We start from the raw sequence: 71,435 nt of genomic DNA on the forward strand, positions 1-71,435 counted from the left end.
CTCGCTCGACATGAAGCAGCGGCGGCGCGGGACTGCAGGGACGTGGAGTTTGGCGGCGGGGACGACCGGATCGGGGCGCGGGTGCAGGTGACGAAGCTCCAGGCGGAGAAGGGGGCCGGCAGACAGCGAATCCGGCGAACTAGGTGGCGGCGCGACGAACTGAAGGAGGCGGCGGCGCACATCCTCTGTTCAAAAGACAGAGAGCTTCAGAGACGGGGACGAGAGACAGACAGAAAAAGGGGAGACCGTGTGGGGTCTTCACGGAGCAGGAGGCCATGGCGCTCTGCCGGGGACGCATCGGCCTGCTCACCGTCGCCATCGGCCACCGCGACGCGCACGCCGCGCTCGCCGGCTCACTCCTATCCATCTCCTCCTCGCTCCACCTCCTTCCGGCGGCGGGGGCATGGTCCAGAGGGCTGATTGATTTTTTTAAAATCTACTAGGGGTCTGTGTGTGATTATTTTGGGCCCCACCTGTCGGAAACGCCCTCAACCGTGCCAAATTACATGTTCAGTGCAATCTGCAACACTTTTACTGAATACGCGGTGGCTTTTGCAAATGATTAGCAACCAGGTTGTTTTCTGCTAGATAAGCCCCAAATGTGGTGGTTTCTTGCAATTCACTCCCCTAGCAACTATAGTGTGGTCTGTGAAATACTGTTTGTAACCCCCTGATAATAACCGTTGATCTTACTTTTGAGGTGATGGCAGATCTCTTAGTGTGTACACATCCAGAAGGGTGGGGATGGATAGCCTTCTTGCCACTCAAGGAACTCCAGGATAAGTCCAGAGGGTATCTTATAGAATCGAAGTACGTCCTCAAGGCAGATTTCACTATCTTCGGGTCATCGAATGATGGCTAGATCTTTGCCTCGTGGCCTGATGTAGAGTCATCCCACTACTAGTTTATATATATGAGATGGTGTTGCTGATTTGTTTGATGTTCTTATGGTATTAAAGATGAACTAGTTCACAATAAGTTGAGAAAGGATTTCTAGGAATATTGCCTCTAATATATTTCTATTTGCAAGTACTTCAATGTGTGTACTGATGATGTTCCGTCGATCATGTTGTCATGGCCTCAAGCATTTTCAAATGCCAGCCAACAAGAGGTTAAGTGTTATTTGTTTATGGACACGCATAGGGAGGGAATGTTCCACAGGAATCTTCGTCATCGTGTATACATATGTATGCTCGCAAGGGCTCAAAGATGGGTTAGCGCAGCCACGTGACGGCGAGGTTGCGTTAGTGGACTTGCTACAAAAGCATTGATGTTCGTCTTCTATGCAGTGGCGGAGCCAGCGCCCGGCCATCCCGGGCACTTGCCCGGGCTCGCTGGCGACGGGACAGCGTACACACCTGATAAACAATGGGGCAAAATTTGTTATGCATCGTCGTTTGCCCAGACAGAAGTGTACGATAGGTGATAAATAAATGGACTCATTTTTTCCTTTTTGAGCAGAACACAACAATGAGTTCCTATCAAGCGTTGTCATGGGCTAATTAACAAGGCCTATCAAGTGCAGTCGGCGTAATGTTCATCAGTCATGGGCTGCGATTCCCTTCTTCCAAAACGAGCAGTCACAACGACACCACCACTTCGGCTGCTCGTTTCTACCCCTCGAAAAAAAAAGGGAAAAATAGGCTGGACTATGGAGACGAACCGGCGGCGAGCGAATCCGGAGGCTGCCCTAGGCGCACGGCCGGTGGCGGGTGGAGCGGATCCATGTCTAGGAATGGCTTATATCCTCCTCGTCCAGTGCCTTTCTCGTCTTTCTCCTGATTAGGTAAAAAATTTAATTAATTTGAAGATTGATAGATTAGGGCTAAATTTTGAGTTTAGATGGTGCGGCGACTGCCTCGTGATACTGATATATTCAGTACTATGCCCGTCTCTTTTCTTACACAAGCTCTCTATTTTGAATATGTTCACTAATCGCAACTCTTAATTTATGTGCATTAGAAATTCAATTGTTTTTGTTGTATAGTGCCTTCTAGGATGTTTGGATGCTAATTTTGATAGATATATTTTTACAAGTAACATGACAAGTTTAGTTCTATGCATGGCCTTGTTTTATGACTTATGTTGTCACATGGCAATATCTCGAAGCTCCTAGGACAGTTTGGCGAGAACCTTCTCCAGGACACTTGGCAATGGGCGACACATGGTGCGACCTGAGCAGCCCTTTTGCCGTAAGTTGTTTGTCGAGTGTGATTGAGGGGGCACTCAGAAAACCTACGAACGCTTGCTAAAGGCAGCACTCGACAAACATCAAGGACACGTTAACTGCAATGGAACCATCTTCACCTAGTATCATGCTAAAGGCAGCACTCGACAAACCTACGAACGCTTGCTAAAGGCAGCACTCGACAAACCAACGAATGCTTTGCCGAAGACTGCACTTGGCAAACATCAAGGACATGTGTCACCCTTCAGTTGTCCTGTCTTCGGCGAGTAAGGTACGGAAGATAGTCAGCAAACCAACGAACGCTTTGCCGAAGACTGCAATTGGCATGTGTCACCCTTCAATTGTATTGTCTTCGCCGAGTATGGTACGGAAGATACTCGGCAAAGACAACATGCCACGTGGCAAGCGCCATATGTGTCTAACTAGCCGTTAGCCTACTTTATTTTACCGAGTAGCTCATTTTAACCCTCGATAAAGTCTTTGTCAAGTATCCGATGGAAGGAAATCGACGAAGCTCTCTTTGCTGAAAGGGGGTATTTCAAGTAGGGTTTGTCGAGTGTTGCGCTCGGCAAACTAGTTGCTGAGCTGTGATACCGACCTTCGCCGAGTACTTTGGTACTTGACAAAGAACCCGATTCTGGCACTGTATAAAACTGAATATTGATGTATCATATACTAGCTCACATTAAAATTACATTTTGCATGACTGATATGTTCATATTTTCACTTCATTACTATTGGATATTTGTGTTTTCGAAGTTTGGGGCGATTTTATATATTGTTTATCGAAACACTTGATTTTGATTTCCAAATTAGACTCAGGCTCAAGCTTGCCCGGGCTTCAAAAAAGTTCTGGCTCCGCCACTGCTTCTATGTTTTCCTGTCTTTCAGAGCAATCCATTCAAATATGACTAATTTGCTTCCTTTCACTTTTGACCACTGTCATAATTATTTATATATCCATTTAGTATTGATTCCTCTACTTGATTATGTGCATAATTTATCATAATTTGGTGACTGGCAACCTCCTCATGTTCCGCTAGATTCAGTCATGTTGTTCCGTGGTACACCCACCCCCTTGCGATCATTTTTGGTACACAATAACTACATGTCAATTGCATGAGTTCCAAATTTGAGGTCAGTCGATTTTTGGTTGAACGGATAAACAGACGGGTGGGAGAAAGAACCTCGCTGGGCAGGCTACCCCATCAGCTATCATAGTGTGGGGGTGGGGGAGGCAGCAGGGCGGTTGGGGGGGGGGGGCAGCACCGTGGTGGTGAACGATGGCCCGGCCCTAAAGGGATGGCCGGGGCAGCGGCAACACGGCTGTGGGAGGAGGTTTCGGGGAGGGCGGGGGCGGCGAGGCTGCGCAGTAGCGCCGCCGGCAGCAGGCGGTGGTGGCCAACGGTTCGGCCGATGGTTCGTGGGGCGGTTGGAAGAAGATGCATCCAGAGTTGGAAGACGACTTTGCAATCGTTAGATCGGAGATCAAGGATGAAGAACAGCGATTGGCCCAAATTGGGAATTCAGTCGACTGGCACCCAGCCAGTCCCTTTTTGGTATGCAATGGCTCATCACAACAGAGTGGATGATGCATTGGATTTTCAATCGACAACTACAGGTAGCCTGCGATAGTGGTGGATTTTCTCTAGCCTCGGCGGCAGCAGTCCAACAACAGATTCACCAACTGAGTTTCGATTAGCGGTCCTACCATGTATATAAAGATGATAGAGTAACAACCAGATTCAAACTGCGGCTAATAATTGATCAAAGATGATAGAGTAACAACCAGATTCAAACTGCGGCTAATAATTGATCAAAGATGATAGAGTAACTTCTAAATCACTTCAACGGGTGCACATGACTTTCCGATTCAAACTGCGGCTAATAATTGATCAAAGATGATAGAGTAACAACCAGATTGATCCGAATTCAATAACTGTCAGAGAAATTTAACTATATATACAAGAGATTGGAAGGACCTTGCAAGCCCACTCCCCCAACACCTGAATACTCTGTGCACATCAGCAGTGTACCTTGGTGATTTTACAAGTGGACATCCTCTTTGCAATCAGGTTTGCAGGTCACAGCCATGTTCGTGGCCATTAACCGGCCTGATTTAAAGCCGCGCCCTACAGCTACCGCGTCATCGGTTTGAGACACTTCATGGAGTTTTGCTGCACAATTACCACGTGTGCTCATCAAAAGCTTAGTAATAGTCATTGCTAGGAACATTAGAATTTGATAAATTGCATGATAGTTGGCATGAGAAAAAGATAAGCATGTTACATTGTGACTTGTGAGTGAACTGCTTGGCCGCCTTTGTGGTTCAGGGCTGAATGTATGTTGGCATATCCAGGTTTTCCTCGTGTGAAGCGGCTAGCAGATCATTCTACATCCCTCAACTTAGAGGGCTGCTATGCAAGCGATAAACACGACAGACATGCTGCGGCCACCATCAGATGCAGTGAGCGAGCACTTGTACTCCGCTGGATTGCAGCGTCATCTGCATGTAAGATTATTGGAAAGCGTTAAACCCTTTGCTCGGGCCGCATTTGTATTTATATGGGCATTGCCGTGGCATACAAGAAGAAAACGATCGACAGATTGATCGGTAGAGTTTGGAACAGAAGAAGAGATAGAAAGGAGATACAGGTTTAAACAGGAGAAGTTCTCTCTCTATACAACTCTATCTCTATACAAATATTCCAACACTCCCCCTCAATCTAAACCTATGCTATTCCAAGGTTGAGATTGAACTTAAACTCATCAGGTCTCCTCATAGTGAGAGGTTTTGTAAAACCATCAGCCAGTTAATCACCAGTGGATATAAACTGTATGTCAAGCAGTTTGCGAGCTACTCTTTCTCTGACGAAGTGAAAATCAACCTCAATATGTTTAGTACGTGCATGAAAAACAGGATTAGCTGAAAGATAGGTTACACCAATATTATCACAACATAATCTTGCAGCTTGTGGAGTCTTAATTCCGAGCTCATAAAGCAATGTTTGAATCCACATGACTTCAGCTGTGGCATTTGCTAGAGCCTTATACTCTGCCTCAGTACTTGACCTTGAAACTGTAGCCTGTTTCCTTGCACTCCATGATATAAGATTTGTTCCCAGAAAAACAGCAAATCCACCTGTAGACCTTCTATCATCAGGACATCCTGCCCAATCTGCATCTGAATAAGCAGTCACAAGCATAGACGAAGACTTGACAATTCTCAGTCCAAGTCCTTCTGGGAACTTCAGATACCTTACAATTCTTTTAACTGCAGTCCAATGAGTGGTAGTAGGTGCATGCAAATATTGACACACTTTGTTCACAGAGTAAGAAATATCAGGACGTGTAAGAGTTAAATATTGTAATGCACCCACAACACTTCTATAGTTTGTTGCATCCTCAGGTCCAAGTGCTTCTCCACTATCGACTATGAGTTTTTCTGAGGTTGAGATTGGTGTACTTACAGGTTTGCAGTTTTCCAACCCTACTCTCCTGAGTATGTCATGAGCATATTTCTCTTGTGAAAGAAGTATACCATCTTTTATCTGTTTGACCTCTATGCCAAGGAAATAATGAAGATCCCCTAGATCCTTAAGAGCAAACTCCATCTTTAAATCCTTAAGAAAACAAGTGGTAGCATCTGAACTTGAACTAGCAACAATAATGTCATCAACATATACTAAAACATAGATAATGACATTTCCTTTTTGATAGAAAAATAATGAGGTATCTGCCTTAGATGGTGTAAACCCAAGTTGTTGTAACTGAGTGTTCAACCTTGAGTACCAGGCTCTTGGGGCCTGTTTCAAACCATATAAAGCCTTATCTAACTTGCAAACAAAATGAGGTGAATTTTTGTTCTCATAACCTGGTGGTTGCCGCATAAAAACCTCTTCTTCCAGAACACCATGAAGAAACGCGTTCTGAACATCTAGTTGCCTTAAACTCCAACCCTTGGAAACCGTAACAGATAGCACAAGTCGAATTGTAGCTGCTTTAACAACAGGACTAAAAGTATCATCATAACCAATACCAAATCTCTGCTTGAAACCTTTCGCAACTAACCTTGCCTTATATCTGTCTATGCTTCCATCAGATTTTCTCTTGATCTTGTATACCCACTTGCAATCTATGACATTTATGCCCTTTGTTGGTGGTACCAGACGCCAAGTTTTGTTTTTCATAAGTGCTTCATATTCAACATCCATAGCCTTTTTCCATTCTTTACTAGCAAGTGCATCATGCAAATGAGTTGGTTCACCCATACTAGTAAGAAAAGCACGTTTAATTTTATCATACCTTATAGTGCCATCAGTGTATTCTTTCTTCTTAACAATACCAGACCGAGACCTCGTGTGTCGAAGTGGAATACCTGGCGCATCAGAATCACCAGCAGAATTTGCAACCACAGAAGATCCGGCCGGATCCGTTGCGCCAGACCGATTTGGATCAGCCGCGACAGACCGCTCCAGATCCGAGGCGACAGGGATCTCCCTCGCGATCAACGCTCCAGTGGAGCCGCGCCGCGTGTCACCCTCGCTGGCTGTCTCCTCGGATGCGTGGGGCGAGACGTTGGTGCTGGGCCCCGCGCCTGTCTCCTGGTCCGCCACCAGCCCATCAGCCGCACGCGTGGCGCTCGGGGAGCGGCATTGGCCCGCGCCGGTTTGGCTAGGCTGGCCCACGTTGCCTGGGCTGTCGTCGGCTGGCGCATGCGACACGGAGGGAATCGCCTAGGATCGCGTGCCAAGCCTGACGCGGGGATTTTCCTCGGATCCTGTTCTGCTGCCGCTCAAATCTTCCTGGGATCCCGTGACAGTTTTGGCTGCATCTCTTTGCATAAAATCACGTCCTGAAGCTGCACTTTTACCATCAAAAACCATATTTTCTTTAGGATTAGTCACATGATCAGCACTATTTAACTCACCCCCGTGATCTGGACTAGATACATATTCCGGAAGAAGTGCAATTTCTGCACGAAGAAGAGATCCGGCATTTGGATGAAGTTTTTCAAAAGGGAATATTGTTTCATCAAATATAACATCACGAGAAATATAGATTCGTCCAGTAGAGATTTCAAGACACTTGTATCCTTTGTGAAGGTTACTATAACCGAGAAACACACATTGAGTCGAACGAAACTCAAGTTTGTGATGATTATATGGACGAAGATTAGGGTAGCAAGCACACCCGAAAATTCTCAAGGAGTTATAGTCTGGTTTTTGATGAAACAATTTTTCCAAAGGAGTGATATGACCAATTACTTCGTTGGGAAGACGATTTATAAGATAAGTGGCAGCAATAAAGGCTTCGTCCCAATATTTTAAGGGCATGGATGCATGAGCTAGAAGGAATAGACCTACTTCGACAATGTGGCGATGTTTACGCTCGGCGGAGCCATTCTGCTGATGAGCATGAGGGCAAGAGACATGATGACTAATACCAATGTCACGAAAGAAAGAGTTGAGTTTCTCATACTCTCCTCCCCGGTCACTTTGAACTGCAATAATCTTTCTGTTGAATTGACGCTCAACAAGTTTCTGAAATTCTTGGAAGATGGAAAGAACTTCAGATTTAAACTTAAGCAAATATATCCAAGTGAACTTGCTAAAGTCATCAATAAAGCTAACATAATATATTTTTTTCTTCCAAAAGAATCTCTTGCATGACCCCATACATCACTAAAAATAAGTTCCAATGGAGCACGAGACACACTATTTGACTTAGGATAAGGGAGTTGATGACTCTTTGCACACTGACAAGCATCACAAACAGACTCAATATTTTGACTAGATGATAATGGAAGATTGCCTTTATTCACTACTTGCTTGACTATGATCGAAGAAGGATGTCCTAATCTTTGATGCCATCTCGCCAAGGAGGGCTTGATGACGGAGTAAACTTGATGACGAGGCTTTCGACTAAGTGCTCCGGATGTGATGGGATACAAGCCTCCAATGCATCTATCGTGATGAATGAGCTCCCTCGTTGCCCGATCCTTGATGAAAAAATATGTTGGATGAGTTTCAAAGAAAACATTATTATCGGCAGATAAACGAGACATGGATGCTAGGTTTTTGTCGGCTTGTGGAACATGAAGGACATCTTTTAAAATAAGATCACGTTTAAGAGTAGGGGGATTAATAGATGCTTGACCAATGTGACAAATATCCATACCTCCACCGCTTGCAGTGTGAATTTGATCATTGCCGAGGTATCTCTCCCTCATGGAGAGTTTTTCAAGCTCGTTGGTGACATGATCAGTGGCCCCTGAATCGGCGTACCAGACTGTGCCATCTCCTCCTTGCTCTCTGATTGCGGCAGCGACATGACGGGCGTCAGGAACGTAGTCTTCATCATAACGATGCCAACAGTCCATGACCTCATGGCCCGGTTTCTTGCACAATTGACACCGAACACGGTTGCTTGAGGAAGGTCCAGAGGAGGTGTGATTGTTGTTGAAGCCACCCCCTCCAGAACGGGCAGGAGCGTTGGTGCTGGTGTAGCCGCCCCCGCCGGATCGAGCACCTGGTCCGCTGCCGCGGCCGCGCCCGCCACCACCGCTGCTGTTGCTGCGGTTCCTTCCCTGATCGCGCCCACGGCCAGTACCACGGCCACGCGAGGCGGCGTTAGCCGAAGACTGGTGCACGTTCATCCCATGGAGAAGATTGAGGCATGCATCAAAACTGAGAAGCTGCGTGTATAGCTCCTGGACGGTCACGGGTTCAACCCGCGTAGCAAGCGCCGACACGACCGGGTTGTAGTCGAGGTCGAGGCCGGCCAGAACTTGGGAGACGATCTCGCCTCTGGACATGGCAGCTCCGGTGCAGGCGATCTCATCCGTGAGCATCTTGATCTTGGCTAAGTACTCTGACATGGACATGTTACCCTTCCTGAGGTTTGTGAGTTCCATCCGAGTATTGATCGCCTGTGCTTCGGTTTGGGCAGCAAACATAGCTTCGATCGCCGCCCACACCTCCGCCGGTGTCTGAAGGGTAACCACCTGTGCAAGAATCTCGCGAGACAGAGAACCCATCAGAAAACTCTGAACCTGTTGTTGCTGTGCATACCAGAGAACTCGGGCGAAATTGGCGATCTGCTCCTCCTTCCCATCCTTGGTGATGGTGAGGGTTTCCGGTGGTGCCTTGCTCGCCGGATCAAGGTGGTGGCCCATCTGTGCGCCTTTGATTTGAGGCAGCACGATGGCCTTCCACATGAGGTAGTTGTTCCTCATAAGCTTCTCCTGGGGGGGGGGGGGTGATCCAAGGGACGTGGTAAAGGATGCGGTGGAGGAGGAGGAAGGGGCAAAGGTGGAGGTGGACGCAAGGGACGTGGCGAGAGCACTCATGGTGCTAGAGGTGGTGGAAGCAGTAGTCATGGCGATAGGTTGAAGAACGGCTTGTCTAGATGCGATCTCCTTTTGATCTTAGGAAGAAGTCGCTCTGATTACCATGTAAGATTATTGGGAAGCGTTAAACCCTTTGCTCGGGCCGCACTTGTATTTATATGGGCATTGCCGTGGTGTACAAGAAGAAAACGATCGACAGATTGATCGGTAGAGTTTGGAACAGAAGAAGAGATAGAGGAGATACAGGTTTAAACTGGAGAAGTTCTCTCTCTATACAACTCTATCCCTATACAAATATTCCAACACTGCATACCGGCCGGGAACTGTTGTGTGCCCCGCAGTTTCGATAAACTTAAACTAGCCTTGTGCAGGGTGCGAGGAAACTAAACATGATTGATGAAGAACTGCCTATCAGTGCACATTGCCTAAAGGGTGATTGTCCTTAGCTTCGAGTTCAATAATAAGACCACTAATCAATAGTACCTTGCAAAGGTTATCAACATTTATTATCTCAATATAACAGAGGTTGCAGCATACACTACCAATCATCACACAGGACACAGGCCCTAAAAGTAAGGTAAATTGGCAAATGGACGGCAGAAGGAGAAATGACTGAACCCACACCCAGATGCCAACGGCTGACTACAGACCAGACTTTCACAACAAAGCTTCACCCAACGAGTATATACAGTAACACACTTCCACAGCTACTGCTGCTGAACACCAGCTCAGAACAACCGAATGTCGACTACCTGGACCATCTTCTTCAGAGTTACGAGTTTAGGTAACCATTCAATACACGTCATGGGTCTCCATCAAGCGACGCCTGCATTGAAGAAATCAAACATTGTTATATTCTAGAACAACTCCTTTTTTTGCGGGAATTCTAGAACAATTCGTAAATGACATGACTTTTGCAAGTGGAGAGAGGCAGGCGAGTACTTACAGCAATTAGTCTTCAGCTTCTACTCCCTACCCAGAGGTGTTCCAATCCCCGGTATGGAACACCTCAGATAGCCAGTCATGTTGCCACCAATCAACTAAATCTGGTTAATGAACAAACAAGAAAGCTTCAGTAAGTAGCAAAAGAGGGAAAGCCATAAAGCAGACCAATCAAGAATGAAAACAGGCATGTAGGTTTCAACCATGTTCTCAAAGATCCAACCACTACACTAACTCTCACTCCTGCAGACTTATGGCAACACAAATCATACATGTGTCACTGCGTTAATTACCATGTTACCATATTTTCACTACACTTATTAGTAAGATTATGATATTTGTGTTATTGAACACGAAATATACCAGATTGTTCAAGATGATCTGCAATAGTAGTACTGAAGAAGCAATGTTTGTTGGTTGAAGTGAACCACTGTGAACAAAACTCTACTGCGGGCTAGTAGAACTCAGATACCCCAACTGCTGACCCAGTTCATCGATATCTTCAGGTCTCCTTCCCTCCAACTCTGACAGCCCAGACCCGTCTTCGTCTCCAAAATCATCAGAAAATAGCTCTGCCCAGAAATCGCTGTTGATGTCCAGCTGCCCATTAGCTTCATCCTTCTTCTCCTCGTCTGTTTTGCCCTGCCCAAGCTCCTGAATGTTCTGCGCTAAATTCTCCATCCCGTTCATTCCAGGTTCACTGAGGACACCAGAATCAAACAGGAACTGTGAATCAAGTTGCTCGCTCTGACTTGTTGTTGCCCCCGAACCATAAAATGGAGCATTGTCTATAGGCCGCCTTCTTTTCTTCGAGATGGCATCTTCAAGCTCCTTCCTCTTATCTTGCTTCTGGACTAATTGCTGGAAGAAGTGTGGGTTACGCATTGCTCTTGCCAAGAACCCCATCATCTGGGCCTGTCTCTGTTCAGCAGCTCGTAGCCTGCCTTCCATGGCTTGCACATTATCCTTAGTAGCTTGCTGCTCCTGCCTTAGCTTCACTACCTCTGTGATCAAGAGGTTCTTGTCGCGCTTGAGCCTGTCAATCTCTTCCTCAAATCCAAACTCACCAACCTCCAGGCAAGATGTGAGGGCCTGCTGCTGTGATGAGGGCGCATTGGATGGCGGCTTCCTTCTCTTGATCGTCTTGAGAAGATGCCTCTGACCCCTAAGGAAACCTTCATTTGCAAACTCCCATCTGTCAGGATCAACCTTTCTGAATCCCTGCAGATTGCAAGAGGTAAGTAACGACCACGGTTAGGCCATGGACAGAACTCACAACAGAGACAGTCACAAGGCAACATGGCTATGCTGTAACTTCTAGATTATAGCTTGATCATCAGTACACTATATCATCAGTAGAGTCTTCTAGAACAAAACAATCTTGTTCCTGTACTTCATCCAGTATCTTGTTCCATCTAGCTACAATAAGAAGTTCAAGGAATGATGTCAGGATGATACAATTTTTTTCTGGAGAGTTCATCTCCATGCCTCACCGTCAGATGAAGCTCATTGCAGGACACATTGCTTCAAGAATAAGCACATTCAGAAGATTTCCACACACACACACACACACAATCAGTACAGTACAATGTTAAAAGTTTTAGAACTAGGATGTACTTCCATTAAAGCTGAAAAGCCCTTGTACACTAGTGGCTGGCTTAATTTACACTTATTAATTAAATAATCTCAAGTAGAATACAACACACACAGAAGCTGGATGTTATCAAAATCCTAGTTTATTTTATTTAGATTTTCCTAAATCCTAGTCTATCTACAGTAGTTTGGAATTATCAGTTATGACTAGTTCAGTTATCAGAGCATTACCCTGGACAGCAACAGATCCAGTTCTCATATCGCAATCTGAAGAGCACAGTGGTTATCTGAAATGCTGCTGATTTACCTAGACCAGCTACACACGAATATGCTGCCGTCTTCTTAACACAAAGATGCATATGCTTAATTGCAGTCATGACAGGACAGAAAAGCAGCAAGATCGAATAATTAACTAGCAGAAAAATGCTTCTACTTCCCCATCCCCTTATTACCAGAACAAATTAGCACCATGACTAAGAAATTAGCAAGATGCATCAGCACCAAGACACGGGAGGGAGACTCTGACTCACATAGGTGTTGAGCTGGCGGACGAAGCTGGAGAAGTTGGAGTGCTTGAAGAGGCGCGGGAGCAGGGCCTCGGCGAAGACGTGCGGGTCCCAGACGACGAAGGTGTTGCCGGCGCGGCCCCAGGACACGACCTGGTCCGTGGCCGGGTCCTCCACCAGGTCGTACGTCTTGGTGAGGAACGGCGGCGGCCCGGCCTCGTGCAGCCCCTCCATCGGCCGCGGCAGCGCCCCGTCCTGCCGCTGCTGCGGCGGCGCGGCCGCCGGGTGCGTGCGCTCCTCGTGCAGCAGCACCTCCTCCTCCTTCACAATGCCCTCCGGCGGCATCGCGTCCATGGCCGACCCCCGCCCCACCTACCGAAGCAAGAAGAGCACGAATCGGATCAGGCCCGAGAAGAAAGAAAGCTCCGCCGGCGGCGCCGAGGAAGAAGAAGCTCGGATCGGGCACCAACCAGCCCTGCTCCCGCTGAAAGCTCGGATTTTTGGGACGGAATCGAAGGCGGCGGGCGAGATCTTTGTGCGGTAATAAGGTAAATGGTGGGTAAAGAAATGAGGGAGACGGTGGGTGAATTCCGTCGGGCGGTCGCGGGGGGGTGGAGTGGAGTGGCGGCCGCAGTGCTAAATACCCGTCCGTACAGTGCGCGGGCGTCGGGAGGCGTCGGGAAGGCTGTGGAAGGTTCTAGAGCACGCGTCGGGAGCGTGGCCTCGGAAGGTTCTGGACGGATGGATGGGATGGGTGATTTTTTGCCAAGTGGCCGGGCTGCGGCTCGGCCAACAGGCCCAACCGCCGTTCGACAGCGCACCGGGGCGTGGCCCAACTGCTGCCTTGTTTTTTGCCTTGGAAAGATTCCTCGGGGCGCGGGCTAGATTTTTCTGTTTTTTTTGTTAATGCACACTTGTGCGGTGGTCGTGTCGTCTGCCAGTCAGCGACGCACATGCTTGCACAGTTGTCGCACTTGTATCTTTGATGAGTCAAACCCGTATACTTTTTCTTAGAAAACTTCCAATTTATTCATCTTTAATCATGGTAGTACAACGAACATCAAAAATAATAAAAATTAGTACATTCAAATCTGTAGACCACATAGCGACGACTACAAACACTGAAGCGAGACGAAGACGCGCCGCCGTCATTGCCCTTCCCTCGCCGGAGCCGGGCAAGACTTGTTGTATTAGACAGTCGGCAAGTCATCATGATAAGGTCTCATAGGATCAGCGCAGCAGAACAGTAACCACCGCCGATGAAGAGTAGCGTAGATCGGAATGATCTAACCTAAAAACACATGAACGTAGACGAACTACGACCAAATCTGAGCAAATCCATCAGAAACAAATCCGTTGGAGACACACCTCCTCACGCCCATCGATGATGATAGACACACCATGGATGGGTGCTGGGAGGGGAGAACTTTATTTCATCTTCGGGGAGGCGCCGCCATCTCGTCTTCCCGAGCAGGACACAAGCCCTAGCAAAATGTGAAGGAACAACTGAAAGCAGAGCCCTCCTGCGGGCAAGGGCCGAGATCCACCACGCATACATACATTATCTTGTACAACCTCCGTCCGGGTCTATTGACCCTTAGTTTATTATAATCATCTATATGTTTTTGCAAAAAAAATCGTCTATATGATTAATATAAAATATAATGTATATGGTAAATATATTGTTGGATTTGTATTTGAAAAACCTTTTCAACGATGTAATTTTTGTGACATATACTTCACATATTGTTTGTTAAATTTATAGATCAAAATTTAAGACAAAATAAGAGTGGGCCTAATAAACACGGGTGGAAGAAGGGAGTATAGTACTCCCTCCACATATTAGCTTTGATCAAACTCAAACCTTATAAAGTTTGACTAAGTTTATTAAAAAATAAACTTTTATAATTAAAAATATATGTGATATGAAAATACAATGAATGATGATTCTAATGGTATTGTGGATGTCAATTTCTTTGTATAAACTTGGTTAAAGTTTAGAAAGATGGCCCGAGACAAAGCTAATATGTGAATTAAACAATAATGGAGAGAGTATTAGAAGCTTTTGGACTGGGTTTTTCCTGTGTGTTTCCTATGTTGGTTTTCAACAGTATTTTGGTTTTTTGTGTTCCTTTACTTGTTTTCTTCTACTAGTTTTTATGTTATTTATTTATTTATTTAATTTTAAAGTAAAGACTACTTTTTTCAATACATGACCTATATTTTTGGTATACATTTGAAATATTTTTTATACACGTTGAATATTTTTCAAATACATGATGAACATGTTTTTAAATACATGTTTCAAATATGTCTTGAACATACACATTGAACATTTTTTTGAATGATCCAAAACATTCCTTATACAATGTATTACCATTTCATGTGAAGCTACATGAGTTCCATACGAGATGTGAAGCATTTGAACATTGAAAAGATTATTAAAGGTAGTAGATCTCCCGTGGTTGGTTTCTGAAATTCGAAATGTGCAGCATCCCCTCGAAATTCCTTGGATGCCGCCCCCACTGGACTAGTTATCCCTCTTCTTAAACAGCTCTTTCTCTTCGAATGATGGTTTGGCAGGGCTTGAAATGATTCTCATGAACAATGCAAGAGAGGTTCACTTTGCTTCATGTCATCTTCTGTTTCTTTTACAACAACGCACTAGATGTCAGGACCCCGACTCAATGCCACATCGATCTAGCATGTAACACCTCATATCACTTTGCGGCCTCACGCACGGTATTCCCACGGGTGTCGCCTTACCTTTGCCCGGGACCGTTTGCGCCTTTTGGCACACGTATATGACAGTGTCGCTAGCATCCATATGATAAGGAGCCCGGGCTGACATGGCTAGTCGTAAACCCAAAGCGGCACAGACTTACAGGGACAGGCATCCATGACCCAGCATCGAACGTGTCGGTCATCAGCGAGTGAATCCAGGCTGTAGCACTAGGCTAGCAGGACTCCGGTGAACCGGGCTGTAGCGGGCTAACAGGACTCCGGTATTCACCGCATGACATTTCCCCGAAGGGACAGACACAGGAACGAAGAAGGACACATGCCGGCCAGCCTAAGTGTTCCGGAGCAGTAGCAAGCTACCATGGCTCGGTGGAAACACTAGGAGACATTTCCCCGTAAGAGAGGCTACTAAAGATAAACAACTAGATGGTCAGATCCCACACATACCAAGCATTTCAATAACATACACACAATATGCTCGATATGTGCAAATACAACATGGCATCACAACATGACTCTATGACTCAAGTAATCTATTCAATAGGCTCCGAGGAGCGAGATATTACAAACATGGGTCTCATGACCCAACATTCAGAGCATACAAATCAAGCACAAGCGGAAGCTATCATGTCTGAGTACAGACATCTATAAATGAAAAAGGCTGAGAAGCCTGACTATCTACCAAATCCTGCCGAGGCACAAGATCGTAGCTGAGGTAACAAGCTAAACGTCGAAGACCACGCGGAAATACTAGTGAGACTGAAGTCTCTCTGCAAAAACATAAAATAGGCAAACGTGAGTACAAATGTACCCAGCAAGACTTACATCAGAACTATCTACATATGCATCATTATCAACAAAGGGATGGTGGGGTTTAACTGCAGCAAGCCAGCTTTGACTCGGTGGCTATCCTGAACTACGACTGCGAGTAACTTTTTTTGAGGTGGCGCACACGAGTCCACATATTCACCATATCAACACACCACTATGGATCCGCTCCCGTCTCCCTACGAGAACGCCATCCATAGCACTCACGCTTATCTTGCGTATTTTAAAGTATCCACTTTCACTTGTCTATGAACTGATATAAGCAACCCAGAAGTCCTTTTCCGCGGACACGGCTATTCGAATAGATTAGGTTAACCCTGCAGGGGTGTACTTCTTCATACATGTTTCCACCACTTAGCGTCTGCACACGACATGTGCTCGGCAGACTTCAAGCGAAAGCCGACGTGGGTGTAGACCACGACCTACCTAAACACTCAAGTCTCTAGTCCAGGTTTATCGCCTATTCGGGTTCCATCCATGAGGAGATCCGGCCGGAGTTTCGCTCACAGCCCCAAACGATGTGAACAGGGTTCCCGAGATACCAAACGGGCATCCGGTACACCGTGCCACGTACCTACCGCATCACAGCCCACCCCTACGGTCAGCGCTGTCCACGGCCTCCAGTAAGCTACAAACACCAGAAACTACTTGCAACTCCTGGACAGAGGACTAGGGTGAATAAGAAGTCGAGCGGGGTCATATTTCAGGGCCCAATGCATGGTAGTAGCTGAATCATGGATCACAAACACAGAACTCAGTTCCTGAGGACGGCTGCAATGAGACAACCCACCATGTACTCCTACATGGCCTCTCACCGCTACCTTTACCAAATCGTGTTCACACACTTAGCTCACACACAGTAGGACAGGTTCACACGCCTCTGATTCATCCCCGATGAATCAGACCTGACTCAACTCTAAGCAATAGCAGGCATGACAAACAAACATGAATGAGTAGGCACATCAGGGCTCAAACAACTCCTACTCATGCTAGTGGGTTTCATCTATTTACTGTGGCAATGACAGGTCATGCAAAGGACAAAGGGGTTCAGCTACCGCAGCAAGTAACAGATGAATCGGTGTTGTCCTAATGCAGTAAAAGAGAGCAGGAGCGAGAGAGTAGGATTGTATCGGAATGAACAAGGGGGTTTTGCTTGCCTGGCACTTTTGAAGATAACATTGAGTCTTCATCAGTGTCAACGATCACATCATCGGTATCAGTTCTATCGAGAGGGGACAAATACCGGCAACACAGAAGGGAACACAATCAATGCAATGCACAATATGATGCATGATCATGACATGGCAAAATGAATGTGTTTTGAGCCAATGCAACTAGCAACAGATTAAATGAAGTTGGTTTGAATATAAAATTCAAATTCAAACTCCATATGTGATTATTCAAATGCCATTTATATGATTTGTGCTAAACAGCATCTATAAGTTGTTCTAACATGCATGAAAATGGTACAGATGGATTCCTTGAATTTTTCTGATAATTTTTCATATATAAATTATTTAATTTGGAGTTACGGTTAATTTTCTATGATTTTTAGAAGTTTTAGGCATTTTTTGGAATTTCCTGAATATAATTAAATCCAGAAAATACTTTATGACATCAGCAGAGCGTCATGCTTGCATCAGCAAGTCAACAGGGCTGCCCCGGGTCAAACCTGACCAGGGGGTCCCATTAGTCAGCGTCACAGGTTAACAGGGGGGTTTATTTTAGTTTAATTAAGGATTAGGGCACTAGGGCCCACATGTCAGTGGCTCTGAGGTTAGATTAGGTGGTGATTAGCTTAGGCTAATCACCTGATAGCGGGGGCCCACCTGTCAGTGTCAGCAGAGGGGGTGGTTAAGATAAAATAATTAAACTAATTAACAGGGGGGGCTGGCCCCACCTGTCATCGACCCAGAGGGGGGGGGTGGTCCCGCCGTGGTCAACGTGGTCAGACCCACCGGCGGCTTGACGCCGGCGAGGCCAGACGCGGTGGTGCGCGTCGGAAACCAGCTACAGGGGCTCTTTTGGCGCGCAGGGAGCAACTACGGGGAGAGGGTGGAGTGGCGCATCCAACGGTGGTGGTGGCGGAGGCTGGGGTGGCCGGAGCTGCCGGCGGCGACCTCTTTTGCGGCTGCCGGAGCTCGGGTGTTCGCGGGACCGGCGCTGCGGTGTGCAAACAAGACGGTGGTCGCGCTAGTTTTACTCTACGGGACGCAACGAGTGCAACGGACGCAGGCGTGGGACCAAAAGGTCACCGGAGCTTCACCGGCGACGAGCCCGTGCGGCGGAGCGTCTCGGCTCCGGTAGAGGGGGCGGCTAGAGCTCGAAATCGAACTTGGGGTTAGGGGGAAACGGAGCAGGGACTCACGGGGATCGTGCAGGGAGGGTCAGCGAGCTCGGGGGCGCGCCGGAGTGGCCGAATTCGACGGAGAAGATCCTCGGCGGCCGGCGAGGGGGAAAACGTCGGGGGCGGCGTTCCGGGGCTCTTCTGGTCGCATGAGACGACGAGGAGGACGAGGGAGGACTTGCGGAGCTCTGGGAGGCGTCGGGGAGGCGAGAGGGGGATGGTGGCCGCGGCGAACGGCGTCGGTGGCGACGGTTGTGTTCGGGTTCGGGCGAGAGAGAAAGAGCAGAGGGGCGGGGCCTCGAGGAAGAGTGAGAGGGGTCCGAGGGGGCTGCGTGGCGTCGCGGGAGGGAACCAGGGGAGGAGGAGGCAGCCAGGCAGGGAGGAGGTGGCCGGGGCGCGTGGCCGCGCGCGCCGGGCGCGTGCCCGCGTCCTTCTGGCGAGGGAAGAAGACGACAGGGGGGGGTAGCGGTGGTGGGCTGGGCCAGCGGGAGGAGCTGGGCCGGGCAGGTAAGCAGGTAAGTGGCCCAGGTGGCCGTCTCCCTTTTTATTTTTGCTCTGTTTTATTTTTTAATCATTGTTTTCTATTTGTTTCAATCTGTTTTGATTTAGTTCAAACACTAAATCATTTTTGTTTCTTCCACTAATTTTTGCAGGGACTGAAAGTAATATTCTAGAGCCCCTCACAAAATATCAGAATTATTGAAGCATTAAAAATATATATAACATATATTTGCTCCAACTCAAATACAATATATATTAGTTCAAAGATCCAAAATGACATGGAAAAATGTGCATCATCTCTGGTTACTGTTTCCAGCATTTTTCCAAAGATGATGAACATTTTTGAAAGCCACTTGGATTGACTGAAAATATTTTAGGTGAACCTGGTGAATTCTTAAAATGCTAGGGTTTGGACAATCCCCATTTCAACTTTCTGTAAAAGTAAACATGATGCATCACCAAAGGCTAGTACTAGTGCAATGCCAGAAGCTAGGGATGTGACAACTCACCCCCACTAAACAAGAATCTCGTCTCGAGATTCAAGCGTAGGGTAAGGTGAAGGGTAACGCGGACTAGTATAATCTTCACGATCCAGGGTGCACTTCATAGAAACGTTGATTCGATCACCATCTTTGTCTTGTCGTCTTGCTCTGAGAAATCCTGCCAACATGACATGGAGGGAAGAAGGAGACTCTAGAAGGGTCGATCTTCTCGAAGATCGAACAACTCACGGAATGAGACATAACAATATCTCTCGAGCTGAGAGATGAAGCACACCTCTAGAGGGATGGAGTGGAACAGATGACGAGGGTTCACTAGGTAGACAACAATTTCACGCTTAAGAGGGTGGCAAACGATTGTCAACGTAGCGAGGAGTTGAGTTGCCATGATACCACGACGAAACATCCTGGAGGAGGGTGATTCGTAGATTATTATCTTAAGTGGCAAAAAGAATTACTTTTGATATAGAGATCATTGAGACTCTCTATATCAGCCTAAGGCAAATCACAGCAATCGTTTGGAGGGGGTCGGTAGAATGGCATACTCGGACTTGGATGATGTGGATTACCTTGTTGAAGACAACGTAATGGATGATTTTTGCTTATCACCGGAAATGGAAGGGACCCATGGTAGAATGACACATTGGCGGTGCAAGCTGGGAACAAAATGCAAATGCTGGGAATGATTCTGGTAACTGGGGAAGAACCCAACAATAGAGAGTGAATTCACTGTGGAAGTGGTTATAGCATAACCGACGAGACTAGGAGCAATCCCGGTTAGTGCCGGCGATAATACCCAGCGCTTGTGCGTGCTCTCAAGAACTTGAGCATTTCCACATTCATCAAGGTTTTACCAATATCCGTGTCAAGGATCCTGGCAACACAACTTGCTACCACGATGAATGACGATGGATGATGCAGATGCAAAGGAAGATAACACTTCTCAGATTTCATCTTAGCGAGGCCAAGGAAATAAAATCTGGATGATCGACCGAGAGACATTTAGCACTCCGCTTCTAATGTTCTCCTTGATGTGCTAGTGTAACCCATTCATAGATATGGTTTGATATCTAGAACATCAAGTAAAAAGGTCGGACTTCGGAACACAGAAATCCATAGGGGCAACTAGGGAGTAATCCTACGAAATCCCTATGGGGGGGTGGCCAACTTCCTCAATCAAGATATTATAATAACAGGTCTTCCGGCTGGGTGTGTTGGCCACGACATCCACTTTACCGATTATCGAGGGACCAATATTATAATTCTTGGGAAATGTTCCAACCATCACATCTGCCTGAGATTCAGATCTGGTTGGTGTCAGGATATCCCAGACTCATCAAGTCTAGGAAGAAAAATAAAAGTTTGCAACACAAATCGACGAGATGACGTTGCGAGATTCTCGGGAGACGAACTACGATAGCAAGCTCCAAAACATGAGCTGGTTCTGCTACAAACATGTGAACATGTTGTCCAAGACAAGCATGACCACAAAGTAGTCTTATAATAAAACACTACCGAATTCAGGAGGGGAACCATCATCGAGGATATCGAAGTCCTTGCATAAGGTATACTCTTAAGAAGGAACTTCTTCTCCTTGAACAATTCAATCAGTGGCTTGGTGTGCTAGGGACACATATAGATTGAAGGTTGCAAGTCTTCAAACCACAGCATTCTTCGCACGTGTGCATGACTGATTTGGAATGATTCCAAAGAAAGCAACATTGACTTTCTCGAATCCACGGCGGCAACTTGCATCAGATGCACATGAATTAAAGGAAGTCACTACCTTCATCCAAACATATGCTTCATGAGCTAGCATGAACAAATGCTTTCAAAAGTTTCCAACACTAGCTTAATGTTCAGCAAAATTATGGAGAAGACAAGGATGTTGTCAATGGGCACAACAACAATTCATCTGGGTTTCCTTTTAAAAGGAATTCCATAGTTAAGTGAACAAGTGATAGCATTGGTCAGACCTAAAAGATATAATGGTGTATGCTCGAGGGATCAACCACGAATAAGACAACATTACGAGCATCGTTGGTACTGATTTGATTTGACGATAGCCCACACTCAAATCAAAGGATTGATAAGACAATAGGTCCAGCAACTGATCACAAGGACCAATCGATGAAGATATCATCTTTCTTCAATACACACTACACAAGAATATCCTTTTGGAACGAACTAAGTCAGGCAAGCTTTTATCTTCCAACCCTCCAAGTTATTGTTTAGCTTAACCAACTAGCTCAGGGATATCTAACACCGATTCTTGGAGAGAAGGTGGTTCACAAGAAACCAACTTGATCACGAGCTCAACATAGCGGTCAGGTGACAACCTGGTAATACTTCTGAGAAGATATTCAGAAAATCACGAGCCACCGGTATGTTACTAAGCTCGAGAACAATCTTGCTTTTCAGGGCAAGACGATAAGATCAATAGAGAAAGAATTTGAAATAATCCTAACCCATCGATCGAGGAGGGCACTGAGAACAAGGACTAGGTAGCATGATCAACCTTAGAATGATGATTCAAGAACCAACACGTTAAGAATGAGGTTATTGTCCATTTAACTACCAAGAGGAGTATTGATTTCACACATCACGATTCACTTGTCGACATTCCGGTTATAACCACACGGAACCGAGGAATGAGTAATGATGGTGAGAAGTATCACTACGTCAAAATTCATGAGAGTTGGTGCAGTTCTCATGACAATCCTGACATAAAGGGGGTACTACTCCAAGGTAGAACAAAACAAAAGCTGGATTGGCATTTGATCTGCGGAATACAACTACTTTGACCCAATCCTAGATATGGATGAGGTACTGGAGTTTGTTTCTCCTAGTCATTCTGCGATAGAATGGCTTGACGGACCACAAGAGTAGGCATCGATAAACGAATGCATGCATACTCTTGACTATCAATTGATAGACGAGGGTCAGAATGCAACTAAGGAGAACAACTCAAAGGAACATATAATTTTCTGAGTTGTGGATGCATAGATTAGTATGTCGAACCAAGTTCAACATGTTTCTTCCGGATAACCCATGCAGAAAGGTAGAACTGGCAGAGTCACAATGTAGAATCGAGAACCCATCGAGAGCACTCTGATTGTGATCTTTCGATCAGCGAGGAACATCTGCCATAAGCGGTTCATAGTATTTGGAAGAAAGGAATACCACGAACATCGAGGACTAATGCAAAGGTTACTGATAACCTAAAGGAACGAGCAAAACTATCAACATGAAGCAAGTAGCGTGAATCTCGGGTTCAAAACCCAGGGATAGAATACCTACTACTAGATGGCATCACGGGATGCTTTCGATAATGACGGCCAGAGTCATCACACTGGAGCATAAATCATGGCTAGGCTACTAGATGATCCCCTGAGACACCTAAGGTCATTATAGTAACTCCAACATAATGTCAAGGCAATAGAATACCTCAACTCAACAATTAGTGTGATTGAGCTGGCATAAAGGAACATCGAAGCCAGAGGGAAAGGATTTTGCAAATGCATCAGACTATTTAGAAACCTGGGATGACTCGGACAGCATAACGGCTGTAAATGCTCAGAAAAGATTTGAGACATTCACAAAAATGGTGGCATAACCACTCAAAGGCACAATATCAAGGTTTCAAGATCAACGATTAACATACGGAAGTAATATGAGCTGAAACGAGGCTTAATTCCAACAATTCTATAAGTCTACGGATTAGTAACACGTGATCCTGATAGAAAGAAGAGATAGCCTAGTTCTTAATCCCCGCAGGAAAGATAAGATGACTCAGATCAGAAGGGCATGAGGTATAAGGAGTAAAAAGAGCCTTACGTTCCATCCCACAATCAATTCCCTTATATAACTAAAGAATTTCTAAACTCAACTTCGACCAGTTTGGCTTGGTAATCCTACAGGCAGTCAAGCTCTGATACCAACGCTGTCAGGACCCCGACTCAATGCCACATCGATCTAGCATGTAACACCTCATATCACTTTGCGGCCTCACGCACGGTATTCCCACGGGTGTCGCCTTACCTTTGCCCGGGACCGTTTGCGCCTTTTGGCACACGTATATGACAGTGTCGCTAGCATCCATATGATAAGGAGCCCGGGCTGACATGGCTAGTCGTAAACCCAAAGCGGCACAGACTTACAGGGACAGGCATCCATGACCCAGCATCGAACGTGTCGGTCATCAGCGAGTGAATCCAGGCTGTAGCACTGGGCTAGCAGGACTCCGGTGAACCGGGCTGTAGCGGGCTAACAGGACTCCGGTATTCATCGCGTGACATTTCCCCGAAGGGACAGACACAGGAACGAAGAAGGACACATGCCGGCCAGCCTAAGTGTTCCGGAGCAGTAGCAAGCTACCATGGCTCGGTGGAAACACTAGGAGACATTTCCCCGTAAGAGAGGCTACTAAAGATAAACAACTAGATGGTCAGATCCCACACATACCAAGCATTTCAATAACATACACACAATATGCTCGATATGTGCAAATACAACATGGCATCACAACATGACTCTATGACTCAAGTAATTTATTCAATAGGCTCCGAGGAGCGAGATATTACAAACATGGGTCTCATGACCCAACATTCAGAGCATACAAATCAAGCACAAGCGGAAGCTATCATGTCTGAGTACAGACATCTATAAATGAAAAAGGCTGAGAAGCCTGACTATCTACCAAATCCTGCCGAGGCACAAGATCGTAGCTGAGGTAACAAGCTAAACGTCGAAGACCACGCGGAAATACTAGTGAGACTGAAGTCTCTCTGCAAAAACATAAAATAGGCAAACGTGAGTACAAATGTACCCAGCAAGACTTACATCAGAACTATCTACATATGCATCATTATCAACAAAGGGATGGTGGGGTTTAACTGCAGCAAGCCAGCTTTGACTCGGTGGCTATCCTAAACTACGACTGCAAGTAACTCTTTTGAGGTGGCGCACACGAGTCCACATATTCACCATATCAATACACCACTATGGATCCGCTCCCGTCTCCCTACGAGAACGCCATCCATAGCACTCACGCTTATCTTGCGTATTTTAGAGTATCCACTTTCACTTGTCTATGAACTGATATAAGCAACCCAGAAGTCCTTTTCCGCGGACACGGCTATTCGAATAGATTAGGTTAACCCTGCAGGGGTGTACTTCTTCATACATGTTTCCACCACTTAGCGTCTGCACACGACATGTGCTCGGCAGACTTCAAGCGAAAGCCGACGTGGGTGTAGACCACGACCTACCTAAACACTCAAGTCTCTAGTCCAGGTTTATCGCCTATTCGGGTTCCATCCATGAGGAGATCCGGCCGGAGTTTCGCTCACAGCCCCAAACGATGTGAACAGGGTTCCCGAGATACCAAACGGGCATCCGGTACACCGTGCCACGTACCTACCGCATCACAGCCCACCCCTACGGTCAGCGCTGTCCACGGCCTCCAGTAAGCTACAAACACCAGAAACTACTTGCAACTCCTGGACAGAGGACTAGGGTGAATAAGAAGTCGAGCGGGGTCATATTTCAGGGCCCAATGCATGGTAGTAGCTGAATCATGGATCACAAACACAGAACTCAGTTCCTGAGGACGGCTGCAATGAGACAACCCACCATGTACTCCTACATGGCCTCTCACCGCTACCTTTACCAAATCGTGTTCACACACTTAGCTCACACACAGTAGGACATGTTCACACGCCTCTGATTCATCCCCGATGAATCAGACCTGACTCAACTCTAAGCAGTAGCAGGCATGACAAACAAGCATGAATGAGTAGGCACATCAGGGCTCAAACAACTCCTACTCATGCTAGTGGGTTTCATCTATTTACTGTGGCAATGACAGGTCATGCAAAGGATAAAGGGGTTCAGCTACCGCAGCAAGTAACAGATGAATCGGTGTTGTCCTAATGCAGTAAAAGAGAGCAGGAGCGAGAGAGTAGGATTGTATCGGAATGAACAAGGGGGTTTTGCTTGCCTGGCACTTCTGAAGATAACATTGAGTCTTCATCAGTGTCAACGATCACATCATCGGTATCACGTCTATCGAGAGGGGACAAATACCGGCAACACAGAAGGGAACACAATCAATGCAATGCACAATATGATGCATGATCATGACATGGCAAAATGAATGTGTTTTGGGCTAATGCAACTAGCAACAGATTAAATGAAGTTGGTTTGAATATAAAATTCAAATTCAAACTCCATATGTGATTATTCAAATGCCATTTATATGATTTGTGCTAAACAGCATCTATAAGTTGTTCTAACATGCATGAAAATGGTACAGATGGATTCCTTGAATTTTTCTGATAATTTTTCATATATAAATTATTTAATTTGGAGTTACGGTTAATTTTCTATGATTTATTGAAGTTTTAGGCATTTTCTGGAATTTCCTGAATATAATTAAATCCAGAAAATACTTTATGACATCAGCAGTGCGTCATGCTTGCATCAGCAAGTCAACAGGGCTGCCCCGGGTCAAACCTGACCAGGGGGTCCCATTAGTCAGCGTCACAGGTTAACAGGGGGGTTTATTTTAGTTTAATTAAGGATTAGGGCACTAGGGCCCACATGTCAGTGGCTCTGGGGTTAGATTAGGTGGTGATTAGCTTAGGCTAATCACCTGATAGCGGGGGCCCACCTGTCAGTGTCAGCAGAGGGGGTAGTTAAGATAAAATAATTAAACTAATTAACAGGGGGGGCTGGCCCCACCTGTCATCGACCCAGAGAGGGGGGGGGTCCCGCCGTGGTCAACGTGGTCAGACCCACCGGCGGCTTGACGCCGGCGAGGCCAGACGCGGTGGTGCGCGTCGGAAACCAGCTACAGGGGCTCTTTTGGCGCGCAGGGAGCAACTACGGGGAGAGGGTGGAGTGGCGCATCCAACGGTGGTGGTGGCGGAGGCTGGGGTGGCCGGAGCTGCCGGCGGCGACCTCTTTTGCGGCTGCCGGAGCTCGGGTGTTCGCGGGACCGGCGCTGCGGTGTGCAAACAAGACGGTGGTCGCGCTAGTTTTACTCTACGGGACGCAACGAGTGCAACGGACGCAGGCGTGGGACCAAAAGGTCACCGGAGCTTCACCGGCGACGAGCCCGTGCGGCGGAGCGTCTCGGCTCCGGTAGAGGGGGCGGCTAGAGCTCGAAATCGAACTTGGGGTTAGGGGGAAACGGAGCAGGGACTCACGGGGATCGTGCAGGGAGGGTCAGCGAGCTCGGGGGCGCGCCGGAGTGGCCGAATTCGACGGAGAAGATCCTCGGCGGCCGGCGAGGGGGAAAACGTCGGGGGCGGCGTTCCGGGGCTCTTCTGGTCGCGTGAGACGACGAGGAGGACGAGGGAGGACTTGCGGAGCTCTGGGAGGCGTCGGGGAGGCGAGAGGGGGATGGTGGCCGCGGCGAACGGCGTCGGTGGCGACGGCTGTGTTCGGGTTCGGGCGAGAGAGAAAGAGCAGAGGGGCGGGGCCTCGAGGAAGAGTGAGAGGGGTCCGAGGGGGCTGCGTGGCGTCGCGGGAGGGAACCAGGGGAGGAGGAGGCAGCCAGGCAGGGAGGAGGTGGCCGGGGCGCGTGGCCGCGCGCGCCGGGCGCGTGCCCGCGTCCTTCTGGCGAGGGAAGAAGACGACAGGGGGGGTAGCGGTGGCGGGCTGGGCCAGCGGGAGGAGCTGGGCCGGGCAGGTAAGCAGGTAAGTGGCCCAGGTGGCCGTCTCCCTTTTTATTTTTGCTCTGTTTTATTTTTTAATCATTGTTTTCTATTTGTTTCAATCTGTTTTGATTTAGTTCAAACACTAAATCATTTTTGTTTCTTCCACTAATTTTTGCAGGGACTGAAAGTAATATTCTAGAGCCCCTCACAAAATATCAGAATTATTGAAGCATTAAAAATATATATAACATATATTTGCTCCAACTCAAATACAATATATATTAGTTCAAAGATCCAAAATGACATGGAAAAATGTGCATCATCTCTGGTTACTGTTTCCAGCATTTTTCCAAAGATGATGAACATTTTTGAAAGCCACTTGGATTGACTGAAAATATTTTAGGTGAACCTGGTGAATTCTTAAAATGCTAGGGTTTGGACAATCCCCATTTCAACTTTCTGTAAAAGTAAACATGATGCATCACCAAAGGCTAGTACTAGTGCAATGCCAGAAGCTAGGGATGTGACACTAGAAGCGGAGATTCATGCTTCTTATTGTTTTTCATTTGGGGGGGGGGGGGGGGGGGGGGCTGACCCTCCAATGGTCTAATCTCCTTGTTCTCGGTCGGACAGATTCACTGGAAGCTTTATCCTCTTTGACTGATGCTACCCTATCTAAATCACCATATGTTTACCTCATCCGCAAAATCAAGTTACTCGTGATGGAGCAAGAGTTTGTTTCGGTTAATATGGTTTCACATTGTCTCGCCAATTATGTTTGTATGGCTATGGCTCACAGTACCGCTTGTTGGTTGCAGCACAATCCTCCTTTTATTCATGTTCTTGCCTTAGCAGACTGTAATCCATGTTGCTATGAAATAAAACTCCCTATTTACCCCGCAAAAATCATTTTTAGAAAATGTAACAAGTATAAACTTGCTCAAAGTTCAGAAAGTTTGACCCGAGAAAAAGCTAATATGCGAATTAAATAAAAACGGATGGAGCATTAGAAGCTTCCGCACTGGGTTTTTTTCTGTGTGTTTCCTGTGTTGGTTTTCAATAGTTTTTCGGGTTTTCTCGTTCCTTTACTTGTTTTCTTCAGGGTTTTTGGGTTTATTTTTTATTTATTTTTACCTTTTTAAGTAAATGACTACTATACATGTTCTACATTTTTGTATACATCTGAAATATTTTTGATACATGTTGAACATTTTTCAAATATATGATGAACATGTTTTAAATATATTTTCCAAATATGTGTTCAACATTTCTTTAAATACACATTGAACATTTTTTGAATGATACAAAACATTCCTTTTAGATTGTATTAACATTTAATATGCAGCTACATAAGTTCCATACGAGATGTGAAGCAAATCTCCCGTGATTGGTTCTGAAGTTCCAATATCAATGTGCAGCGTCCCCGTGAAACTCCTTGGATGTCGCCCAACCGGACTAGTTAGCGCTCTTTGTGGACGGCTTTTCTCTTTGGATGATGGTTTGGCGGGGCTTGAAATGATTCTCATGAACAATGTAGGAGAGGTTATCTTTGCTTCGTGCCAGCTTCTATTCTTTTGCAAGAACGCACTAGAAGCGGAGATTATAAATCGCTGATGAAGGAGGACACATGTCAACTACGAATCAAACTTGAGCAAGAACTGGCCACCGGATGGACATAGCATGCATATTCATCATTTTTGTACAGGTTCTTGGTCTTCCATAAAAGGATCTTCCCACACAGGATTTAAAACTGAAGTCACCTTTCCATCTCCACTACTAATAAAAGAGCAAACATTATCTTTGCTAAACGCACCCCACAAAACATACACGGACCCAATACTACCGCATAATTATCCCCACTAATCTAAATCCAACGGCTAGCCTTCACCTGATATGTTTTCTGGTGTGCACTTACTAATTTATGTTGACTCACCATACTCCACCGCGGAGGAAAACTTCCATGCGAAAGCAAACACAATCCCTACAATCACGTAGGTCTTACAAACAAATTCAAACACGTATCCCCCATTCCCACAAATAATAATAGACCTTCCAAATCCAAAAACAAGAAACATATCCCACGGATATCCCCTCGCCGCTCAGAAACATCATCGCCTTCGCCTTCCTGGACGGCGACCTCGCCGCACGAAAACACCGCCGCCGCCTTCCCTGGCCGCCCTCCACTGGCCATTACATGCGCGGCTGCTCCCGCCTCACCTTCTTCGCTGCAAACAGGCCGTCGGTTCCTTGCATCACCTGTGCCATCCTCTGAAAACATCAGGCAAGATTTTAATATTAGACATTTCTTCTTGTTCTTGCAAATTATCTTCTAACTTCCTTGTGCTTTAAGAAAATGAAATCTACAGATTTATGACAACATAACTTGAATCTAATTCTGACTAATATATGCTTCCAGTCAACCCTCTTGACAGATTTTTGACTGGAGTATTCAGTCTACGAAGTCGATGTTATGACTTCTCCAAATCACTCGGGGGCACGCACCACATTTCAGGATATAAGCAACATCCATTCCTCAGGTAACTATCAGCCAACTGAGCGCTTCTTTTTTTCTGGGTTGATGAACACTTCTATAACGAATGTGCTAATTTCCATTGTATATTTAAACAGACCCTAAAGAAATTAAGAGGCAGAGGGACAGAGAATATTATGCACGAAACAGAGAGGACATTCTGAAAAGACGTCGAGAGGCACGTTTAAAGAAGCAGACTGATAAACCACTGCCGAATGATGAGCAAAATGTGCCACACACACCCCTAGCCATGTCCCATGGTAAGTATGGCCATATACTGCATGCTTATGTATTATTCAGGTAACTTATGATACTCTAAATCATACATGTAGACCCTACGGAGCTGAAGAGGCGACTGGATAGGGAACAGTATTCACAAAATAGAGACGAAATATTAAAGAGACAACGTCAGGCCTACAGAAACAAAAAAATGCCTGACGCTTCCGCTGATATCAGTGTCCATGAAAATGAAACACAAACACCGATGTCCATACCCATTGGTAATGATGATCAACCAACTACATACAACCCTATTTGTTGATACTAACTAGCTTTCTCATCTATGTAGACCCTAAAGACATACGGAGGCAAAGGGACAGGGAGCGGTATGCACAAAATAGGGATGAACCTTGACCACAAATTCTAATGCTAAAATGTTATAAATTGTTTTTTCAGTCTTCTACATACTAATATCATTTACATAAGTTTAGTCTCAAATTCCCAATAGTCATGTAGATACAGATATATAAGTTTAAAAGTTTGAGTATGCACACACCCAACTGATAATATCTCTTGACTGGAGCGAGAAGCACGTGCGGGTAGCAATTAGTATGTAATAATTAGTGCTAAGGAGTGACAGCATGCTGAAACAAAACCTGAAAGCTAACCTTTTTCATCTCACCAAGTGCAAATGCTTTATTTTTGCCTTGAAGAAATCTACAACTGCTTCAACTCCAACAGTCTGACCTTCCCAAGCTACATCCTGCAAACAAACAACATTCGTAAGAATGGCTTGGCAGAAGTTAGCAACAGGTCATCATTACCTCCTGATGTTTATTTGGCATGAACATACATAACCCAGTTTCCTTTCTTGCATGTATGACTAGAACTGAAGTGTGAGAAGAAAAACACATGAATTGCCCACTCCAAATAACAGACACACATAAGCTATCCCGCACGCTCAAACTGATCGACATCTATTTGTCCTTCTAAACAACCAGAAAGAATGAATCTTCATGTGAAAGACAAATAACATAAAAATAATAATGAATTGGTTATATTAACCGGAGAGACTAAACAGAACCACAAAGTGCCAAAAGAGTTCACATATATTCAGGACAAGCTTACTCCAAGATTAGACAGTAGGAAAACAGGATCACCCCAAATTATATTTTTTCTCTCCAATTCGAAAATGACTCTCATGCTCAAACCTAGACTACTGAGCTACATAAGTATTGTACTAGAATGGATAGCAATTAGGATTTAGCAAGCAGATACAGCCATTTTCAATCTAAAGAAACTTTTAAGTGTGTGGTCTCTCATTACAGGATGCATTGTACACTCAAAATTCTAAACTGCACCTAATAAAAAATCATCATTTAATTTAATATATCATATAACAGATGACCGCCTGTTATTTCTGCTCAGCATACTTATCAGAACGCAACTATCTAAGTCATCATTTCTTCGGCTCACAAATTCGCAAGATCATCAGAACAGTAAATGTGTTACTGAAACACACACACACAATAAAACTGACATGAGACACCAAGATAAACTTGATCTCCAGATGCAGAAACTCTACCGTGAAGTAATATCATTCTGTCATACAATCCCTTTCTTGCAAGTCATGCCCCAAGTTACCATTTCTTACAGTAGCCTCTTAAGAGAAAGGATCCTGACTTTCTATCAATAAAAGCACCACTGTGTGTGTTCACCATCCAGCAGTGATATACCATTTGTTAAACTCGAGTTCACAGTTGCGAATGCCTGAATCCAGAAGTACCTGGAGCAACCGACCACGTAGGCGAGCTGGGAGCGCCTTCTCGGAGCAGGTGTGGGAGCGAAGCACGAGGTCGACTATCACGGTGGGCACGTAGACGAACTGGAACTCGGCCCGCTCCTAGATGCCCGCTGCCGCATCGTTTCCAGGATGCTCCTCTAGCTCGCATCTTGATCTGCGCTGGAAGATGTGGACGGCGGCGACAGAGTCGATCTAGGGAAGAACGGCGGGGTTAGCGGCAAGCCGGCAAGGTGAGGTCGTGGTGGGGAGAGAAGGCGGCGGGCCGAGGCCAGGGTGGGGAGAGGAGGCGGCGGCCGACGGGGCGAGGCCGTGGTGGGTAGATGAGGCAGTGGGGAGAGCAGGCGGGGCCACCATGGAATGGGGAGCGGTGGGGGAGAGAGTGAAGGTATGAGGAGAACAGGGAGGGAGCGTCTGGCGTGTCTTCCTTTTTTTTTCTTGATCGATGGCCCACTCATTTTGGTCAAGTATTTTAGTACTATAGGTTATCGCGAAAAAAAGGTACTCCCTCTGTAAACTAATATAAGATCGTTTAGATCACTAAAAGTAATGATCTAAACGATCTTATATTAGTTTACAGAGAGAGTATTAAGTATGGGGTTCCTTTGTCAAGAAAAAGTATAGGGGTTCCTCTCGAAAAAATATATGCTTTGTCCAATTCAATTTTTTACTTATGGATAGCCTTTTTGATCATTTGGTTTATATTAGGGTCGGATGTTCTCCAATTCTTTTTTCTTATCGGGTTCCCGTATGGTTGTCTGGTTGTGATCTTTTTCACGGAATAAGGGTTTAACAAAATATTCAGTCATGATATTTGTAAAAAAATGATTTTTCTTATTGAATATATTTAAATTCTGTAATCATGCAAGTCATCTTGTGGTCTGTGGATGTTATATTTTATGGAGTAGTATTTTGTCTGACACTCAAATATGTATTTTTCGTTCTGTATCATTATGCTTATTCTGTGTTGTACTATTATTTCAAAACTAACTATAATTATCGGTTAATAGGCTCATATGACATATTTTAGAAAAAACTACTCCCTCCGTCCCAATATTAGTGACTCAACTTTGTACTAATTTTAGTACAAACTTGAGTCACATATTTTTGGACGGATGGAGTATTATTTTAGTGGACTCATAATTGAATGGTGATAATATAAGAAATCGAGACTTTGGAAGATGGCAAAAATTACACAGACGTCATGATTGCATGATTCTGGATAGACCCCCCTAAAAAGCTCAAAACATCACATATATCATCTAAAGTTTAGCTCATCACGCAGGCATTTCTCCTTTGACCGTCTGTCAACTCAACAAACCGCGACTTGATAGATGAACTTTGCTTGTGCATCAGCATGCTCGATGATGTCCCTTTACTGGAGTAAGCCATATTTTTTAAATGGCTTGGTAAAAAAGACTCGCTAAAGAAGAAATAAGACTCAAATTAGATGTTCTTATAGACTAGGATACGTGCGTTGCACGTGCATGCTTACTAGTCAATAAAAACAGAAGTAAAAGTTGCCCTTGTATGACTCCTTTCCTCATTCTTGATCTCCCCAGGTGCTCTGTTTTGCAGCTGGTTGTTGCCGAGTATATAGCAAAAAATTGCCACATTACGAGCTAGGGTTACAAAAAACTATCACCTTTTTTAATTTTTTCAAAATGCTATCACTATTTGGTTCGTTGTTCCAAAAAATCCAAATGAGACCATGTGATTTAAAATTAATCCGGTTTATGACAGATCAAGTCTGCTCCTAAAAAACCGTGTGTTGACTGTTTGTTTGACCGTTGACTACATGTGGGTCCCACATGTAAGCACACGCTCTCTCTCTTACTTATCTTTCTTCTCTCCTTCTTCTTCCCTGATCTCTCTCCCGAGCCATCGTCGTGCACCACCACGGCTGCGCAGCCAGCACCACGCCCGACAGAGCCACGGCCGCGTCGCTAGGGTTGGCCACCACTACGCCATGGGGAGCGCCGCCACTAGGGTCCGCCAGCACCATGCCCGGTGCAGCTACGGCGGTCGCCGCCACCAGGGCCGCCCACCACACCACGCCATTAACACGAAGAAGATGGAAGGAGGGCGGCAGATGGGCAGCTCGGAGTGGCTCGCCGGTGGTCGGAGTCGAGCTCGTACTCAGCCATGGCATCACCCACGGAAGGACAGCCGGGGCAATGGGGATTTGCAGCAGAGAGGAGGAGGAGCTCCGCGATCGTCGACGCTCGGGCCGGACGCCACACCGCCAACCGTCGCACCTGTCGACCACACCCAGCTTGGCAACGAGCTCGAGCACGGGCGGGGAGTAGCCAAGGAGCATGGGCGGTTCCAGTCCGCCGCCACCGCCGCTGCTGCTTCCCACTGGACACGACTGTCACAACCATGCAGAGCAACGCCGGACGACCAGCAAAGGTCCCTTCATCGGACACGACTGTCAAACCTAATGATCAACCTGATGAGTGGACCCGAGCTATCATAATAAGGTTTAAAGTTAACCAACGTAGTCATCAATGCGACATGGTAGTTTTTTGGACCAACGAACCAAATTTGTGGTAGCATTTAAATTTTTTAAGAAAAGTGATAGTTTTTTGTAGCCCCTATTGTGATAGTTTTTTGCCATTTACTCCATTGGTGCCTCCTTCGTGTCGATCTTTTCCAGACTTCCACCATCGAGCCTCCGCTCGAGGACGGGAGGGAGTTGTTGCGGCGCTGATCTGTGTTGTCGGAAAGATGGAGGAGGACAAGAAGAAAGACCACGAAGGGAGCTGAAAGGAGAGTAACACAGTTCCGACATCACAGTACGCAAAAAGGGAGGCAAAAGGACAGAAACGATCAAACCAGGAGCTCCATCGCGATGGTCCACCGCTTGCCGGCCGCGCTGTGGGGCGACACTTCGGGGGGGGGGATCAAAGAGTTTTTTTTTTTGAGAAATAAATCAAAAGACACAGAGAACGTAGTTTTTTTCGGTTTTTTTTTTCAGAATCGAGAGAACGTAGTAGTTTGATAGGTCAGTTCTTTTTTTTCCCTTTTTTTTTTGAGAATACTTTGAGAGGTCAGTTCGTTACAAAGTCGTCCTCTCGTGGCCACACGGCCCACAGCCTCTCGGCCCGGTTAACGAAAAGGCATGCAGGTAGGTTTGCGGAGCGGCGGCCTGTTTAACTGTATCAGGTTATCACAGAGTTGTGTTGTGTCGATGGAAAGAAGCAACTGCGGGAACTGAAGAGGATCTGGGCCATCCAGAAGTGCGCCTCCCTCCCCCCAAGATCATTCCTTCCCGAGCGTTCCTGGCCGCCGCCGGCCCGCCGCCGCGGCGCACCCAGCCTGCCGAAGCCTCCGCCGCCCCGCCGACCAGCAGCGCCTCCCTCCGTCGAGCAGCCGCTCCCACCAGCAGCGTGGAGCAGCCGCTCCCGCCCACCAACGCCGCCGCACGGAACTACGCCGGCGACCAGTCTATAGGCAGGTAGCCACCACTCCCCTCTCCTTCCTCGCCCTTGCCTCACCCCCCCCCCCCCCCCTCCCCTTCCCTCCTTCCTCTTTCATCCTCTGTTTGTTCAATTTTATTTTCTTTCCTGATTCTTGTATTAGATGACGAGTACTTGCCGTAGATTTGATATTGTGAGACTATAACGTTGATTGTTTCTTGATGAGTACTTGCTGCATGATTTTTCGAGTGCATGTTCAAGTTTACATGTGAAAGAAAGGATTTCGCTTGATAGGTGTTTGCGATAATGCTTGTCCCATGTGATCAGGGCCCTCCAAGCCTGGGAATGGCTGGTGCACATCCCTGTCTTTGGCTGAAGAAACTCATGGGCCACCATGACCAGAATTCTTGCCGCCTTGCGACACAATTTTCTAAACTTTTTGCCTCTGCAAACCAGACCAGTAATTAATATAATGCAATATTGGACACACAATACCAGTAGGATCTGAGGGCATGATGATTCCGTTAAAGCACGCGTTGTTCCTGGTCTTCCAAATTGACCAAACTACAGCAGCTACTCCACAAGCTACAAACCCTCTACTACTAACAGGGAGCTTACTAATCCAGACAGGGATACCATAAAAAACACCAGGCATCTCTTGCAAATTAAACATACATTTGATCACATGCCAAACATATCTAGCAACAGGGCACAAGAAGAACAAGTGATCTATCCCTTCTCTAGTATTACAAAACACACAATTTGCACTTCCTTTCCATCCCCGGTGCAATAAGATACCTTTGGTCAGTATACTTTTTTCAGTAACTAGCTACAAGAAGACTTTAATCTTAAGGACAGTATAACTAAGATTGCCCTCATGTTTACATCATGGCCGATCTTGCCCAAAATATGTTTAGTATCTTGCTCTGATCCGTACTACTAGTCATTAATGACAGTACAAGAAAGATGGCCAATGAAGAATTGCTGAGGGATAAGCTTGATAGTTACTGGCAGGCCTTATAAAAAATTGACCTACTAATTAGTGAACCTTTTAAGAATATATGTACTTTATAATAAGACATTTTCGTTTACGCGATGTTAACTATTATCCAGAAAATTTGATTTTGTAACACTATACTTGGATAGTTTGCAGTATCATTATTTGTATGTATGCTCTCACTTGTGCCTAGTCACATCTCCAAAATCTGATATCTCTATCAAAATAGGGCTTGTCCAGTAGACCAGTACCCCCAAGCCGCTGTGGCAGCAGCAGCGGTGAGGTGAGGAAGGTGGGAAGGGTTATCCTTTTCTTCCGATCCGTCTTCTTCTGTATTTCTGTTGTTTTGTGTGGTTCTAGTAATGCGAGCATATCTCACATGTAAATCCCTTTCTTGTTAGGCGGTTATAAGCATGGAGCCCAAAGAGAAGCCCGAAACGACCAGCGCTGCCAGCCCACCTCCACCGCGGCTGGACTGCATAAAGTGCTTCGATGCGCTATGGTTCTGCTATACCCCTCTCCACCAGCTGCAGACCTACTACCGCCACGGGGATTTTGACACCTGCTTCGGCAAGTGGGGTGATCTCGTTGACTGTCTCTCGCTCAAGACGAAGCGGAGGGCGGAGGTAGAGGAGATCCTCATCGCGCGGGAGAAGGCCAAGCCGCACATCTGGACCTTCCGGACTGCCGAAGAGGCGCAGGCGAACTGGTGGCAGATGTACAAGCACAAGGTGGTGATGTCGTCGCCACCCAAGACTGCAGGTTCTGCTGTGCCTCCTCCTGGATCATCTGGTGTTCTTTCCTGAGAATTGAAGGTCAGGGGAGCCTACAGAAGCGTCGGTTGTGCTTTTGTGCGCTGTGCTTAGACCGCTGGTCTTTGTTCAAACTTGAATGTACCCTGGCAGGGTAAATAATTGGAACCTTGGATGGAAAGATACCTTAATCCTGTTCTGTAGATCATGGCAGGCAACTGAACCAAAATGTTCTGGTGGTTCTTTTGCTATTTTTTGCACCAGCTATGATGTTAGCCTTTTTGCTTACTTCCTTGCCAGGCATAAATGTTTTGGCTTGTGCTGTAGTGTGTTCTCATTAATTTCTGAATGAAGACTAATTAATTTTTGTTCAAATGTGGTCAGGAATGGGTATAGCCTCGGGTTGCCAGATTTGGTTTGCTTTTCTGTTTGTTGGTGTTTGTTTTTCAAGATTTATTATTTGCGAGTGTTTTACGTGCAGATTCTGGATTAGAAATGACGGAGACAAGATGCCATGCTGCCAGTGCCACCGCTGCCCTGGATGGTAACCAAATCCATCTGCAGCAATGCTGCTTTTGTTATCTGAATATCACACTTGGTTCTTCAAGCAATTGTTCTGCAGCCTTGCACACCCCATTTGTCCTTTGCACTGTCAAGAAAATTCTACTCTCTGTCTGTAGTATACTCTCTTGTTGGAAGTTAGAAGAGTTAGATTATCTCAAAGAAAATTGTTCTAGGACACTTGGTAATTTTTAAATTGTTCTATTGCGGAATCAAGGAATTGACATTTCTTAGAGCGAGTTGGTTGGGTTCATATCAGAGTCAATCATAATGAGTAAATCAACAGAAGCAACCATTCTATTTATTTAAGAAAATGGAAATGTGTCTGCACTTCCCACAACCAAAATAGGACCATATCTCACATAATAGATACACATAGAAAATGGAATACTTTGCGAGATGTTGTGTAGTTTGTTCAATATGCATGCAATTGTGGGGAAAAAAACATAGTTGGTGCCCTATTTTACATCATCTGCTATGATTCTGATGCCCTATTTTATATCATCTGGTACGGCAGAAAAAAAATATGGTGCGCTAAAACCTACTTTTTGGTATAAAAAAGTTTTAATATCAGGGTAGTCTTGCTGAGCATTAGTGTGTGGTGCAATTATATTGTCTAATATCCCCTTAGAAAAAACATTGCCTAATATGAACACGCGTTGCACTACTAGTAGACAGATAAGTTTTTTTTTACCTAGTAGACTTTTTTTGAGTGGTTTTTAACCTGGTAGGCAGATAAGTTTTTTTTAAGATAAAGTAGACAGATATAAGTTGGACACACAGGTTGACTAGAATGCCGTGTTCTGCAAGCTGGGCCTGAACCGTGAAACGGCCGGAGATGCAAATTTTGGGCATCATAGCCAATAGCTTTGCTTGACGATCAGATCTACGATGGAGGGAGTTGCGGCGACGAATCTCGGCGGACGCCGTCCTCCATGGCAGGACCTCCCGTCGGAGCTGCTGGGCCTCGTGCTCCAGCGCGTGCTGTCCCACGCCGACCGCGTCCGCCTCGGCGCCGTCTGCCGCCAGTGGCGCTCCGGCGCGCGCCTGCAGCCGCCGCTGCTCCCGTGGCTCGCCCTCCGCGACGGCTCCTTCCTCAGCCTCTCCGACGGCGAGGTCCACCGCCGCGGCCTCGCCCTGGACGAAAATCTCGCGCACCGCGTCTCCACCGGCAGCACGCTCTTCCTCGTGCACAACGCCAAAGGGTTCTCGTGCTCGCTGATGAACCCTCTTGCGCGGGGGATGACGACGGCCCCCCAGCGCGTCAACCTCGACCGCCTCCGCACTCGGGTCGGCCATGTCCGCAAGGTGGTGGTGATGTCCGACCACAGCACCGCCGTCTAGACAGGGAGCCGGATCAGCGGCGGGCAGGTGATCACCATCTCCATCCGCAGGCCGCAGCCAACGACCGGGGAATGGCAGTGGCAGTGGAACCCCCATGGAGCCACAGGCGCAGGCTACTACCCCCACCCCTATCATATCCTCGACATGGCACTCTTCCAGCACAAGCTATACGTCCACACCGCAGCAGTCGTCGGTGCGTACCACTACTACAAGTCTACAACCCTCTCCGGCTGCGTCTTTATGCCATGGACATCGTCGATGGCAACCATGTCAACGTGCAACGCGTGTTCATGAGGCCGCAGGACGACGTCGACCGATGGCACCGCGGCGGCCCTCGCCACTACCTGGTCGCCTCTGGCGACCGGCTGTTGATGGTGAAGCAGACAAGCCCGTTGCTCATGCGGCTTGGTTCGAGGTCCTGGAGGCGGCAGACATCAGCGGCGGCGGCCTAGGGCGGTGGAGAGACGTCGAGACGCTCATGGGGCGCGCTCTCTTCGTCAGCGAAGGCTGCTCCGAGTCGCTCCCTGCCGGAGACGGCAAGCACGGGGGAGCTCGACAAGACTGCATCTACTTTCTCAAGGAGCATAACAATTATGGTGGAAGGACGAGCGCCCTCTACTCTGGGGTTTACGACATGAGACGAGGGACGGTGTCCCCCTTGCCGGTGGACACGGTGGTGCCACATGACGGATCATTGACCGCGACTTGGTTTTTCCCTCCTGATTCTTGAGTTAAGATGTATGTATGGGTAGTTGGGTACAAAGTTCATGCTCATGCATAACCATACTTAACTTTTGCACTGTCAAGAAAATTTTGCTCTGTGTTGATCTGAAGTACTTTCTCTATTCACTTTTATAAGACTTTGAACACATTTCAGACAATGTGCAAAACAACCTATTTTGAATTGTTTGAAACGACTTACAAAAATGAACGGAGGGAGTATTACTCATTTATTCGAAGTTAGAAGAATTAGATAATCTCTTTGAACAAAGTTTTTTATATGAAAGTTAGAAGAATCAGATTAACTGGCCGATATTTGTTCAAATTAGAGATAATCTCACATATAGCCTCGGGAACCAGAAAGCATAGGAGCAGATGTTGGCGATATGTCGCTTCATCAGCCAAGTGAGGAAAAGGAGTGGATGAGGAAGATTTGACCAACCTTCTACTTAGTCCTAGGACCATAGATTGATGTGTGGATTGAAGAATTACTGTCCGGTTAATGCAACTACTAATTATAATCTGAATACGAAGATTTATAATCAAAACTGGGTTTAAGCAGTTGAGAATTTGATACAGCAGCAAAAGCAGAGCATCTGAAGGAGGCTGGAGTATGTAATACTGAGTGCTGATTTTGTTCTTCACATGAACGTAAAATGCATGATTTGTTTTGAGAAATAGTTTTATGGATGTTTTTGATATCTGCATCTCTCCTGAGCTGCTTGTAGTAGAAACAAATTAGTTGGTGCGGTTTCCTTATACCCTTCCCACCTCCCCATTTTTCGGTATAGCTAAATGTGGGTGAAAACTGTTTCCATCGTGTTCTGCCTATCGACCATTATCCACCTGAGATGAGGGACAAGTTGCCTTAATCCGCAGCCTGAGGCCACACGAATTTTCAGAGAATCGCCGGGATTAGAACAACCTTATGGATAATGAGGGAGCATCCCGAAGTGAAACATGATGATGTCGAACACACACACACACATGCACTCCTGCACACAGGAAGGGAGGGGGTGCACGATATTGTGAAATATACTCCCTCTGTCCCAAAATAAGTGTCGCTGAGTTAATGTAGGGAATAGTTTTTCTCGTGCTTATCAAATAATATTATGCTTTAATCAATGTGTATATAAACAATTTTCTTTTTCATAACTGTCAAATGCCCCGTCCAAATAAAACACATTCAACAAGTTATATTGCCATATGTGCAATTGAGGGCGATGGAAAGCTTGGAAGGGGGCAGAGATAATGTGCAGAAGAAGAAAATGCCACGAGAATTATAAACATATATGTTTGACACGATAAGTGTTGAACCACTGAATATTTATGCTCCTGTTGCAACGCATGGGGAATTACCTAGTCAATAATAACAAGTATGTAGCATGTATGTTGGTTTCAAGATTACAACATGGTTTCATCCAAGTGTATGTATATGTCCATGGGTGGTTATAATACATACATAGCCGAGGAATCACAAACAAACTTCAGTGTGCTGCCAGAGCAAGACCAGCATTGTCGTCTGTGAGCCTCTTCACATACTCTTGCCGCACCGGATGGTCCTCCTGAGGCCGGTTGTGCGCGGTCCAGACTGGCTCTCCCAGGAAGAGCCTCATGAGCTGTGCACGACGAGGCATCAGAATGATAAGGATCCAGTTGATATCTGATGCAAGATAGAGCTTCTAAATATATACATTATGTCTCATTAATTACTTATAGATGTTGTTTAACAACACAGTTCTTTAATTACCGGCTGAAAATGAACCCTGTTTCTGCATCCTACGAGAGCAAACCTTTCTGCTTAACTTGAATGCACTATCCAGATTGGCAAATTTGTGTTGCCAGTTCAATATTTTGTTCTTTTTTCCTTTTTGGTCCTCACCAAGCAGCATTACATTAAGAATTAATTGTCAACCATCTTGTTGATCAAAAGATCTGTTTTGCTACTTGTGATTCTTTTTCGGTGGTTCTACAGATGTCCTCTAGTCTAGTGCCAAAATCATGTTTTCATTGAGCTTGGTTGACAAAACAGATTCATATTTCTATGCAAAATGTGATGCAAAAAATAATCACTGCAACAGCTCTTTATAGCAGTAATAAACACAAAAAGATTCCCAATCAGTACCTTCACATGGTTGGCGGCGTCGAGGGTGAACCGATGATAAATTCCAGCCGGCAGCACAATCATATCCCCTTCTTTTATCCAGATCCGAACCCATTTGTCATCCTTGTCGCGCACATCAAAGTACCCACCGCCTTCCAAGCAGTAGCGGATCTCTTCGTCGGCATGCATGTGCTCTGTGAAGAAGTTCTTCAGCTTCTCCTCAAAGTTCGCTAACTTTCCAGGACATATATCGAGATAATCCTTCAGCAAGTGATGCATGTGCAATACTGTCAGATTACATACACAAGGTGTGCACGGTTAAAGAGAAGCAAAGAGGGACTGAGAGTTGGTGGGGGTCGCAAACCATGTAGTTGTATCCTCTGTCTTTGCGGATCTTCGCTAGCTCTTCCTCACTTTCAGACTTCTTTGGGTCCAAATGCCAGTATAACACACCAATCTCTGAAAGAAAACAGGGCAAGTGTTGGAAGCTGCTTAGCAAAGTATGTCAGATAGAGGAACCGAGCCCAGCTTCTAGATGCCTTGTTTACGGAGAAGTGGATTCAGATACCGGGCCGCTTTTCAAAATAATTCAAAATGATATTTTCAAAGCTAAATGAGAACTGAACATTCGCTTGTTCTACTCGCCTTATTAGTCAGGTATCCACTCCCAGCAGTTACTTCTTTTTTTTTCGAAAAGGGGGAATTCCCCGGCCAGCAGTTACTTCTTTGGGTGAGGAACATAAATTGTATAGTTCGAATCGACAGAGGATAATCAAGAACGTTGACAAGTTCATTTTTCTAACCAATCTCTCGAAGTGGCAATTGCCTCAACTGCAGGATGCCAGTCACACATATAACAAGTTTGCAGGTAGCAGCACATGGTTTGCTCAGGAAACACGGGGTAATCAACTTTCCAATTTTAAAGTGACAAGTTCCTGTCATTTCAGATGCAAATCAGCATAGGGAAAGGGATGAAAACTACTCGACGAATACTGAATAGTCACCCTCTGTTTAAGCAGTTACATGAGGGCGTCGTTATCTAAAAGAGCTGACTAAGGCCACGACATCCAACCAATAAAAGCTTATATATAGCCAAAAGAGACATTTTTAACCCAAACAAATGGGGGGCACATGAACAATCCAAGAAACTGAGCCAGCAACGAGAGAAGTTGCAAGGATCATCATTCGCACCTTGGAGCTTGGAGAGAGGCAGGAGCTCCTTGTGGTTGTCGAGGTCCTCGCCGTCCTCCCCAACCATCCATACCTGATCCAAGAACCAAGAGCAGGCGCAAATCAGATACAGAGAAGATAGAATTCATATCGATTCCAAGAGAAATCATCCTGCCTGCCCGTACCTGAAGAGCCATGTTGAACGGAACGAATGGAGGAAACCAACCCAGCAGCTCGTTTGATTGGCTTGTGCTCTGAGTGCTTCCAGTTCCAGGGGGTTCTTTCTTTTCTACGGAAAAATGGTGAAGCAGGATGATTATTAGCGGTAGGTTCGAGATTCCCCTCTCTGGTTTTTGTCTGCGTGCATTGTGTGGATTGTGGTAGCGAGAAGAGAGAGCCACAGAGGATCCTGATCTGATCTGGAGAGCTGATGATGTCAGGCGTGAGGCTATCGACTTTGATTTTTCCTTCAAGGAGATCTCAGCCGGCTGTTCACGAGATTGGCAATCCAATGAGCAAGAGCACTTTAGCAGAGTCCTCGTACCAAAAAAGAAAAAGAAAAAGAAATTAGATGTCGTTTCTTCCTCCAAATAAATCGGTCTAGCACATTCCCTATTCCGTTCTCCGTCGTAATATTGTTTTTTGGATACAAGGACTCTGCTACAGTGTAGGCTGGCGGATCAGGATCACAGATAGGTTGTTGGACATATCGCCCAAATAGACAAGCCGTCCATAGTCTGCTCATGCAGGACTATTTGATACAGTACCAAGTTCTACGTACCCATGCTAGTCTATCCCGTCGACAGTTTCCGCATGTCACAACGGTTGTTGCATCACATCACCGATGACTTGAATATTAATGAATTGTTTTTCACGCAACAGAGGAATGCCACCGGTCTGCTGGGTCCTTTTTTGTTTTCACTATTACCCATATGGCGCTCCTACAAATATGATAGGTGCCTATATTCGGATGAGCAAAGATACAATCATAAAGTGCGTGAAAGTGTTCATTGATGTTGTGAGGTTTATGGAGCTTAGTATTTTTGAGGAGCACCTAATGCCAAGGTCACGGCGAGGCTTTCAGCAATCAGTGAAGCAATTGGATGCCTAGGGGTGCTTGGGAGCATTTATTATATGCATTAGAGGTGAAGAATTTCCTACCCTCAAAAAAAAAAGAGGTGAAGAATTTCCATGCAACATGACACGGTCTGTTCATCGGGCATTGCCGATCTGACATAAAAAGCTGACCAGAAATTATGACCTACCACCCGCAAAGTGAAGGGGCCAAAGGAGCAACGACATCGTCGTCGCCGCCGAAGTGGATGTCGACGGTGGCCTCAAGATCTAGATCTCATTTTCTTATGCGAGAGCAAATGTACCGGTTCACGTCATTACACCAGTGTTTAATTGAATTTATTATTCCCATCTTGTTAACATGGTTGAACACAAATTAATTATTAGTGTTCTATAGTACATTGTCACTTTTGCTCTTTTTGTGTTCCATGTTTGCGCATCTAGCAAATTCAACATCTTTTTTGGATTAGTATTGCGCCACTAATTAAGTTTTTGATCAAGTTTTTCATGATTGGAGGAGACAATATATGTCGTTCTTTCTTTTTGGTTTTGAGAACCAGATCTGGATATCCTAACAGTGTAGCCGAGCCTCGGAATTCTTATCTAGTTCCTCTCGTTCACCATGAAACCTGACGACGCTTCATAGTTGAACTTAAAAAAAATCCCACGATTGACCCGAGGACAATATTTTTTGCAGATTGAGTTAATTAGTACTTCTATAGATTTTGTTGCCTCTCGATCACTGATTTGTTTATTAAATTTTAACACCGTCGTATCATCTAAAAACAATGGGTCCAGCTGTACAACACTCGAGAACCGTGAACCATCACCCAAAGCCTGACAAAACCATCCACCTCTTAAAGCCAAACAAAACGCTAGCATAAACAAATCACACTTTTACTCGTCCATTTCTTCCGAAGGAGAACACGGCGGTTTAGGGTAGCGACCCAGATAAACCCAATAGGCGTCAGGCACGGGCCAGCTATGCATGGATGAAATAAAAACCCTAAGTTAGAAGGAAGGCCAACAATTTATTTACTACGTTGGAAACACAATGAATGTATCCAGACAGGTCAAAAGGATGCGAAGGACCTACCTGGGAATTTCAGACTCGTCTGTATCCTCGACATCAGCAACATCAGTCCTACAACAACAGATTGATCAAATTTTACCGAGAAAAAAAAGAACATATTGATCAAATGATAGTTGTAGCGTCCAAAAATAACCGAGTGACAACCAAACTGGTCTAAATTCAGTACATATTGTTGTGCGTCAAATCTCCTCATGACTTCCAATATAATATCCCTTGGCAGGTAAGGAGTATCTTCCATGTCATAGAAGTTCATGCCAACAAACTTTCCGTCAAAATCAACAAGGGGTCCTACAATCCCAGCCTATATAGCACAACAACCAAGTTGCAACAAAAGGATTAAACAAGGGAAAAACAATAATGTGCAGCAACTGTTACTTCATACTCTGATTAAGAGAAGTCAACACAATGCACCTTGGTGATTTTACATGTGGACATCCGAAGCTCTTTGTAATCAAATCTACTATCTTTGCCTGTCTTGGCTCCATTTGTGGCCATTAACGTGCCTGATTTGAAGTCGCGCCCTAGAGCTACTACCTCATTGGTTCGAGATGCTTCAATGAGTTTTGCTGCACTATAACTGCGGACACCCTCAATGCTGACAACAGCCATATTGTAGTGTAGATTATAATGTTGCAATGACCCGTCCACATGCCGTTTACTCGGAAGGCACACTTCAATCTATAACAATGAAGTGGTGACTTTGCTAGTAGTATCTTTAAATCAGTAAGATAAAACAAGCAAATAATGACTAGCAGCACCAACCATCAATCCAGGTTGAATGTTGTTTTCTTCACCATTAGTTCTAACCAAGCTTGCCGAAGTCAGAACTCTTGTAACGGATCCATTGCACTCTATAAATACACCTGTGCAAGAAAATGTTTTCTTCTTTTATCTATACACAATGTAGTTTCAAGCATTAACAAGTGGTCACATAAGAGAATAAATATGGAAACCTAATGAGCTTAGAACAGTACAATCACCCTAGTTGTGCTCTCCATCAGAATCAGATTCTACGATGAATGAAGCAAGTGCCACAACACTTCGAGACATCTTCGAAGCAACTTTCCTGGTTGGTTCACTCCAATTACCGCTGCCGAATTCATCGTCAAAAGTCCCTTTCAAGTACATCTGTACATGCCATCTGGTTAAATAAGCATGGCACATCAGTGGAGACGCCAGAACAAAGTTGTCAAATTTTGAAACGGCTGGGAATAGTCATCACGATGGGGAGCATCTACTTACCATCAGCAAACTTTGGCAAGGGATGACCAGCAGTCCTTAACATCTCATTTGCTCTATCCGTAAAGTCTGGTGCAACAGGTTAAAGCGATCCATGACAATGTATTAGTAGTGATTAGCATAATCAAAATAAATTCTGGTGCAACAAAGGTGAAGCAATTCACCATGTAACTGTTGGCAAAATCGAAAGCACCCACTCACCATCACCGGAAGCAGGCCAGGGAGCAAGTACACATTCAAGTTGGTCATCAGTGAGTTCTGCTACAGGGTGAAACAATTAGCGATTCGATGATGATTAAAAGCTTAGTAATAGCCATTGTTCGGAAGATTATAATTTGATAACTTGCTATTTATAGTTAGCATAATAAATAGGATAATTATGATACTGTAGATGACATTATGAGTGAACTGCTTGGATCTCCCTTTTGGTTCAGGGCTGAATGTGTGTTAGTATATACATGCACTAGTGTGAATGGCCATTAGGTTCTACATGCAGACCATGTGTTAGTATGATTAAATCCATTAACTTAAACTAGCCTTGTGCAGGGCATGAGTAACTGAAATATAATTATTCGCAACTAATATTAGAAAATGATAAAGAACTACCAGCTAGTGCATATAGTCTCAAGGGTGATTGTTCTTAGCTTACCTTTTGGACTGTCCCTATAAGATTCTTCTGTCTCATCTGTACAGCAATCATCTTCTTCACTCGCAACTTTGAATGTAGTAATTGATGCAAAACTGAAGGGTCATTCTCAGGCAGATATCAAATAACTAAAACAACTGAATGGCCATGATAAAAAAACAAAGTTTGCAAAAAAGGATAAAATAAAATGAGAAACACGGTTCTAAAGGTTCATTCAGGCATGAACGTCAAATAAGTAGAACAACCGAATGTCCATGATCGAAAAAAATTGAGTTCACGACAAAATAAAAATATCGAACATGAGCAACACAGTTTTGTAACAAGAACAACACAGTGTGATATACAAAGAATGGATGCAAGAATAAATAATAACAACATTGCAAGAAAACGAATAGCCAATTTACATGTTGTAACAACGAAGAAGGACTAGGAAAGTTGTTCGGCATAAGTATTGGAACACAATCTTACCAGAACATTTCAAGCCCAAGGCGGTCCAAAATTAGATTACTTGGTAGGAATGGAGTTATTTTCCCACCATAGTAGTTCATGCCAACAAATTCCCATCACAATCAACAAGTGGCCCTCCACTGGCAGCCTAGCACATAAAATAATTTGACTCTCAGATTAGCACAAAAATGAATCAATACCACACAGGGATCTTTTTGTTGCAGCTCTTGGGGCATTAGAAAGTTCATTGCACATAAAAACGATAAATGACATGCCACTAATATCATGAATTCACTGTACAATTGTTGACTTCAACTATGTAGAAAAATCAGAAGGAACATCAACAGTGCACCTCGGTGATTTTGCATGTGGAAAAATTAAGCTCTTTGTCTTGAATTGCACCAGTCAGTGGCAAATTAAGCTCTTCGTTTTGAATTCCACTAGTCAGTGACCCTCTGGTGTACACTAATTTTCCTGAGTCGAAGCACCGCCTTACAGCTAATACCCCGGCCACCGAATCAACTTGCATGTTGTCATCGAGACATGCTACGCGGAGATTATGTGAGCGCAGGAAGTGCAACAAGGAATTGGTGCTGACAACAGCGAGATCGCAAAAGGACGAATGATAGTTGAGCCACCCATGGACCACTTTGCCATTTGGAAGGCGCACCTTGATCTGTAACGATACAGCAAAAGCAACACAAATGTTTAATGGATAGCCATTACCAATACCCTAAACAAGCAGGCAAAGCGCAGAAATATCGGCAGCACAAACCGTCAATGCGCTCCAGTGTTTGTAATCTACTGATCCAAACAAACTTCCCGTAGTCAGAAAAGAGGCACAAGGCAGTTTGTTGTGAATAACCATGCATGTGTATTCAGATTGCAATGCCTCTCCTGCACAAAAAAATAATTATTTCAGTCATTAACTACTCACGGTTAAATACATACACAACAAATGTGCATATATGGTGGTATAATCACCATCAAATGAAGCAAGGGAGACAATGCTTGGAGACAACTTTGAAGCGAGTTCTTGACTGAGGTCCCACCATTCGACATCAGCCTCGTGGATAGGAGATGCACGAGTTTCATGGTTCTTATCTTCACTTACCTCACTTGAGTCGTTTTGACTTGAGCTACCTATAATGGAATCTGCGTTGGAGCTGAGGTACCTATAAGGGACGAGAGGCTGAACTGAAACACACTGACTTCATATATGTACACTTCAGCGCGAATTGATTAACAGACCTATGTTAGTATAACCATTAGGAAAGTGTGGTTGTGCTTAGCTCACTTTCTGAACTGAAGCTCGATGGTGCGGGCTCCAAACAGTCGCTGCAGCAGAATGTAGTAATTTTTATCTCCACTACTATTAAACAATCAAACAAGAACTTTCTTACGTGCACCCCGCAATTAGTCCCACAACACCGCACGAACCAATCAGCACCGCACGATTAGGTCCACAAATTCCTGCCATAGGGTATTTTGCGACAGATCCACACGATCGATCTACCGCTCGATGCGGATCGCACAACCAGGAGCAGCCCGTCCGGATCGGGTCTAACTGCCGGAACAACTGATGAACCACAAGTATAGGGGATCTATCGTAGTCCTTTCGATAAGTAAGAGTGTCGAACCCAATGAGGAGCAGAAGGAAATGATAAGCGGTTTCCAGCAAGGTATTCTCTGCAAGTACTGAAATAAGTGGTAACAGATAGTTTTGTGATAGCAACAAGTAACAAAAGTAAATAAGGTGCAGCAATGTGGCTCAATCCTTTTTATAGCAAAGGACAAACCTGGACAAACTCTTATATGATGTAAAGCGCTCCCGAGGACACATGGGAATATCGTCAATCTAGTTTTCATCACGTTCATATGATTCGCGTTCGGTACTTTGATAATTTGGTATGTGGGTGGACCGATGCTTGGGTACTGCCCTTACTTGGACAAGCATCCCACTTATGATTAACCTCTATTGCAAGCATCCACAACTACAACAAAAGTATTAAGGTAAACCTAACCATAGCATGAAACATATGGATCCAAATCAGCCCCTTACGAAGCAAAGCATAAACTAGGGTTTAAGCTTCTGTCACTCTAGCAACCCATCATCTACTTATTACTCCCCAAGGCCTTCCTCTAGGCCCAAACAATGGTGAAGTGTCATGTAGTCGATGTTCACATAACACCACTAGAGGAGAGACAACATACATCTCATCAAAATATCGAACGAATACCAAATTCACATGACTACTAATAGCAAGACTTCTCCCATGTCCTCAGGAACAAAAGTAACTACTCACAAAGCATAAACATGTTCATAATCAGAGGGGTATTAATATGCATATAGGATGTGAACATATGATCTTCCACCAATTAAACCAACTAGCATCAACTACAAGGAGTAATTAATACTACTAGCAACCTACTAGCACCAATCCCGGACTTGGAGACAAGAATTGGATACAAGAGATGAACTAGGGTTTTGAGATGAGATGGTGCTGATGAAGATGTTGATGGAGATTGCCCTCTCCCGATGAGAGGAGCGTTGGTGATGACGATGGCGATGATTTCCCCCTCAGGGAGGGAAGTTTCCCCGGCAGAACAGCTCCGCCAGAGCCCTAGATTGGTTCCGCCAAGGTTCCGCCTCGTGGCGGCGGAGTTTCGTCCGAGAAGATGGCCTATGATTTTTTTCCCATCGAAAGACTCCATATAGCAAAAGATGGGCACCGGAGGGCCACCAGGGGGCCCACGAGGTAGGGGGCGCACCCTGGGGGGTAGGGCGCGCCCCCACCCTCGTGGGCAGGGTGTGGCCCCCTAGCGAGTTTCTTCCGCTGAGTATTTTTTATATATTTGGAAAATATCTCCCGTGAAGTTTCAGGACTTTGGAGCTGTGCAGAATAGGTCTCTAATATTTGCTCCTTTTCCAGCCCAGAATCCCAGTTGCCGCCATTCTCCCTCTTTATGTAAACCTTGTAAAATAAGAGAGAATAGGCATAAGTATTGTGACATAATGTGTAATAACAACCCATAATGCAACAAATATTCATATAAAAGCATGATACAAAATGGATGTTGTCGGTGTCAAAACCGGCGGATCTCGGATAGGGGGTCCCGAACTGTGCGTCTAGGCGGATGGTAACAGGAGACAAGGGACACGATGTTTTTACCCAGGTTTGGGCCCTCTCGATGGAGGTAAAACCCTACTCCTGCTTGATTAATATTGATGGTATGGGTAGTACAAGAGTAGATCTACCACGAGATCAAGAAGGCTAAACCCTAGAAGCTAGCCTATGGTATGTTTGTTGTTCGTCCTACGGACTAAAATCCTCCGGTTTATATAGACACGAAGAGGGCTAGGGTTACACAGAGTCGGTTACAATGGTAGGAGATCTACATATCCGTATCGCCAAGCTTGCCTTCCACGCCAAGGAAAGTCCCTTCCGGACACGGGACGAAGTCTTCAATCTTGTATCTTCATAGTCCAGGAGTCCGGCCGAAGGTATAGTCCGGCTATCCGGACACCCCCTAATCCAGGACTCCCTCAGTAGCCCCTGAACCAGGCTTCAATGATGACGAGTCCGGCGCGCAGATTGTCTTCAGCATTGCAAGGCGGGTTCCTCCTCCAAGTACTTCATAGAAGATTTTGAACACAAAGGTAGTGTCCGGCTCTGCAAAATAAGTTTCCACATATTGCCATAGAGAGAATAATATTTACACAAATCTAATCTGCTGACGTATTCCGTAGCGTGACATCACACCACGGCCAAGTCTTTATTCGAATCGTTTTACTGTCCCACCTCAGCGCGTTTAGCGAGGCGGTTTCCTTGGCACGTCTTGTCAAAGCAGAGATCGTGTCCCCTTATTCCGGGATTCTCATCAATACGGGCGTGGGTAACCCAACCGCGCCATTGATTACGGCGCTTGGGAGATAAGCGAGTTTTACCAGGCTGGTGGGGACGCATAGTCGCGTCCACCCATATAAGGGGATAAGGATCCACCTTTTCATCCACGCCTTCTTCCTCCTTTGCCTATCCATTTCCGCGCACTCGAGCTCCAGCGCCCAAGTCCGCACACCCCACCTCAACCTTCTCCAGCCATGTCCGGAGCGGGAGGCAAGTGGATGGTCTCCTCCGTCACGGAGGGACACATCAAAAAACTGAGGAAGGCCGGATACTTGTCTAACGACATTGCGCACCGGCTTCCCGAAGAGGGGCAGCTCATCCCCACCCCTAGGCCCCATGAGAGGGTGGTGTTCCTCCCCCATTTCCTCTGCGGACTGGGCTTCCCTCTCCACCCATTTGTCCGGGGGCTCATGTTCTACTATGGCCTGGATTTCCACGATCTGGCCCCGAACTTTGTCCTCAACATCTCGGCGTTTATCGTCGTGTGCGAGGCTTTCTTCTGCATCCGCCCCCATTTCGGCCTATGGCTCAAGACTTTCAATGTCAAGCCGAAGGTGGTGCGCGGCACCCAGGCGGAGTGCGGAGGCGCCATGGTGGGCAAGATGCCCAACGTCCTATGGCTCGAGGGCTCCTTCGTGGAGACCCTAAAGGGGTGGCAATCGGGGTGGTTTTACATCACCGAGCCGCGCGACCCTGAATGGGTCGCAGCCCCCGAGTTCCGATCCGGACCCCCTACGCGGCTCACCTCCTGGAAAGAGACGGGCCTGTCGTGGGGTAAAAAAGGAGAGCTGACCGGACTCCAAACATGCGTCCAAACCCTGGTGGACAAGAAGCTCAAACTTGTCAACGTAGTCCAGGTTATGCTCATCCGCCGGATCCTCCCGTGTCAACAACGGGCTTTCAACCTGTGGGAGTTCGACCCGGCGCAGCACCGAACTCTGAGCAGGCTCTTCGACACGACGTACGAAGATGCCTGGAAGGTGCTTTTCAAGGGCGCCGAGGCCCCCGCATCCGCTACCGAGGATCGCGGATTCAGCACGCAGCGTCACGCTAGTGCGGTAAGCTGTTTTTACCTTTTACAGGGTATTAGTTTTTCATAGTTTGACTCCATGCGGGATCTAAGCTCCCTTACCTTTGACAGGATTGGCAGGAGACGTCCGGACAGATCAACTGTCCGGCTCCTTTGCCCGAAGGCCCAGCGGACGCTCGCTTGGCGAAGCTGCTGGTTCCGGCACCCTATGTGGTGCCGGAGAAGAAGGCCAAGAAGAAGGCCACGGGGACTCGAAAGAGTGCCCGGCGCCTGGAGGTGTCGGATTCATCATCCGACGACTCCAAGACGCACTCCTCCCGTGAAGACGAGGAGGAGGAAGAAGAGACCTCTCCCCCTCCAGCGGGGGGAGGGAAGAAAAGGAAGGCCGCCCCAACTGGGGAGGCCGAAGGGTCCAAGAAGGGGAAGACCCTTCCTCCGGACTACTCCACCAACGCCGACGACGGCGAAGAGGAGTGGCCGCACAGGGCCAAGCCCCTGGCGAGATCGTAAGTATTCGGACACCAGAGCAATTCATAGTGTTCCTTTCTTGCACAGCTCCTCCTTACGCCGAATATGACTATGCAGTCCGCCCAAGGCCGGGCTCGACGAGTCGTCGAGCGGCTCCCTGGATTCGTCGGACGTGAATTCACTTCCGCCCGCTACCTCCCCCCACCCTACGGACGACGCCGAGGTGCTGTCCCAACAGGTTCCAAGCCAGGAGGAGGTGGTCCTGGAGGCGCCGCAAGGCGACCTCCCGGACTCCAGGCGCAAAGGGGATAAAACCCCCAAGGGCTCCGAGTCCGGCCTTGAGCCGGACACCGCGCCGGAACCTTCAACGGTTCCGGACTCCGGTAGGCAGCCTCCTTCCAAGAGGAGCAAGCCTACCGAGCCGGTGACCTCCGTCCAACCGGAGGCACCGGACAATTTGCTGGAGGTGCTTAACGGCGCCTCCATCGACGAGGAGCACCGCACTATTATGAGTGCGGTGATCCAGAAGGTTCAGTCCGCCAAGAGCGGACTGACTGAAGCCTGTGCCAGCCTTCTAACAGGCTTTGAGGTAAGTAAAGAATATGTAAAAATATTACCGCATAGACAGTAGCCCCTGATGCTCTGTTCGGTGTTCGGAAAGAAAAGCCGAATAGAGGATCTAATAACATTCGCAGGAGTCTAACATAATCAAGTCAATATGCGTATGCAGGCTTCGCTGCTGGCCTCCGCCGCACTGACTGCGGAGGTGGATACGCTGAAGCAAAACCTCGCGCGGTCCGAGAACGAGCTCGGCCATGCCAAGAGGCAACTCGAGGAGAAGGAAGGTAAGTAATACCTTGCGCAAGTATATAGAGAAGATGTGGTTGCAAAAAATGACAGGATCAACGTGCTATTATAGGGGCCACGACCGAGGTGGCAACCCTTAAGAAAGCGTTGTCCGAGGCCGAAAACAGAGCGGCCGCGGAGCGCACAGAGAGAGGGAAGCAGGAGGCGCGGGTGGAGGAGGTGCAGAAAGAGCTCCAGGCTCTCGTGAAAAAACACGAGAGTTTGGAGCTTGACTCAAAGACGCAAGCGTCCGAGCTTGCGGCAGCCCTCGAAAGCGCGAAGTCTGCCAAGGCCGAAGCCCAGAAAGCCCTCCAAGAAATTGAAGCGATGAAGAAGATAGCGGCGGGTAAGGCATTCATTATGCAAAGCAAGCACGTGAAAGTGAATTACTTGTTACTTACCCGAGTCCGGAGCTCTCCAGGAGCATTCGCAGATTTGCCCCGCAGTGCGTCTGATGCCGCCGCCTACTACCGATCCGAGGAGGGGAGCTCGACGGAGAAGGTGTTCTGGTCTCAGTATGCTGAGGCCGGACACCTGGTGCCTTTGAGCGACCAGCTGAAGCAAATGGTCGAGCTCCACAAGGTGGCCGAACAGGCCATAAAGGGCCTCATAGTTCGGCTTTGGCCTGGAGAGGCTCTGCCTGGGAGCTACTTCGGGCTGGTGAGGCGGCTGGTGGATGCCTGTCCACGGCTTGAAGTAATCAAGCGCTCCGTCTGCATCGAAGGTGCCCGTAGGGCGCTTGCCCGTGCTAAAGTGCACTGGGGCAAGATGGATGCGGAGAAGCTGGTGAAGGACGGGCCGCCGCCGGGCAAGGAGCATCGCGTCCCGGAAGCGTATTATGAGGGCGTCCTGAAGGGTGCCCGCCTTATAGCGGATGAATGCTCCAAAGATGTAATTTTTGAGTAAACTCGCATTTGTGATCCTGTACGCTGAAAACTTGTTCATATGCGCTAAGCAACGCTTTTGAATTTAAAATATTACCTTCTGTGCGGCCGTTTATCAAATTTGAGAGATGGCGAGTCGTCGGCTTCTGCCCCCATGCCACGAGTGCTGGGGTGTTCGGGATAAACATGAGCGCTCTTTTTCCCATTCTTGGGTCCTTCGAGGGAGGCGCTCAACACAACGAACAAGGCAATCGGACTATAATGCTTGAACACTCTCACTTAGCCATAGAATTCTATAATTTTAAATTTCGGCGAAGCCCCTAGTGTTCGGAAGACCGAGTTCGGGGCGCTATCCACGCCTAGGCCGGACAAAGCCGACTCCTCGCTCTAAGCGGCATAAGTCTTTAGGGACTCGAAAACCTCTCGAACAGCGACCAGCTCTCGCCTCATCATGACGGTCAGTTTTAGCTTTCTCTACTGAGGTGCTTAGCCCAGCTCAACTGGGGCACAATCGCAGTAGTTCTCCTAGTGCTACCTTAGCCGATATAACGGAACGTAAGGTACCAAAACATAGGAGCCGGGCAAACCCAACTATTGACCCAAGACATGATTCGGAGCCGATGCATATAATGCTATAAGTTCGGGGTGCCGCACTTGTGAAAGTGTTCGGACTTCTCACACCGTATTGTGGGGTACTTAAGCCCCTGGCGTATTGGCCGTACCAAAGTGTACGGGTGCAACATGTCATTAATGAACATATATTCGTAAAAAAGAGTAATGCAATAATAGACGGAAGCTATGCATTGTTTATTTAAAAAAGCTGCGATCAAAGCAGAACGATACAAATAGTGCAATAAGCAAAAGATGGGACTATTTAACATGTCCTTTCCAGGGGCGAGCTGCGGAATGGTATGTGAAACAGGTATACTGCTCGTTATAGAGACCACCTTAGAGTTCCATAGTGCGGCGTAGCTTTCTGCTTCCCTGGTTGTATCGTTTGTGCGGCAATTGTACTGCCGGACAAGCCTTCCGAAGAATGGAGTCCTGAAAATAAGAGAAAATTAAGAAATCGGCAGCCCCTAGTGCGGTTTAAGCCGCGTTTCGGGCGTGCCGTGATGGTGCCCCTCCCCCTGTGCCCATGGTATTTCCAGAGCGTAGTTATGTACGCGCAACACTGGTTTCGCAAGTTCGCGAGGGCTGGGGTTGGGGCCGCATTGCTACGCTTGCTCGGAACGTGCCAGGCGGTCTTGTTGTAGGTTACTCCGGGCGCGCTTGACGGTGTCCAGACGTTTAATGGCCGGACTGGAGAATTGCCTTGAGAGGCTGCTTTGTACTTCCGCTGCGATAGCCGCCGTATGCTCCTCCGTTCGGAGAGAGCGTTCGGTGTTTCCATTGACCGTGATGACTCCTCGAGGGCCTGGCATCTTGAGCTTGAGGTATGCGTAGTGCGGCACCGCATTGAACTTGGCAAATGCGGTTCGCCCGAGCAGTGCGTGATAGCCACTGCGGAACGGGACTATGTCGAAGATTAACTCCTCGCTTCGGAAATTATCCGGAGATCCGAAGACCACTTCAAGTGTAACTGAGCCTGTACAGTTGGCCTCTACACCTGGTATGACGCCTTTAAAGGTCGTTTTAGTGGGTTTAATCCTCGAGGGATCGATGCCCATTTTCCGCACTGTATCCTGGTAAAGCAGGTTCAGGCTGCTGCCGCCGTCCATAAGGACTCTAGTGAGGTGAAATCCGTCAATAATTGGGTCTAGAACCAATGCGGCGAATCCGCCATGACGGATGCTAGTGGGGTGGTCCCTTCGATCAAAAGTGATCGGGCAGGAAGACCATGGGTTGAACTTTGGGGCGACTGGCTCCATCGCGTATACGTCCCTTAGCGCACGCTTCCGCTCCCTCTTGGGGACGTGGGTTGCGTATATCATGTTCACCGTCCGCACTTGTGGGGGAAAACCTTTCTGTCCACTGTTGTTCGGCGGCCGGGGCTCCTCCTCGTCATCGCTATGCAGCCCCTTGTCTCTGCTTTCGGCATTTAACTTGCCTGCCTGCTTGAACACCCAACAATCCCTGTTGGTGTGATTGGCTGGTTTTTCGGGGGTGCCATGTATCTGGCATGAGCGGTCGAGTATTCGGTCCAAACTGGACGGGCCCGGAGTATTTCTTTTGAATGGCTTTTTCCGCTGACCGGGTTTAGAGCCTCTGAATCCGGCATTAACTGCGTATCCTCAGCATTGTCGCCGTTAATGCGGCGCTTTTGCTTGTTGCGACGCGACCTGCCACTGCTGTCCTTGGTATCCGAATTACCAGGGCTCTTGGTCATGTTATTGCTGCGAGCTAGCCAGCTGTCTTCTCCCGCGCAAAAGCGGGTCATAAGTGTCGTGAGGGCTGCCATAGATTTCGGCTTTTCCTGTCCTAGGTGCCGTGCAAGCCACTCGTCGCGGATGTTATGCTTGAAGGCTGCTAGGGCCTCTGCGTCCGGACAGTCGACGATTTGATTTTTCTTGGTTAGGAACCGTGTCCAGAATTGTCTGGCCGATTCCTCTGGCTGCTGAATTATGTGGCTAAGGTCATCGGCGTCTGGTGGTCGCACATAAGTGCCCTGGAAATTGTCGAGGAATGCGGTTTCCAGGTCCTCCCAACAACCAATTGATTCTGCTGGCAAGCTGTTAAGCCAATGCCGAGCTGGTCCTTTAAGCTTGAGTGGGAGGTATTTGATGGCGTGTAGGTCATCACCGCGGGCCATGTGGATATGAAGGAGATAGTCCTCGATCCATACCGCAGGATCTGTTGTGCCATCGTATGATTCGATGTTCACGGGTTTGAAACCCTCGGGGATTTGATGATCCATTACTTCATCTGTGAAGCATAGTGGGTGTGCGGCGCCTCTGTATTGGGCTATATCACGACGCAGCTCAAACGAGCTTTGTCTACTGTGTTCGGCCCGGCCGGATTTACTGTATCCGGAGTGACGATTACCGTCTCGTGCCGTGGGGCGCCCACGCGATCCGTAGATCGATCTTGTTTGCCTTGCCTTGTCCTCCAATATATCTCGCAGGTCTGGCGCATTTTCCCGTGCCTTGGTATTTTTTGAGCGGCGCCGGGGTGCGGCTTGAGTGGAGGGCCGAGAGGCCTCTCTGTCGCGGCCACGGGGTGGCCGGTCGGCCGCATCATGCGCTGGTGATGTAGGTTTAGGTGCTTCCTCCTCTAATCGGGGTAGCAACCTGCGCTTTGGGTAGCTCTTGGAGGGGCGTTCGAGTTCATACTCTTCGGCCGCAAGGACTTCAGTCCATCTGTCGGCTAGCAAATCTTGATCAGCTCTAAGCTGTTGCTGTTTTTTCTTGAGGCTGCTCGCCGTGGCCATAAGCCTGCGTTTGAAACGCTCTTGTTCGACGGGATCCTCCGGCACGACAAATTCGTCGTCGTCGAGGCTTGCCTCGTCTTCGGAGGGAGGCATATAATTATCGTCCTCGACCTCTCTGTCTGCCGCTCTCTCATGAGGGCTGGCTTCTCCATCCTCCTGTGCTGAATCTTGCTGGAGGTGGTTGTCTTCGGCACTGTCCGGGGTGTTATTATCTCCCGTGCCGGAATCACCGTTTTTGCTTTGGCGGGATTTAGAGCGGCGCCGCTGACGCCGGCGCTTAGGCTGCTTCTTGGAGGGGTCATCCTCCGCTGTTCCATCGCCATTGCCTTCTTTTGGGGTGTCCACCATGTATATATCATACGACGAGGTGGCTTTCCAGTGCCCTATAGGCGCTGGTTCTTGATCGTCTCCTGCATCGGCGTCCATACCGTCGATGTCTTCGGAGTCGAAGTCGAGCATGTCGGTTAAATCATCGACAGTGGCTACGAAGTGGGTGGTGGGTGGGCTTTGAATTTCTTCATCATCCGCATCCCAACCTTGCTGACCATAGTCCGGCCAGGGCTCTCCTGATAAAGAGAGAGACTTTAGTGAATTCAGAATATCGCCGAAGGGCGAGTGCTGAAAGATGTCCGCGGCGGTGAACTCCATGATCGGCGCCCAATCGGGTTCGATCGGTAGGGGCGCGGAGGGCTCGGAGTCTGGAGAGGAGTCCGGCTCCTTGGAGTCACGGGCTTCGCAGAGAATAGGGCTGGTGTTCGGCTCGATCGCCGTAGAGATTGCAGCCCCCGAGGCGGTGTCCAACCACCCATCCTCGATTGGCGCAGTTGGCTCCGAATTAAGGGTCGGAGCTGATGCGGGTGCGGCCTCCAGGGCACTGTTCGGCGGCAGAGCTAGATCATGCCCATCGTGACAGTGCGGCGCGCTCGGCTGCGGCTCGAATCCGTCGAAGATCAAGTCTCCGCGGAGGTCGGCCGTGTAGCTCAAACTTCCAAATCTGACCTGATGGCCAGGGGCGTAGCTTTCGATCTGCTCCAGATGGCCAAGCGAATTGGCCCGCAGTGCAAAGCCGCCAAATACGAAGATCTGTCCGGGGAGAAAAGTCTCACCCTGGATCGCATCGTGTTGATGATCGGAGAAGCCATCGGGCCTAAAAGTGACGACACAGAGGAACTCTCAATGAAAGCACCAATGTCGGTGTCAAAACCGGCGGATCTCGGGTAGGGGGTCCCGAACTGTGCGTCTAGGCGGATGGTAACAGGAGACAAGGGACACGATGTTTTTACCCAGGTTCGGGCCCTCTCGATGGAGGTAAAACCCTACTCCTGCTTGATTAATATTGATGGTATGGGTAGTACAAGAGTAGATCTACCACGAGATCAAGAAGGCTAAACCCTAGAAGCTAGCCTATGGTATGATTGTTGTTCGTCCTACAGACTAAAATCCTCCGGTTTATATAGACACCGGAGAGGGCTAGGGTTACACAGAGTCGGTTACAATGGTAGGAGATCTACATATCCGTATCGCCAAGCTTGCCTTCCACGCCAAGGAAAGTCCCTTCCGGACACGGGACAAAGTCTTCAATCTTGTATCTTCATAGTCCAGGAGTCCGGTCGAAGGTATGATCCTGCTATCCGGACACCCCCTAATCCAGGACTCCCTCAGACGTATCAACTCCCCCAAGCTTATACCTCGCCTGTCCTCAAGCGAAAAGCCGAAATCGAAAAATATGTCCACATGTTTAGAGATAGAGGTGTCGATAAAAATAAAATACGGACATGAGGGCACCATGATCATTCTTAGAACAACAACTTATATAATTCTTGTCATATAATCTCTTATGCTAGAGTAATAATTCAATCACAATATCGAGTATGAATTGTAAACTTCATTGAAAACTAACAAACTACAATCTCAGTCATTAAAGCAATTGCAATTTATCATAACATGGGAAAGAGTCAATGTATAAGAGCTTTTCAGCAAGTCCACATACTCAACTATCATATAATCTTTCATAATTGCTGACACTCACGCAATACTTATGGGTATGGAGTTTTAATCGGACACATAGAAAGATAGGGGCTTATAGTTTTGCCTCCCAATGTTTTACCTCAAGGGTAATGTCAACAGTAATAGTTCATGAAAACTCACATTCAATTAGCCATATATACCAGGATCTTTCCAACATATTGTGCTTGCCAAAGGATAAAATGTAAAAAGGAAGGGTGAAGGTCACCATGACTCTTATGCAATGTAGGAGATAAAAGTAAAAGATAGGCCCTTCGCAGAGGGAAGCAGAGGTTGTCATGCGCTTTTATGGTTGGATGCACAAAATCTTAATGCGAAAAAAACGTCACTTTATATTGCCACTTGTGATATGGACCTTTATTATGCAGTCTGTCGCTTTTACTTCTTCCATATCACACGATCGTATAAAGCTTATTTTCTCCCACACTAATAAGTCATACATATTTAGAGAGCAATTTTTATTGCTTGCACCGATGACAACTTACTTAGATGATCTTACTCAATCCATAGGTAGGTATAGTGGACTCTCATGGCAAAACTGGTTTAAGGGTACTTGGAAGCACAAGTAGTATCTCTACTTGGTGCAATGAATTTGGCTAGCATGAGGGGAAAGGCAAGCTCATCATGTTGGAAGATCTAAGACAATATAATTCATCTCAGATGTAAGAAAACATAACCCATTATGTTGTCTTCCTTGTCCAATGTCAACTCTTTAGCATGTCATATTTTAATGAGTGCTCACAATCATAAAAGATGTCTAAGATAGTATATTTATATGTGAAGACCTCTCTTTCTTTATTACTTCCTATTAATTGCAACGATGACCAAAACTGTGTTTGTCAACCCTCAACAACTTTTATTCATCATACTCTTTCTATGTGAGCTCATTACTCTCCATAAGACTCACATGATCTCTCTGTTTCTTTTTATTTCTTTCTCTTTTCTTTTATTCACTTAGGATCATGGCAAAATAATCAAGCCCTTGACTCAACACTAATCTTTATTATATAGCTCACGGACTCGATTACATAGAAGGATAATAAAGCAAAACTCACAACTACTCCCTCCGTTCCCAAATATTTGTCTTTCTAGAGATTTCAACAAATGAATACATATGAAGTAAAATGAGTGAATCTACACTCTAAAATATGACTACATACATCTGTATGTTGTAACCATTTGAAATGTCTAGAAAGACAAGTATTTGGGAATGGAGGGAGTAGATCATACTAAGAACTTTTATTCTACTAGATCAAGATATTACTAAAAGGATCGAACTAAGAAAAACAGTAAAGATAAAAGTGATGGTGATACGATATCGGGGCACTCCCCCAAGCTTGGCAGTTGCCAAGTGGAGTGCCCATACCAGATACTCAATTCTTCTTTGTTGGTGGAGACGGTGGTGATTTTGTTGATGGCGTAGGCTTGTCGTCCTTCTTCCAAGGCATAGGCTCACCATCATAGAAAGATGACCGGGTCTCCGGGGTCCTCAAATCTGCAGCCAAACTCATCCTTTTGAATCTATATTCATACTCACAGTTTTGGTTTTGCAGGTCATAGATTTGAGCTTGAAGGTGCTCAATTTTCTCATGAAGCTTGAAGATGGTCTCCCCGATGTTGTCGGCATCCAGCTTGTGTTTGTTGGTGAATTCTGCGATCATCATGTGGTTGGAGTTGAGTCCACGCTCCACCATCCCCTGACACTTGAAAACTTGTTGCTCCATTGCTTCGAGCCTCGTCTCCACGCTTTCGGTCCCCTTTGGTCCCTCGGCATCACGGATGTGCAGCAACCCATCACGCATCTCAATGGTTTGAGGGTGTCGCTGCACCTCCGCGAGGTAAGGGTTGATGACCTTCTCAAAGAACTTGTCCTTGGGAGCACTTGGAGATGCCATGATAATCTAGATCTGTCAGAAAAATAGCTCGAAACAAATACAAGAGATTTTTGCGTGATACGGGAGTCAAAACCCCCAGAAGGTTATATAATGAATTTTTACCGACCAAAATACGTGTCGTGTACGAAAACGGAGTCCGGAGAGCACACGAGGTGCCCACGAGGTAGGGGGGCGCCCAGTATGGTAGGGCGCGCCCTCCACCCTCGTGGAGCCCTCGTGTCCTTCCCGGACAGCTGCTTATTTTTCTATTTTTCTAAATATTCCAAAACGAAGAAATATTGCCTTAAAAATTGTTTTGGAGTCGGTTTACTTACCGTACCACATACCTATTCCTTTTTGGAGTCTGAAGCATTCCAGAAAGTGTCCCTTATGTATTCCTCCGGGGTTACGGTTTCAATAACATTGGTTTCAACATTTATGGGATTACCTGAGATATAGTGTTTGATTCTTTGACCGTTCACCACCTTCGGATTTGTGCCTTTGAAGTTGTTGATTTTTATGGCACCGGAATGGTAGACCTCCTCGATAACGTAAGGACCTTCCCATTTAGAGAGAAGTTTTCCTGTAAAAAATCTTAAATGAGAGTTGTATAGCAATACATAATCACCTACATTAAACTCACGCTTTTATATCCTTTTGTCATGCCATCTTTTAACTTTTTCTTTAAACAACTTGGCATTTTCGTAGGCTTGGGTTCTCCATTCATCAAGTGAGCTAATATCAAATAACCTCTTCTCACCAGCAAGTTTAAAATCATAATTAAGTTCTTTAATAGCCCGGTAAGCCTTGTGTTCTAGTTCGAGAGGTAAGTGACATGCTTTTCCATAAACCATTTTATACGGAGACATACCCATAGGATTTTTATATGCAGTTCTATAGGCCCAAAATGCATCATCTAGTTTCTTGGACCAATTCTTTCTAGACCTATTAACAGTCTTTTGCAAAATTAATTTGAGTTCTCTATTACTCAATTCTACTTGACCACTAGACTGAGGGTGATAAGGAGATGCAATTCTATGATTAACATCATATTTAGCAAGCACTTTACGGAAAGCACCATGAATAAAATGTGAACCACCATCAGTCATTAAATATCTAGGGACTCCAAATCTTGGAAAAATAACTTCTTTAAGCATTTTAATAGACGTGTTGTGATCAGCACTACTAGTTGGAATAGCTTCTACCCACTTAGTAACGTAATCAACAACAACTAAAATATGTGTATATCCATTAGAGGAAGGAAAGGGTCCCATATAATCAAAGCCCCAAACATCAAATGGTTCAATAACAAGTGAATAATTCATAGGCATTTCTTGACGTCTACCAGTATTACCAATTCTTTGACATTCATCACAAGATAAGACAAACTTACGGGCATCCTTGAAGAGAGTAGGCCAATAAAAACCAGATTGCAGTACCTAATTATGTGCGGTTCTATCTCCAGCATGGTGTCCTCCATAAGCCTCAGAGTGACACTTGCGTAGGATATGTTCCTGTTCATGCTCAGGTACACAATGTCTAATAACACCATCTACTCCTTCTTTATAAAGATGTGGGTCATCCCAAAAGTAATGCCTCAAATCATAGAAGAACCTTTTCTTTTGCTGGTATGTGAAACTAGGTGGTATAAACTTAGCAACAATGTAATTAGCATAATCAGCATACCATGGAGCAGTATGAGAAGCATTTATGACATTTAATTGCTCATCAGGAAAGCTATCATCAATAGGTAGTGGGTCATCAAGCACATTTTCTAACCTAGACAAGTTGTCTGCAACGGGGTTCTCAGCTCCTTTTCTATCAACAATATGCAAATCAAATTCTTGTAGCAAGAGAACCCATCTAATAAGTCTAGGTTTGGCATCTTTCTTTTCCATAAGATATTTAATAGCAGCATGATCAGTGTGGATAGTTACTTTAGAATCAACAATATAAGGTCTAAACTTATCACAAGCAAATACAACTGCTAAGAATTCTTTTTCAATAGTAGCATAATTTCTTTGAGCATTGTCTAGAGTTTTACTAGCATATTGAATAACATTTAGTTTCTTATCAACTCTTTGTCCTAGAACAGCACCTACAGCATAATCACTAGCATCACACATAATTTCAAAGGCTAAATTCCAACCGGGTGGCTGAACAATAGGTGCAGAAATCAATGCTTTCTTAAGTATTTCAAATGCTTCTACACAATCATCATAAAAACAAATGGTATATCTTTTTGTAATAAATTAGTCAGAGGCCAAGAGATTTTTGAGAAGTCCTTAGTGAACCTCCTATAAAAACTGGCATGACCAAGGAAACTTCTTATACCTTTGATGTCCTTGGGACATGGCATCTTTTCAATAGCATCAACCTTGGCTTTATCAACTTCCATACCTCTTTCAGAAACTTTATGCCCCAAGATAATACCTTCATTAACCATAAAGTGGCACTTTTCCCAATTCAAGACAACATTAGTTTCTTCACATCTCTGCAAAACTCGATCAAGGTTGCTCAAGCAATCATCAAAAGAAGATCCATAGACGGAAAATTCGTCCATGAAAACCTCACAAATCTTTTCACAAAAGTCAGAGAATATAGCCATCATGCATCTTTGAAAGGTAGCAGGTGCATTACATAAAGCAAAAGGCATACGTCTATAAGCAAAAGTACCAAAAGGGCATGTAAAAGTAGTCTTTGATTGATCTTTGGATGACACAGGTATTTGAGAGAAACCAGAATAACCATCTAGAAAGCAAAAATGTGTATGTTTGGATAATCTTTCTAGCATTTGATTGATAAAAGGTAAGGGGGTAATGATCCTTTTTAGTAGCCTTATTTAATTTGTGGAAATCAATTACCATCCTATAACCTGTAATAATTCTTTGAGGAATCAATTCATCTTTATCATTAGGAACAACAGTAATACCTCCCTTCTTAGGGACACAATGGACAGGGCTTACCCACTGACTATCAGCAACGGGATAAATTATAACTGCCTCAAGGAGCTTTAGTATCTCCTTTCTTACCACTTCTTTCATTTTAGGATTCGGCCGGCGTTGATGGTCACGAACTGGTTTAGCGTCTTCTTCCAAATTAATTGTATGTTGACATAGTGTGGGACTAATGCCCTTAAGATCATCAAGAGTATACCCAATAGCGGCACGATGCTTCTTCAGAGTTTTCAATAATCTCTCTTCTTCATGCTCTGAAAGGTTAGCACTAATAATAACAGGATATATCTTTTTCTCATCAAGATAAGCATATTTAAGAGTATCATGTAACGGTTTAAGCTCAAACACGGGATCACCCTTGGGTGGAGGAGGATCCCCTAGGATTTCAATAGGTAAATTATTTTTCAGAATAGGTTCCTGTTTAAAGAATACTTCATCTAATTCCCTTCTTTTATTCATAAACATGTCATTTTCATGGTCTAGCAAATATTGTTCTAAAGGATCACTAGGAGGTACGGCAATAGAAGCAAGACCAATAATTTCATCTTTACTAGGTAATTCTTCTTCACGGTGTTGTCTACTAAATTTAGAGAAATTAAATTCATGAGTCATATCATCTAAACCGACAGTAACAAAATCTCTTTTGCAATCTATGGTAGCATTAACAGTGTTTAAGAAGGGTCTACAAATATAATGGGACAAAAGCTATCTTGTGGGGAACCAAGAACAAGAAAATCAGCAGGATATTTAGTTTTCCCACACAATACTTCAACATCTCTAACAATTCCCATTGGTGAAATAGTATCTCTATTGGCAAGTTTAATTGTGACATCAATATCTTCCATTTCAGCAGGTGCAATCTCATGCATAATTTCTTCATATAAGGAATAAGGTATTGCACTAGCACTAGCACCCATATCACATAAGCCATGATAACAATGATCTCCTATTTTAACAGAAATAACAGGCATGCCTACCACAGGTCTAGGTTTATCTTTATCACGGGGTTTAGCAATTCTAGCAGTTTCATTACAGAAATAAATAACATGCCCATCAATATTATCAGACAAGAGATCTTTAACAATAGCAATATTAGGTTCAACTTTAACTTGCTCAGGAGGTGTATATGTTTTAATATTTCTTTTATGAACTATATTGAAGCTTTAGCATGATCCTTTATCCTAACAGGGAAAGGTGGTTTCTCAACATCAGAAGTAGGAACAATAGGATCATTATAAGTGATAGTCTTTTCTTCAACTTTAATAGGTGCAGCTACTTTTACTTCTATGGGAGGATGATATTTAAACCACTTCTCCTTGGGGAGATCAACATAAATAGCAAAAGATTCACAGAAAGAAGCTACTATCTCAGAGTCAAGTCCATATTTAGTGCTAAATTTACGAAAAATATCGGTATCCATAAAAGATTTAACACAATCAAAACTAGGTGTCATACCTGACTCCTTACCATTGTCGAGGTCCCAATCTTCAGAGTTGCGTTTAATTCTTTCCAATAAATTCCATTTGAATTCAATAGTCTTCATCATAAAAGAGCCAGCACAAAAAGTATCAAGCATGGTGCGATTGTTACCAGAAAGCCGAGCATAATTTTTTTGAATAATCATTTCTCTTGAGAGCTCATGATTGGGGCATGAATATACCATTGATTTAAGCCTCCCCCAAGCTTGAGCGATGATTTCTTCTTCGCGAGGCCAAAAATTATATATATAATTGCGATCACGATGAACAAGATGCATAGGATAAAACTTCTGATGAAATTTCAATTTCAATCATTTGTAATTCCAAGACCTCATATCATCACATAGCCTATACCATGTCGATGCATCTCCCCTCAAAGATAAAGGGAAAACCTTATTCTTAACAACATCTCCGGGTACACCTGCAAGCTTAAATAATCCACAAACTTCATCCACATATATCAGATGTTCATCAGGATGTTTTGTTCCATCTCCTAAAAAAGGATTAGCTAGCAGTTTTTCTATCATACCCGCAGGAACTTCAAAGCAAGCATTTTCATTTTCAGTAGGTTCAGTAGGTTGAGGAGCAACTCTTTGCTCTACTGGTCGGGGTGAAGATACCCTGAACAAGCCCCTCAGAGGATTATTTTCCATAGTAACAAGTGACAATAAATTTCAGCACACTATATAAGTTTTTCCTTACCAAATTCCACCTACCAAAGGCGCTTCATTCCCCGGCAACGGCACCAGAAAAGAGTCTTGATGACCCACAAGTATAGGGGATCTATCGTAGTCATTTCGATAAGTAAGAGTGTCGAACCCAACGAGGAGCAGAAGGAAATGATAAGCGGTTTCCAACAAGGTATTCTCTGCAAGTACTGAAATAAGTGGTAACAGATAGTTTTGTGATAGGATAATTTGTAATGAGCAACAAGTAACAAAAGTAAATAAGGTGCGGCAATGTGGCCCAATCCTTTTTGTAGCAAAGGACAAGCCTGGACAAACTCTTATATGATGTAAAGCGCTCCCGAGGACACATGGGAATATCGTCAAGCTAGTTTTCATCACATTCATATGATTCGCGTTCGGTACTTTGATAATTTGGTATGTGGGTGGACCGGTGCTTGGGCCCTGCCCTTACTTGGACAAGCATCCCACTTATGATTAACCTCTATTGCAAGCATCCGCAACTACAACAAAAATATTAAGGTAAACCTAACCATAGCATGAAACATATGGATCCAAATCAGCCCCTTACGTAGCAACGCATGAACTAGGGTTTAAGCTTCTGTCACTCTAGCAACCCATCATCTACTTATTACTCCCCAATGCCTTCCTCTAGGCCCAAACAATGGTGAAGTGTCATGTAGTCGACGTTCACATAACACCACCAGAGGAGAGACAACATACATCTCATCAAAATATCGAACGAATACCAAATTCACATGACTACTAATAGCAAGACTTCTCCCATGTCCTCAGGAACAAAAGTAACTACTCACAAAGCATAAACATGTTCATAATCAGAGGGGTATTAATATGCATATAGGATCTGAACATATGATCTTCCACCAATTAAACCAACTAGCATCAACTACAAGGAGTAATTAACACTACTAGCAACCTACTAGCACCAATCTCAGACTTGGAGACAAGAAGTGGATACAAGAGATGAACTAGGGTTTTGAGATAAGATGGTGCTGATGAAGATGTTGATGGAGATTGCCCTCTCCCGATGAGAGGAGCGTTGGTGATGACGATGGCGATGATTTCCCCCTCCGGAAGGGAAGTTTCCCCGGCAGAACAGCTCCGCTAGAGCCCTAGATTGGTTCCGCCAAGGTTCCGCCTCGTGGCGGCGGAGTTTCGTCCGAGAAGATGGCTTATGATTTTTTCTCATCGAAAGACTCCATATAGCAGAACATGGCCACCGGAGGGCCACCAGGGGGCTCACGAGGGAGGGGGCGCCCTGGGGGGTAGAGCGCGCCCCCACACCCGTGGGTAGGGTGTGGCCCCCCTGGTGAGTTTCTTCCGCTGAGTATTTTTTATATATTTGGAAAACATCTCCCGTGAAGTTTCAGGACTTTTGGAGCTGTGCAGAATAGGTCTCTAATATTTGCTCCTTTTCCAGCCTAGAATCCCAGCTGCCGGCATTCTTCCTCTTTATGTAAACCTTGTAAAATAAGAGAGAATAGGCATAAGTATTGTGACATAATGTGTAATAACAACCCATAATGCAATAAATATTGATATAAAAGATGAACGTATCAACAACCCAATTGACCCCGCACAATCACGCTGCTAATCCCGTCTCCCTTTTAACTGCTTCTTTTTCTAATCGCGCCGCACGTCCCTTGATCGCCCGCACGTCCTCCGCATGTCTCATTTTTATCCCGATTTTCTCGTGATCTACAGACACATCAGGAAACAAATGTACGGGTGAAGAAAAATAAATTCAGGAGCAAGAGGATTTGAACTCGTGATCCTTCACGCCACACTCAGCGTTCACGACCACCACAACCAACTAAAGTTGTTGTGCGCTTTATATGCCCGTCTTTAGTTGACTTAATAAGTATTGCTACAAAATACAAGAAATCAACAAATCCACCTGCAGAAAAAACAGTAAATGCCTCTTTGCTCACTTAATTAGCGGAGGACTAGCTAGCTTTTCTCGTTCATTTGTGTTTGATTTGTCAACCATATGGATTGATAGGTTAGAGATAGGTTAGGTTGTTTTTATTTTTTCATGAACGCCTTTGGTTCATTTTTTCTAACTTAGCCCGGATTTGCTCAAGATTTTTAGCGGTTCTTAACATCGACCCCGAGCACTGCAGCGCTAATGCTCAGTGATTTTTATCTGCATTTCCACTAATATCGTATCCTCTTAACACAAGCATCGTTCCCTTCAATTGTTCAAAACAAACCCCGGTAATTTATGTGTGAACAATATTTTTTTACTGTACTGCACACCTAATAATTTATGTACAAACATCGTGGTAACTTTGATCCAGAATATTTTTTTCTTAAAACATACCCCGGTAACTTATGTGTAAATATCATGGTAACATACCCATCGTAGACCTGACAACTTTGGTTCAAATACCATGGTAACTTTTTTGACCTGTGGAAAAGTTGTTTGAAAACATAACTCCGGTATTTTTTGTGTGTAAATAGCATGGTAATATACGCACACCCGGCATGATAACTTATGTATAAATACAATGGTAATTTTTGAGAGGTGGGGGTGTTGTTCAAAACATCCACGGTAACTTCTACGTAAATAGCATGGTAATATAGGCACCGCTTTACTTGATAAACTAGGTAGAAATACCACAGTTACATTTTTACTTGGGAAAAAAGTTGTTCAAAAACATATCCAGCAAAATATGTGTCAATAACATGTTAATATATCCATCACATACATGATAACCTATGTATCAATACCACGGTAGCATTTTGACATGGGGGAGTTATTGTTGGGGAACGTAGTAATTTCAAAAAAATTCCTACGCACACGCAAGATCATGGTGATGCATAGCAACGAGAGGGGAGAGTGTTGTCCACATACCCTCATAGACCGAAAGCGGAAGCGTTAGCACAACGCGATTGATGTAGTCGTACGTCTTCACGATCCGACCGATCAAGTACCGAACGCACGACACCTCCGAGTTCAACACACGTTCAACCCAATGACGTCCCTCGAACTCCGATCCAGCCGAGTGTTGAGGGAGAGTTTCGTCAGCACGACGATGTGGTGACTATGATGATGTTCTACCGACGCAGGGCTTTGCCTAAGCACCGCTACAGTATTATCGAGGTGGACTATGGTGGAGGGGGGCACCGCACACGGCTAAAAGATCAAACGATCAATTGCTGTGTCTCTAGGGTGCCCCTGCCCCCAAATATAAAGGATCAAGGGGGGAGGTGCGGCCGGCCTAGAGGGGGGGCACCAGGAGGAGTCCTACTCCTACCGGGAGTAGGACTCCCTCCCATTTCCTTGTTGGACTAGGAGTGGAGGGGGAAAGAGGAGGGAGAGAGGAAAGAAAAGGGGGGGGGGGGCGCCGCCCCCCTCTCCTTATCTTATTCGGACTAGGGGGGAGGGGCGCGCGGCCCTGCCCTGGCCGCCTCTCCTCTTCTCCACCAGGCCCACTATGGCCCATTAAGCTCCCGGGGGGGGGGGGGTCCGGTAACCTCCCGGTACTCCGGTAAAATCCCGATTTCACCTGGAACACTTCCGATATCCAAACATAGGCTTCCAATATATCAATATTCATGTCTCGACCATTTCGAGACTCCTCGTCATGTCCGTGATCATATCCGGGACTCTGAACAACCTTCGGTACATCAAAACATATAAACTCATAATATAACTGTCCTCGAAACATTAAGCGTGCGGACCCTACGGGTTCGAGAACTATGTAGACATGGCCGAGACACGTCTCCGGTCAATAACCAATAGCGGAACCTGGATGCTCATATTGGCTCCCACATATTCTACGAAGATCTTTATCTGTTAGACCGCATAACAACATACGTTGTTCCCTTTGTCATCGGTATGTTACTTGCCCGAGATTCGATCGTCGGTATCTCAATACCTAGTTCAATCTCGTTACCGGCAAGTCTCTTTACTTGTTCCGTAGTACATCATTCCGCAACTAAGTCATTAGTTTCAATGCTTGCAAGGCTTAAGTGATGTGCATTACCGAGAGGGCCCAGAGATACCTCTTCGACAATCGGAGTGACAAATCCTAATCTCAAAATACGCCAACCCAACAAGTACCTTCGGAGACACCTGTAGAGCACCTTTATAATCACCCAGTTACGTTGTGACGTTTGGTAGCACACAAAGTGTTCCTCCGGTAAACGGGAGTTGCATAATCTCATAGTCATAGGAACATGTATAAGTCATGAAGAAAGCAATAGCAACAAACTAAATGATCAATTGCTAAGCTAACGAAATGGGTCAAGTCAATCACATCATTCTCCTAATGATGTGACCCCGTTAATCAAATGACAACTCATGTCTATGGTTAGGAAACATAACCATCTTTGATCAACGAGCTAGTCAAGTAGAGGCATACTAGTGACACTCTGTTTGTCTATGTATTCACACATGTATTATGTTTCCGGTTAATACAATTCTAGCATGAATAATAAACATTTATCATGATATAAGGAAATAAATAATAACTTTATTATTGCCTCTAGGGCATATTTCCTTCAGTCTCCCACTTGCACTAGAGTCAATAATCTAGTTCACATCGCCATGTGATTTAATACCAATAGTTCACATCACCATGTGATTAACACCCATAGTT

General features: G+C 45.7%; 5 protein-coding genes across 11 annotated transcripts in view; 2 read left to right on the forward strand and 3 right to left on the reverse strand.

The window, feature by feature from the left end:
• Positions 1–982, forward strand: part of LOC123180712 (uncharacterized) — a 4,950-nt gene extending 3,968 nt beyond the window's left edge. Inside the window, exon 7 of the mRNA XM_044592830.1 lies at positions 711–982. Coding sequence (XP_044448765.1) covers positions 711–862 — 152 coding nt within the window. The 3' untranslated portion in view covers positions 863–982. The remainder of the gene's footprint in view (positions 1–710) is intronic.
• A 9,020-nt stretch (positions 983–10,002) lies between these two features.
• LOC123066599 (heat stress transcription factor A-2c) lies at positions 10,003–13,299 on the reverse strand. The gene is made up of 5 exons (XM_044489653.1): positions 13,051–13,299; positions 12,605–12,952; positions 10,845–11,702; positions 10,486–10,585; positions 10,003–10,365 (listed from the first exon to the last, which is right to left on the reverse strand). The coding sequence occupies exons 2-3, from the start codon at positions 12,932–12,934 to the stop codon at positions 10,926–10,928; spliced, it is 1,107 nt and encodes a 368-aa protein (XP_044345588.1). The 5' UTR covers positions 12,935–12,952; positions 13,051–13,299; the 3' UTR covers positions 10,003–10,365; positions 10,486–10,585; positions 10,845–10,925.
• A 15,606-nt stretch (positions 13,300–28,905) lies between these two features.
• LOC123066609 (uncharacterized) lies at positions 28,906–32,136 on the reverse strand. Of its 4 annotated transcripts, none has more exons than XR_006431387.1 (3): positions 31,698–32,135; positions 30,580–30,674; positions 28,906–29,430 (listed from the first exon to the last, which is right to left on the reverse strand). XR_006431387.1 is itself a non-coding variant. In XM_044489662.1 (3 exons), exons 1-3 carry the CDS (start codon positions 31,861–31,863, stop codon positions 29,353–29,355), a joined length of 318 nt encoding a protein of 105 aa, XP_044345597.1. In that variant the 5' UTR covers positions 31,864–32,136; the 3' UTR covers positions 28,906–29,352. The 4 variants fall into 4 exon arrangements, 1 of the variants encoding a protein (XP_044345597.1); XR_006431388.1 differs by having other exon boundaries at positions 30,580–30,667; positions 31,698–32,134; XR_006431391.1 differs by having other exon boundaries at positions 30,594–30,674; positions 31,698–32,132.
• Positions 32,137–34,888: 2,752 nt separating this feature from the next.
• Positions 34,889–37,309, forward strand: LOC123066630 (uncharacterized protein C227.17c). Of its 4 annotated transcripts, none has more exons than XM_044489690.1 (3): positions 34,889–35,172; positions 36,361–36,423; positions 36,533–37,309. In XM_044489690.1, exon 3 carries the CDS (start codon positions 36,545–36,547, stop codon positions 36,935–36,937), a length of 393 nt encoding a protein of 130 aa, XP_044345625.1. In that variant the 5' UTR covers positions 34,889–35,172; positions 36,361–36,423; positions 36,533–36,544; the 3' UTR covers positions 36,938–37,309. The 4 variants fall into 4 exon arrangements, with proteins under 4 accessions (XP_044345625.1, XP_044345631.1, XP_044345615.1 ...); XM_044489696.1 differs by having other exon boundaries at positions 36,361–36,414; XM_044489680.1 differs by lacking the exon at positions 36,361–36,423 and having other exon boundaries at positions 34,890–35,172.
• Positions 37,310–40,819: 3,510 nt separating this feature from the next.
• On the reverse strand, positions 40,820–43,231 carry LOC123066662 (1,2-dihydroxy-3-keto-5-methylthiopentene dioxygenase 4). Its single transcript, XM_044489704.1, has 5 exons — positions 42,968–43,231; positions 42,804–42,876; positions 41,977–42,071; positions 41,634–41,873; positions 40,820–41,127 (listed from the first exon to the last, which is right to left on the reverse strand). The coding sequence occupies exons 1-5, from the start codon at positions 42,977–42,979 to the stop codon at positions 40,996–40,998; spliced, it is 552 nt and encodes a 183-aa protein (XP_044345639.1). The 5' UTR covers positions 42,980–43,231; the 3' UTR covers positions 40,820–40,995.
• Between the last annotated feature and the right edge of the window lie 28,204 nt (positions 43,232–71,435).

This window comes from Triticum aestivum, chromosome 1A, assembly GCF_018294505.1.
Source record: "Triticum aestivum cultivar Chinese Spring chromosome 1A, IWGSC CS RefSeq v2.1, whole genome shotgun sequence".
In the NCBI taxonomy this organism is placed as follows: Eukaryota; Viridiplantae; Streptophyta; class Magnoliopsida; order Poales; family Poaceae; genus Triticum; species Triticum aestivum.

Coding starts and splice junctions, on each gene's coding strand:
- LOC123066630 (XM_044489690.1), top strand. CDS start 36,545: ATGGAGCCCAAAGAGAAGCCCGAAACGACCAGCGCTGCCAGCCCACCT.
- LOC123066599 (XM_044489653.1), bottom strand. CDS start 12,934: ATGGACGCGATGCCGCCGGAGGGCATTGTGAAGGAGGAGGAGGTGCTG. Junction 11,703..12,604: donor TCCGCCAGCTCAACACCTAT/GTGAGTCAGAGT, acceptor TGCAATCTGCAG/GGATTCAGAAAGGTTGATCC.
- LOC123066662 (XM_044489704.1), bottom strand. Junction 42,072..42,803: donor GCCTCTCTCCAAGCTCCAAG/GTGCGAATGATG, acceptor GTTTTCTTTCAG/AGATTGGTGTGTTATACTGG. Junction 41,874..41,976: donor ACAGAGGATACAACTACATG/GTTTGCGACCCC, acceptor CACTTGCTGAAG/GATTATCTCGATATATGTCC.
- LOC123066609 (XM_044489662.1), bottom strand. CDS start 31,863: ATGCGAGCTAGAGGAGCATCCTGGAAACGATGCGGCAGCGGGCATCTA. Junction 30,668..31,697: donor TACGTGGTCGGTTGCTCCAG/GTACTTCTGGAT, acceptor TGCAGGATGTAG/CTTGGGAAGGTCAGACTGTT. Junction 29,431..30,593: donor AAATAAAGCATTTGCACTTG/GTGAGATGAAAA, acceptor TGATGTTTTCAG/AGGATGGCACAGGTGATGCA.